Genomic DNA, 72,089 nt, shown 5'->3' with positions numbered 1-72,089 from the left:
GTACACCTTACCAGTATCAAGTTGAACGCCCCTTTTGCCTTCAGAGCTGCCTTAATCCTTCATGGCAGAGATTCAACAAGCTACTGGAAATATTCCTCAGAGATTTTGCTCCATATTGTCATGATAGCATCACACAGTTGCTGCAGATTTTTCGGCTGCACATCCATGATGCCAATCTCCCGTTCCACCACATCCCAAAGCTGCTCTATTTGATTGAGTTCTGGTGGCTGTGGAGGCCATTTGAGTACAGTGAACTCATCGTCATGTTCAAGAAACCAGGCAACGTTTCTCCAATCTTCTATTGTCCAGTTTTGGTGAGTCTGTGTGAATTGTAGCCTCAGTTTCCTGTTCTTAGCTGACAGGAGCGGCACCCGGTGTGCTCTTCTGCTGCTGTTATACACAGCCTGCCTCAAGGTTGGACGTGTTGTGTGTTCAGAGATGCTCTTCTGCAGAGCTCGGTTGTAACGAGTGCTTATTTGAGTTACTGTCGCCTTTCTATCAGCTGGAACCAGTCTGGCCATTCTCCTTTGACCTCTGGCCTCATCAACAAGGCATCTGCGCCCACAGAACTGCCACTCACTGGATATTTCCTCTTTGTCGGAGCATTCTCTGTAAACCCTAGAGATGGTTGTGCATGAAAATCCCAGTAGATCAGCAGTTTCTGAAATACTCAGCGCAGCCAGTCTGGCAGCAACAACCATGCCACGTTCAAAGTCTCTTAAATCCCCTTTCTTCCCCATTCTGATGCTCGCATTGAACTGCAGCAGATCCTCTTGACCATGTCTACATGCCGAAATGCATTTAGTTGCTGCCACGTGATTGGCTGATTACAAATTTGAGTTACTGTGCCGTTGGGCAGGTGTACCTAATAAAGTGGCCAGTGAGTATATATACAGTAAAGTTATTTACTCTCCTGTGAATCTTTTTTTTGTCAATTATTGTCCAAGTGATTCAGTATTTTCACAGTATCTACTATAATATTTTTTCTTCTGGAGAAAGTCTTATTTGCTTTATTCTGGCTAGTTTCTGCTAATTCTGCGCTCGCTGCCAGTTACGTTAACTTACAGTATGCTCACTATCCTCGGCCCGTTCTTAATTTTGATTCTGTAAAATGTCCAAGAAACCCAGCGCTAATGGACCTCATTAAGACTCCACCTTTATTACAGCTCATGGCGGACATTTCTCAAAGAGGGAATAACAAAACTCTTACCTGAGCCAGTGTGTGGGAGCTCGAGTGTCCAGCAAGCTCACCGTTGTGATCGATGACTCTCGTTTGTTTATTAATGCCTGTGACAGCGGTGACGTCATGTTGACAGTGGAGTGATGCTTTTTGATTCGTACTCATAGTCGTGTCCGTGGTGAAGCTGTATTTCGTGTTTGTAAAGTACACCCATCGTAGAGTTATCAGTCGTATATAAACAGACAAAGAACATGTCTGAATACTATTGTCATGAAGAATATCTAGTCTAATATTATTTACTGTCATCAAACAGCAAAGACAAGAGAAATCAGTTATTAGAGATGAGTTATTAACACTATTATGATTAGAAATGTGTTAAAATACAGTTATTAATACAGTAATAATTGTAATAACACACACACACACACTCTGAGAAGGTGATAACGCTCAGTGTGTGTGTGCGCTGCTGTTTCAGGTGTTCCTGAAGAGTGACGCTCTGTGTCTGATGGAGGGCCAGAAGAGCCGCTGTCGGCCGACGCTCCCCGACACACACATCCTGAGCCTACACACACAGCAGACGGAGATCGGAGCCTTCAGCAGGACCAGCGGAGCGCTCAAGTGGAACAAACTCAGGTCACACACACATCAAACATACACACAATATACACACTCACACGCATACACATTATACACATACACAGACATTAAACACACACAGACTCATATAACATTATAAACACACACACACACACACACACACACACACATACACTATAAACACACACATTGCACGCACACACATTGAACACACACACATTATACACACACTAGAAACACATACATACAGATATTACACACATACATTACACACACACGCACACACATACACACATACATACACATTGTACACAGACACATTACACACACATTATAAACACACTAAAAACATACTCATTTTACACAAACACACATTATACACAAACACACACACATTATACACACACATACACTATAAACACACACATTGAACACACACACATTATACACACAATATAAACACATACAAACAGAAATTACACACATACATTACACACACACACACACACACACACACACACACATACACATTGTACACAGACACATTATACAAACACATTAAACACACACACACACACACACATTATAAACACACTAAAACATACTCATTGTACACAAACACACATTATACACACACACACACACACACACACACACACATTATACACACACATACACTATAGACACACACATTGCACACACACACACACATTATACACACACTATAAACACATACAAACAGATATTACACACATACATTACACACACACGCACACACACACACACATACATACACATTGTACACAGACACATTACACACACATTATACAAACAAATTAAACACACACACACACATTATATACACACTATAAACACATACAAACAGATATTACACACATACATTACACACACACGCACACACACACACACATACATACACATTGTACACAGACACATTACACACACATTATACAAACAAATTAAACACACACACACACATTATAAACACACTAAAAACTCATTGTACACAAACACACATTATACACACTTTAAACACACACACATTATACACACTATAAACACACGCACACACATTATACACACTATTAACACACACACACACATTCTACACACACATAAAGACATTAAATACACGTCACAGTACACACACATGCATGCACACACAGTCATGCAGTGAGCACGCTTATTTTCAGTCTGAGTGAGACTGCACGGGCTTGCGTGTGTGTGTGTGTGTGTGTGTGTGTGTGTGTGTGTTTAATAATTGTCTGCAAGGTTGTGTGTGTGGGTGTATGAGAGAGATGTGTGTGAGTGTGTTTATTGATTGTGTGCACGTTTGTGTGTATGTGTAGAAGTGTGAGGTGTGTGTGTGCATGTGTATGTGTGTGTTTAATGGTTGTTTGCAAGTTTGTGTGTGTACTTGTGTGTATGAGAGAAGAGTGTGCGTGAGTGTGCAAGTTCTGTGTGCAAGCAGGGTTATTATCTATAATACAATATAATGTGTGTGTGTATGTGTCTGTGCATGTGTGTGTGTGTGCTGTCCTCTCTTCAGGAATATAGCGCGTGTGGTCAGTCAGGTCCAGGCGTTTCAGGAGCGTGTGTATCCGTATCCTCCAGACTCTGAGCTGCAGTCGTATCTGCGAGCGCGAATCCTCCACTTCGGCCGCTGTGACGTCACTCTCCTCGCCTCCGAAAACCACACACACTCCCTCCAGACGAGCGACCGGCACGCGCGCAGGATCCAGGACACACTCCGACGAGTCAAGGCCTCATTTCAGTGAAGCAGAGCTGGACGTGTTTCCATTACGCCTCAGAGCGGACAGTAGGGCTGCACCACACTGGATAAATATGACATCTGCTTGCTTTCCTGTGATATCGAGATATGAATATAATTTCAGCAGAGGATTTGAACAGCTTTATTTGGAAACGTTTCATTTATTTAGATAGACTGGGATCTATTTCTACACTACCTGACAAAAGTCTTGTTGTAGGAGCAGCAGATAATAACTCGACATCTAGTTGATCATGTGTAAAAGTGTCAGAAGGTGGATTTCTCTGCTGAATCGTCTGTTGATCTGCATCTCAATCATCACCAATACTGCAGAAGACCTACTGGAACCAGCATGGACCAAGATTCACACAGAAATCAGTCAAGTTTGGTGAAGGAGACATCATGGTTTGGGGTCATTCAGTATGGAGAGATCTGCAGAGTGGATGATCAACATCAACAGCCTGAGGTATCAAGACATCTGTGCTGCCCATTACATCACAAACCACAGGAGAGGGACAATTCTCCAGCAGGATAGCGCTCCTGCTCATACTTCAGCCTCCACATCAAAGCTCCTGAAAGCAGAGAAGGTCAAGCTGCTCCAGGATTGGCCAGCCCAGTCACCAGACATCAACATTATTGAGCATGTCTGGGGTAAGATGAAGGAGGAGGGATTGAAGATGACATGATGAACTCTGGGAGTCCTGCTGAAGGCTTTCTTCTTCATTCCAGATGACTTTATTAATCAGTGATGTGAGTCATGTCAGAGATGTATGGATGCAGTCCTCCAAGCTCATGATGGAGTCAGACACAATATTCATTCTGTCTCCACTGCAGCAGGACTTTATATTCTATACTGGACATTATTTCTGTTCAGTGATGACACTTTAGTCTGAGCAGAGTCAGACCGCACTGTCCTCATCAAATCAGTCAACATCAAGACATGATCAGATTTATTGAGCTCAAATAAGCAAAATTTAGAGGCCTTCACCTTTCATAGGGCCTACTCACACTATGCCATCCGTACCGTGCCCAGGCCCGTTTCCCGGATCGTTTGAGAAGTGTGAGTGCGCTGAATCGGGCTCAAGCACGGTTCACTTGGCCGGCCCTGGCCCGGTTGGAAGAGGTGTGCCTGAGCGCTGTACACTTGGGCTTTGGCGCGGTACGCTTGTGTGTGAGCGTGAAACGCGCCAAAGCCCGAAACCGAAAGCGAGACGTGACTTTTAAGGGACTGTTTCATATGGATTTATTAATCATTCTTACAGTTCAGTGATCGCAAACTGCCGTAGTTTATTAAAGACGCAAACTCCTCACTGCACGACAGCTGCGCACCTTCAGCAGACCTCCTCATTCCTGCAGCACGAGAGCTTTATGATTGTTTATGAGCGCCAAAAGTGGCGGATCTGTCCGGTAAAATATCTGACTGCGTGTCACCGCATCCCTAAGGACTGTTTGGCGAAATATTTGACTGCATGTCACTGCATAACAAACGACTGAAAGGATATAACAAGAGAAATCTCCACTGTGCTGCTGAGTGAGAGCATATGGCAAGCCGTTTTAACATTTAAACCTTGTTCTGACTATCCATAAATATATTTAGAGATATAATTATATATTTTGACAAGTCATTATTATAATTCGACTTGTCAGAATGACAATTAGAGATATCTGTAATTACAATTGTACTAGTACGAAATCAGATTGGAGATATCTGCAAATATATTATGACTAGTCATATTCCTTCATTGACTTCCATTGAAAAATATTTGCAGATATCTCTGAGTTTTGACTCGTCAAAAATCCAATTCAAGATATCTACAACTGTAATTCGACTATTAGTAAATTAATTAGAGATATCTTCAAATATATTTGTAAATATCTCTAAATATTACGAATTAAAGACATCTCCAAATGTATGACTAGTAAAAACTCAGTTAGAGATATCTCTAATTACAATTGTGACTAGTCAAAACTCATTTAGAGATATCTGCAAATATTTTTCAATGGAAGTCAATGGAGGAATATGACTAGTCACAATATATTTGCAGATATCTCCAATCTGATTTCGTACTAGTACAATTGCAATTTCAGATATCTCTAATTGTTATTCTGACTAGTCGAATTATAATTATTCCTAGTCAAAATATAATTAGAGATATCTCTAAATATATTTATGGAGTCAGAACAAAGATTTAAATGCTAAAAAGGCTTGCCATAGAGAGCGCTTCTCACTGAACAGCGCAGCAGCGATGACGTAAGCGTGCCGAGGCCCGATATGGTGTGAGCGCGGGCCGTCGGGGGAGACGAGAGGGGGGACAAGCGTGCTTTGGCCCGGTTCGAGGCAACTGTACCTAGTGTGAGTACGGCCATAGAGATACTTCTGACACCAAATCAGCAACTAGAAGTCCAGTTAGTATTTGTTGATGCTAAAACAAGACTTTTGTCAGGTAGTTTATGCAGTGTGTTTGTGTAAATTATAATACATTACAAGCATATAAAAATACAACAAAGCAACAATAAAAGTGAAATAAATAAATTTGTGGAGAGTGTAACAGAATTCAGGGACAATCAAACATGAAACATCATTAGTCCATGTGTCATTCATACATTCATTTTCTTTTCGGCTTAGTTACTTTATTAATCTGGGGTCGCCACAGCAGAATGAACCGCCAACTTATCCATCACATGTTTTACGCAGCGAATGCCCTTCCAGCCACAACTCATCACTGGGAAACACCCATGCACTCTTATTCACACACATACACTTCAGGCAATTTAGTTGATCAATTCCTCTATAGCGCATGTGTTTGGACTGTGGGGGAAACCGGAGCACTCAGAGGAAACCCACGCCAACAGGGGGAGAACATGCAAACTCCACACAGAAACATTCACTGACCCAGTAGGCGCTCGAAATAGAGACCTTCTTGCTGTGAGGTGATTGTGCTACCCACTGCGCCACCGTGCTGCCCCGCATATGTTATTTAAAACTCATAATATTCAACAATGTCTTTATCTTTTTTTTAACCTTCAATAAGTGATCTAATCCTGCGCTGTGACTTTTGCAGAAGCACTCAGTGCAATATCCATGCTCAAACCACATATTGAGCAGCCCTATTGGACATATTTCAAATTTGCACATGCACAATGACTATATTGCCAAACACCCATTTATTGCAGTAATAAGTAATATGAGGTGGTTTGTAACGCAATTTAAAAAAGCAAAATCCCAATGGCAATGTTTATTATTTATGCAAATTTAATTTAATTTTTTGCTTTAAAGTTGTCATGAACCAGAAGTTAACTTTTATTGACTGTGTTATTCTGCAATAACGACCGACTGGATGTACATTATCCTGATTATTACATGGCTACAAATCAGACACAACACATGAGTGAGTTACTAGCTCTAAAGCTTGCTGAAAGCGTCTGGATGCAGCCACACTCTACTAATTATCTGTTATTATTATTCATTCATTTTCTTTACAGCTCAGTCCCTCATTAGGGGTCACCACAGCGTAATGAATCATTATCTTATCCTGCATATGTTTTATGCGGATGCTCTTCCAGCTGCAACCCAACACTGGGAAACACCCATAGACGCTTGCTTTCACATACATGCACTACGACCAGTTTAGTTCATCAGTTCCCCTATAGCGCATGTGTTTGATCTGTGGGGGAAACCAGAGCACCCGGAGGAAACCCACGCCAACACAGGGAGAACATGCAAACTCCACACAGAAACGCCAAGTGGGCCAGCCGAGACTCGAACCAGCGACCTTCTTGCTGTGAGGTGATCGTCCTACCTACTGCACCACCGTGACGCCCTATTATTATCATTATTGAGCCACAAGTTGGCGCCAAACAGTTGAAAACACAGTGGCAAGTAAGCACATATATTTGGGATGCAAGCACAATCGCCTCACAGCATGAAGGTTGCTGGTTCGAGCCTCGGCCGGCCCACTTGGCGTTTCTGTGTGGAGTTTGCATGTTCTCCCTGTGTTGGCATGGGTTTCCTCTGGTGCTTCGGTCCCCCCTCAAGGTCCAAACACATACGCTATAGGGGAATTGGGAGAACTAAATTGGCCGTGTGTGTGTGTGTGTGTGTGTGTGTGTGTGTGTGTGTGTGTGTGTGTGTGTGTGTGTGTGTGTGTGTGTGTGTGTTGGTTTTGCTATACTTGTGAGGACCAACTATTGAGAAACAACCAATGTTGTGAGGACATTTTTCTTTGTGAGGACAATTTAGGTGGTCCTCACAATAAAAATGCTTTAATGGCCTCCAAATGGCCTATACTTGATACTGTGCAAATTTCAGCAAAAGTCCTCACAGCAATAGTAAAACTGAAAATTGGTGTTTTGCCTTATGACCGCGAGCTCCCTCATCGGTCACACACGTGTACTGCATCAAAAATCCCGGGAGGAGGAGCTAGAGTGAGAGCGGATTTTTTTCATTGGACGGCTGCTCCCTCGCTGGGGAATTTTTGTGATTGGCCGTTTCAGTCACATTGCTACACTGTGGAGGGGGAAGGAGAGCCGAATGTCTGCAAGCATGATTAACCTAAACTATATGAGACCGGTTGGCAACCTGAAATGTCATGTTTGTAATACTACCTCACGAAAATTAACCAACTGAAGTCAATTTGCCAATGAACATGTTACTACACGTTTACTACATTACAAACCTTGGTTGAGTTACTGCTGGCTTTAATGTAATTACATATGAAATTATACACCATTAAAATTGTTCATCAAGACTCCATAATAACACGCTTAAAATGTTAAAGTTAATGTAATTCATATCATGGGTGTTTGAAAAGCCTTTTGTTTCAAATACGAGCATTAGCCCATTAGGGAAAGCACTCCTGTATGATTGCCATGAAATCGCGGGACAAAACTGCACCTCTCGACATCTCTATCAACAATAATGAAATGTTTAGTGTCTTACCTTGCCTGATGTTATAATTCCATAGGCTGTCTGTGCTGTTTCGTCGCTGTAGTTTCCAGTAAAGTCAAAGAAAAACTCTCTAAATTCTCTTTACAAAGCCGCGTCCTGTTCGTGAACAAAGGTTCGTTTAAAATGACTCTCACGAATCAATGTAAGTGATTCTAGCGAGTGAATCAGTGAATCAATTAAGCGTTCGTAAAGACGTCAGTTCATTCTAGAAAGCATCGGTTGTTCGAACAAATCAATTCAACCCAACTAATGATTCTGTGATGAAATCATTGACTCGATTCATTTCACTGGCCGTTTAGTTTAGATGTTTTAATATATCAGTTTATATTAATCATTAATTAAATTCGATCTTAATTAACATTAATCTCAACATGAATCTATGAATGTAATTTCACTCATTCTACCTGAGCCTCACTGAACATCTGAAAATACATAATATCTACAACTTATCAAATGTTTTTTCACCCTAGCCCATCAGTCACCAGCAGTACATAACCATATTTTACAGTTGAATTTACATATTAACAGATTATATTTACACTTGTGCAAATACATCATGCTGTAGGTAGAGATAGTGTTATACATTTTTAAATAAAATATATAAAAGTACATATAATAGAGGCACTATAGGAGTAGTGAAAGTAGAATACTGCTTTTAATGAGCAGTTATTTGTTTAAGAGGGAGCTGGAGCTTGGGGGAAGGAGCTGCTTCTGTGTCAGCTGCTCTGAAGCGCTGGCCATTCCTAGTGTTCACTCAAAAAAGACTGTATACTTTTACAGGTTGACATAACAAAAAGTAGATAGATTTATAGAGTACATGCACACCATTAGTGCTGAACAGCCGTTCACTAGAGAAGTGGTGTGGAGGAAAGATGTACAAAACTGCTGGGTGAGAGTGAAGTGTGCCCAGTGAGATAAATGAAGAGTAATGCAAGATAAACTGAAGCATTCAAACACTCTTCCAGTCAGGCTTGATGTCAGCTCTCAATGTCAACCTTATTTAAAAACAACCAAGGTTGATCAAAGTATTTCACAAAGTAAAACTAAAACACTAAAACTGTAATATAATACATAGGAAATCACAATTTATATATATATATATATATATATATATATATATATATATATATATATATATATATATATATATATATATATATATATATATATATATATATATATATATATATATATATATAATTGTGATTATAAAACACTGGTAGAGTTGCCGTGTCCTCAACTAAGGTTGCCAGCCGCCCTGTATTAGCCAGGACATCCCATATGTTGAGCTTGCCTGGTTTGTCCTGTACGTTATTCCCAATGTCTTGTTTATTGGTTGCTCCACAGATTGAAGCAGCAGTGGTGTTGAAAAGGCTTTATTGATTTAGTTTTTAGTCTTCATTTCTGTTAATAATGTACAGTACAGAATGTATCCTTTAAACAGTAAATGTAAATATGATGGAATGATGGAATGCATATGCTAATTAGCATGGCTGCACTAGTCAAATTTTGTCCCATATTTCATAGCAACACAGTTGATAACCCTGTCCTCAACTTGAAAGAAAAAGAGACGATTTAAAGTCCTTGAGAGTTCAGGCAATTCTAAAATGAATGACAAGCTGCTTTACAGGTAAAGGTTAGCTACAGCAAAGGCCCAACCATCTCTGGTCATTACTCATGAGCCTTAGTTTAGGCTGCTAGTTGTGTTGAAGCTAACTGGCTGTGATATACCAAGTACACACTGATCCAGCACAGTATGACCACAGACAGGTGAAGTGAACAACACTGACCATCTCTTCCTCAAGGCACCTTTTAGCAGGTGGCATATATTAGGCAGGAAGAGGACATTTTGTCCTTAAAGTTGATGTGTTGGAAAGCAAAATGCACTAGTGTAAGGATTTGAGTGAGTTTAATAAGGGCCATAGTGTGATGGCAAGTTGACTGGGTCAGTGCATCTTCAAAACTACAGCTCTTGTGAGGTGTTTCTGCAGTGGTCAGTTCACTCATCTAGTGGAATCTGTTCAAAGAGCGAACAGTTGTGAAGCGGAGCTTGTCACAGGCAGCCAAGCTCTGATGCTCATGGGAGTAGAAGCTGGCCCATGCCGTCTGACCCACACATGACTGCTGAAGAAGTTAATGTGGTTCTGATAGAAAGGTGACAGAATGTAAGGGACATTCCACAGAATGGGTAACATTTATTTCCCTAGAATATTAAATGTATAAAAATGCATGAAAATAACTCTAAAATACATTTTAGTAATAATCAAAGTGTCTTCAAATGTAACAAACTACAAAATTTAGAATAAATAATTAAAATCATTTTTAAAAACTATGTAGAACACTAAAAAAGAGCAGTTGTTGCAAGTCCCCACTCCCTGCGTCTAAAATTTGCCAGAATATATTGTGTGTAAAATCCTTCGAAAAAATATTTTTTTTGCATTTACATGCAGTTTTATATCCAATTAATGATTTACTATTAAACAAATAATCTTAACTGTTACTTAAATTATTTTTAGATGTTATTTATTAATTTTTAAACCACTAAAACTTGCTCCATATCCTCATGCTATTAGCATGTGTGCCATGTGGCTATTTAACATGAATTTAATAATTTTTGTTACCCAGTCCCGTTACTCATATAAGCCATAACAGGATTGAGTAATAGTAACAGGAGTGAGTTGCATTCTCTGCTGCATATATAATAATGCAAAACATTGTTAATTTAAAACGATTTACTTGAATCTTTTAGGTTTCAGTTATTATTACTTATATTGTAAATATACACTCACTGGCCACTTTATTAGGTACACTTGACCAGCTGCTCGTTAACGCAAATTTCTACTCCATCAATCACATGGCAGCAGCTCACTACATTTAGGCATGTAGACATGGTCAAGAGGATCTGCTGCAGTTCAGAGCGAGCATCAGAATAGGGAAGAAAGGGGATTTAAGAGACTTTGAACGTGGCATGGTTGTTGCTGTCATACAGGCTGCTCTGAGTATTTCAGAAACTGCTGATCTACTGGGATTTTCACGCACAACCATCTCTAGGGTTTACAGAGAATGCTCCGACAAAGAGGAAATATCCAGTGAGCGGCAGTTCTGTGGGCGCAAATGTCTTGTTGAGGTCAGAGGAGAATGGCCAGACTGGTTCCAGCTGATAGAAAGGCAACAGTAACTCAAATAAGCACTCGTTACAACCGAGCTCTGCAGAAGAGCATCTCTGAACACACAACACGTCCAACCTTGAGGCGGATGGGCTACAGCAGCAGAAGAGCACACCGGGTGCCGCTCCTGTCAGCTAAGAACAGGAAACTGAGGCTACAATTCACACAGACTCACCAAAACTGGACAATAGAAGATTGGAGAAACGTTGCTGCTCTGATGAGTCTCCATTTCTGCTGACACATTCAGATGCTCAGCTCACAATTTGGCCTCAACAACATGAAAGCATGGATCATCCTGCCTTGTATCAGCGGTTCAGGCTGGTGGTGGTGGTGTAATGGTGTGGGGGAGATTTTCTTTGGGTCCATTAGTACCAATTGAGCATCAACGCCACAGCCTACCTGAGTATTGCTGCTGACCATGTCCATCCCTTTATGAGCACAGTGTCTCCATCTTCTGATGGCTACTTCCAGCAGGATAACGCAGCATGTCATAAAGCTCAATCATCTCAGACTGGTTTCTTGAACATGACGATGAGTTCACTGTAGTCAAACGGCCTCCACAGTCACCGGAGCTCAATCCAATAGAGCAGCTTTGGGATGTGGTGGAACGGGAGATTGGCATCATGGATGTGCAGCCGACAAATCTGCAGCAACTGTGTGATGCTATCATGTCAATATGGAGCAAAATCTCTGAGGAATATTTCCAGTAGCTTTTTGAATCTACACCATGAAGAATTAAGGCTGATCTGAAGGCAAAAGGGGATCCAACCAGTTACTAGTAAGATGTACCTAATAAAGTGGCCGGTAAGTGTATCACATGTATTATATGTATGAATTATATACTTGCAGAGTGCCAATCCACCTGTAAGTGCTGCAGAAAAGCAACAACTTTATTGTAAACAACATGATGCAGAGAAGAGAGAAATATTCAGAGAAGGAATCTGAAAGAGGGTGTCACGGTAGTGCAGTGGGTAGCATGATCACCTCACAACAAGAAGGTCACTAGTTTGAGCCCCGGCTGGGTCAGTTGGTGTTTCTGTGTGGAGTTTGCATGTTCTCCCCGTGTTGGCGTAAGTTTCCTCCGGGTGCTCATGTTTCCCCCACAGTCCAAACACATGTGCTAGAGGGGAATTGAAGAAGCTAAATTGGCCTTAGTGTATGAGTGTGAATGAGTGTGTATGGATGTTTCCCAGTGCTGGGTTGCAGCTGGAAGTGCATCCGCTGCATAAAACGTTATGCTGGATAAGTTGGCGGTTCATTCCTCTGCGACCCTTAATTAATAAAGGGACTAAGCTGGAAAAAAAAAAAGTGAATGAATGAGTCGGAGAGATACAGGAAGGACCTAGAGTCAGGCAGCAAGAAACTGATCAATGACCTCAGAGAGAAAAGTGCAGACGCCGCAAAAAGTGGAGAGAGATGTACCATAACATCAAAGACAGAAAAGAAGCCCTCAAACATCCCTCCACACAGCCCACAGTTATCACTAGAGCAAGCTGAACATCCACAGTGTCTGGATGTTCATTCCTGTTACTGGGTGTTCATTCCTGTTATTTTATATATATATATATATATATTTTTTTTTTTTTAATTAGTGACTTTTTTTTGTCATCATCATTTATCCAATAGTTGATTTAATTACATGACTTTAAAATTTTTTATTTTGCACTTTGGGTCTCCTGTAAAATTTAAAAATGTCTTTGCATTTTTTAAAAATACACCTTGTGTACATTTAGTGAATTTTTTTGTAACAAATATAAGTTTTTCAAACATTTTACCAACTATTTCTTAAAGATAAACACTTTTGTGAGTGGAAGACAAAATAGTTGACATTTTTTTTAAAACACCCTTTCAAAAAGTAACTTGATTTTAGTAACAGGACTGAGAAAAATAGATCATTTTCCAAAATTTGAAACCTTGTAAAAAATAAAGCAGAGGTGCCTGAGATTGCCCAATAGTCATTCCAAACAGTTAAATATGTGTGTTGCTAGATACAGTGTTGTAAAAATGTGTGTTGCTAAATACAGTGTTGAAAAAATATGAAAAAATAAATGTAATTTTAAGAAATTATAAAATCAAATGTTACCCATTCGGTGGAATGTCCCATACAGTGCATCAGCAAACACTAGAAGGGACAATATTAGGCCGGTGGTAATAATGTCATGCTCATACAATGTATATGCATATAGTACATACTGTACATTGTGGATGTGACACTTGTAATGTGTTTAATTAGAAAATAATATATTAAAACCACTTTATCATTAAATATTTTCCATTTTTAGTTAGTACAACCCTACATCATTCCGTATCATCCAATGTATTCTATCTACTGTATACACCTTAAATTAAGTTGTTGTTTAACTGCATGATAAATTATTTATTTACAAATAATGTAAAACAGTCATGTAAAATTGAAGGTGGTCATAATGTTATGCTTTAGCTGTGTATGTACAATACTGTGTGTGAATGTGTAACACGTATAAAGTGCTTAATCAAAAAGATATTAAAACCACTTTATCAGTAAATGTTTACCCCTTTTAGTAAATACATCCCTATATCTTATCCAATGTCATCCAATGTATTCTATCTACTGTGCACACCTTAATTTATTTAGTATTTTAACTGCATTTATGAAATGATGAATTATTTATTTACAAATAATGTAAAACAAATAGTCTAAAACAATATTAACCCAATTAATGAATATATAGCCTAGTGAAATGAAGTGCAAAAGTCGTGGTAATGCTAAACCCGAGTAAAAGTCTGTTGAGAAATTGCTACAATTAAGACTGTGCTGAGCTTGATTTGCGAGTGGGGGAGGGGAGCCTGAGTTGCAAGTGGGGGAGGGGAGCGGGACAGGATCAGAATCGATCATTATCGCGGAATCAGAATTATGGCAGGTGAACGCATGTCACGGAGGCTGCAAATGCTCAGAGCTCATCACGAGACATGCGCTCGAAGATACGACAAAGCCAACGAGGAAAAACAGCTGAAAAGAGATCCATCAATATCACAGGTGAGTCCTAATTAATTTCAATTAACGTTTAACAAGTCTGAGGTGTTTTATAGTCTGGCCCAGCCTTCCTCGTTGTCATTTAGCTAACGTTAGCATTAGCTTAATTAACATTAGTTGGTCATTACACGTGCTTCAAATAAACTACTGAAATTTGGTAACAATTTTGATGATTAATGGATTATTAGAGTCGTTTTTGCAGCATAAAGGTGACTCTGGCTGTGAAAACCCGGCAAAAGTATTTTTTATGATTTTCTATGAAACTGTAACATGGATACATTTTCTATTTATGGTATGATAATCGTGGTGAAATTAGTAAGTGCAATGAAACTTCAAAGTTATCAAGTTGATGCCTTACTCTGTTTTTAAATTAATTTAAGCTAATTTGTAGGAGCAGTTAGCAAAAATATCTTGAATTAAACAAATTAATATGTCATTTAAGTCATTTATTGTGATACTAGTAATATTTAATGCATTCATGTTGACACTATTTAAAAACAATATTCATACCACTGTAATTTAAAAATAATGTGTGGTGATCTTGCTGAAAGGTAATTGTTTTGTTTTACAGATAATGGGGAAAAACCCTTCTGGAAATAAGCAGGTAACGTTACAAATTGTTGTAGTTTAATGCACCACTGATTTTCTGATGTTAATTAAACATATTAAAACCTAATAAACCTGCTGCTTAATAAATATTAATGTAAATCCCGAAACAGATTCAACAAATCTAAAACAAATAATTACACTTTCTTACAGATATCAAAGAAAGCTCAAGACAGAAAGAGAGTGAAAGAGCATCACCACCCTGGCCAGGCTGAGAGAGATGATGATGATAACGAGCAGGTAACTAATTAACTGAGTGTTAATGATGGGTAATGGACACCATATGATTGTTGTTGAGTGTCTAACACTACATATTCACACAGATATCAGAGAAAGCTCAAGACAGAAAGAGAGTGAAAGAGCATCACCACCCTGGCCAGGCTGAGAGAGATGATGATAACGAGCAGGTAAATGATTAACTGAGTGTTAATGATGGGTAGAGCTGCACAATTAATCGTATAAAGATGGCGATCTCGATTCAACCCCTATATGTTGATTTTTACCTGTGAATTTAATGGTCTAATAATGTTCTCAATGACAGATTGCAAGCATAGGCCTTTATCTCAAACATAATTCAACATTAGAATTATTATAAGTAGAATATAATTATTTATAGAAACCAGTAGATCTACACATAATATTAATATTGTTGTTGTTATACCATAAGTTTGAGAAACAATAATAATTGCCGACTCATATTAACCTTTATTTTACATCTACAGAATCGTGAGAAAATCGTGATCTTTATTTTAAGCAAAAAAAAAATCGCGATTCTCATTTTAGCCAGAATCCTGCAGCTCTAATGATGGGTAATGGACCCCATATGATTGTTGTTGAGTGTCTAACACTACATATTCACACAGGTGTCAGAGAAAGCTCAAGACCGAAAGAGAGTGAAAGAGCATCACCACCCTGGCCAGGCTGAGAGAGATGATGATGATGATAACGAGCAGGTAACTAATTAACTGAGTGTTAATGATGGGTAATGGACACCATATGATTGTTAATTATGGCAGGCCATTTTAGCATTTAAACCTTTGTTCTGACTATCCACAAATATATTTAGAGATATCTCTAATTATATTTTGACTAGTCATAATTATAATTCGACTAGTCAGAATGACAATTAGAGATATCTGCAATTACAATTGTACTAGTACGAAATCAGATTGGAGATATCTGCAAATATATTATGACTAGTCATATTCTTCCATTGAAAAATATTTGCAAATATCTCTAAATGAATTGACTAGTAACAATTGTAATAAGAGATATCTCTAACTGAGTTTTATCTAGTCATAATACATTTAGAGATATCTTTAATTCGTCATATTTAGATATATCTACAAATATATTTGAAGATCTCTAATTAATTTACTACTAGTCGAATTACAGTTGTAGATATCTCTAAATGAGTTTTGAATCCAATTTAAGATATCTGCAAATATTTTTCAATAGAGGAATATGACTAGTCATAATATATTTGCAGATATCTCCAATCTGATTTCGTACTAGTACATTTGTAATTGCAGATATCTCTAATTGTCATTTTGACTAGTCGAATTATAATTATGACTAGTCAAAATATAAATGGAGATATCTCTAAATATATTTATGGATAGTCAGAACAAAGGTTTAAATGCTAAAATGGCTTGCCTTAGTTATTGAGTGTCTAACACTACATATTCACACAGATATCAGAGAAAGCTCAAGACAGAAAGAGATTGAAAGAGCATCACCACCCTGGCCAGGCTGAGAGAGAGGATGATTATGATAACGAGCAGGTAACTGATTAACTGAGTGTTAATTAGGGTTGGGTACTGAAACTCAGTGTCATTATAGCACCGGTACCTTGGTAACCGGTATGTACCGGATCAAATCGGCATATGAATTTCGGTGCTGCAATAAGAACGTAAGAATCAAAGGGGTGCATGAAAGGCACACATAGGCGTTGTCTCACACCATCACTAAACCAAGGTTTATTATAGTTAACGAAAACGAACGATAAAACGAAAACTAAAATGTAAAATAATTGTCGGTAACTGAAATAAAAACGAGTTTTTTTATTTATTTATTTTTTAAACTAGAACTAACTGAAACTGTATTGTGTACATACAAAACTAACTAGAATTATTGCAAAAACCTCTGTTTTCGTATTTGTAAATGTATTTAATACATAATCTTACTGTAAGCATTTTTAGAAGTAAATTTTTTTTAAAACTATTCATGTCTCCAGTAAGCACTTATCCACCAACTACTTACTTTTATAACAAGTCTAATGCTGTGTTCACACCAAACGCGGAACGCGCGGATAAATCACGTTATTCGCGCGTAAATTGCCACGTGAACATTTGAGTTTACTCGCTTCATTCGCGCATCAAACCTGCTTCATTCGCGTGTCAAATTCACTTCAGAAACAGACGCGGATTGGCGTGATGGGCAGGGCTTCTGTCTGCCCCTTGACTCTAGCTTCATAGCTAAATGGCTAACATGGATTTTATGAAGAAAATAACAGTGTTTGTGCTTTATGAAGGCTGTAAAACAGCGTCGATACGTTTAGGGCCGTGTCTGAGTCCACTACATCCTTTTAGAGGTGCATCCAGCCCTGTGAGCTTATAAACTCCTCCAGAAACTAAACCTGGATGACGGAGGCTTTCAGCGGCGCTTCTGACAGACCCAAGCCTAGTTTGATGAACTGTTGTCTGTGTCGGCTGGAGGATTTCCCCTGGGACACCGACAACAAGTGATGCGTCACATCCAGGCCCCTACAAGAACAGCTCCTGATTGGTTAACGCGGCGCGAATGTCCGCTGAAGTTCAGATTTTCAAACTCGAGATTTGCCCGAAACGCGTGTCAAACACGCAAAACGCTTTATTTGTGCCGCGCCATTCGCGTGTATCGCGCCATTCGCACCGCGCAATTCGCTTCTTTCGTGCCGCAGGATGTCTATTCGCGCGTTTGCATTGCCTTAACATGTAAATCACTTGCGCTTGACGCGTGTTCCGCTTCTGGTGTGAACGTAACCAAACATAACGTACCAAACATACATAACGTACCAAACATAAACCGTACAGTCTGATGCATGACTGCACTGAACTTTGAACAACTGTAGCGCGGGTAAACCGAGGGCTTAATTAGAGGATCTGGTCAAAAACGTAAGTTTATTTCATAACAGACAATCGTAATGGAGTTTAAATAAGTGAATCATGCTTCAGTTGGGCTGTAAAACTTTACTGCAAGACATTTTTCAGATCATGGTGATGTTTTAATTTACTGAAATGACTATTGCTGACTACATCATGTTGAGTCCTGACAGCTGCGTTAGAAATCTGAATTTCCCATCACCAGGCCCGGATTAATAATTCAAAGGCCCCTGGGCACAATGTCTTGTAGGCCCCCTATAGCCGCACCCCATAGTTGAATAAAAAAATAAGATTGATATAACATTTGTTCAATAAATTAATCTACAATGTATTGCCCACAGTTTTTAAATAAATAATATACAGTACATATATTTCTAGTCTACAAAGATTTAATCTATTTTTAAGCATTTAAAGCACACTTGGAAAAAAAATACTAATACAACTAGGGGAAATAAAATAGATTTTAATATACTTGTTCAAGTTAACTGAAGCAGTACTAAAATTTATATTTAAGGGTATTTTTAATGTATAACTTCTACAAACTTATGCACATGATTTGGATGGAACACTTCTTAAAACTGGATTGAAGAGTATGACTCCTTTATAATACACACACACTTATTAATGATTCCTACTTGTCTTCCTTCCAAAACACTTCGAATAATGTTTTAAGTATTTTGTGATATACATGTTAAAGTGTGCTCCTAAAAGTAAAAGTGGCCCCTGCCCGCCTCTCACAGGTTAATAGTAAGCTAATGGAATTTCTTAATACAAATCTTAAATTCAAGCTTACCAACAAATGATCAAAGGAAATATATTAATGCAATTTAAATATGTTTACTTTAAACTTCAATTATATTGTTCTGTTAATTTATTTTTTTTAATTGTCAAATAAGAATTTTGTAGAGTCGTCCATCATCATTTTGTGGCTAAAAAGTATAGGTTCAGGCACCGTTTTGGCACCGGTATCATTTTAAAAGTATTGATTTAGCACCGGAATCGAAAAAAAAACAATACCCAACCCTAATGTAAATGGACCTGTTTCAGAAAGGAGGTTAAATGAAAACTGAGTATTTTTAACCCTGAAATAAGAGACACTCTGGGTTTTCAGTTTCAAAATGGCAGCTTTGTCAAACTGGAGAAAGCAGGGTACGTCAAATACTTGACACAGCTATTTCTACCACAGTAAATTCTTTTTTTATTGTTGATATTTGGCGCCAGTTAATCAGGAAGTGATGTTGTTTGATTCACTGGATGGAAACGTTGCTTTATTTGCATGTCTTATGCGTTATTCCAGTTTTGCACAAATTTAATGAATATTTTTAAATGGAAAAATAACTATTGCCTACATTTCAGTTACAAAGAACAAAGTCGCGTATGAGAATAGCTCTTTTTTTTTTTTTTTTTTTTAAATAAATAATTCGCTTAAATTCACTGTCCTTTGACATGTACTTACTAGATTAATAGATTTTCTTTCTAAAACTATTATTTAGTTCTGCTTGCATTTCTAAATGTCATATCAAACTCTACCATTTGATCAATAATAGAGACTGACACACAAGTGCACTTTTTAAATCTATTAAAACTGATCAACGTGTATAAAAGTGGGAACGTGTGAAATTTTTATAAACGTCACGCATAACATTACTTTTATTATACTTACTTTATACTTTATTTAATTACTTTTGAGGGGCGAAGCAGTGGCGGAGTAGGTAGTGCTGTCGCCTCACAGCAAGAAGGTCGCTGGTTTGATCCTAGGCTCCGTTGGCGTTTCTGTGTGGAGTTTTCATGTTCTCCCTGCGTTCGCGTGGGTTTCCTCCGGGTGCTCCGGTTTCCCCCCACAGTCCAATGACATGCGGTACAAGTGAATTGGGTAGGCTAAATTTTCTGTAGTGTGTGTGTGGATGTTTCCCAGTTAGGGATGCTCATTTCGGTTAATTTTGCTTACCGACAACCGTCTCTAGTTAATCGGTTATTAACGGTTAACTGGTTAGATTATTATACTTTTTTTTTTTTTTTTTTTTTTTTTACAAATTAACGTGTCTATTTTGTGTCTGACACATTAAATATTGCATTTTAAAATACTGATTTATATGCTAGCATATTAATAACAAAACATAACAGAGCATCTTTACGCACCTGCAGGGTTTCCATAGCACAGAAGAACAGAATAAACTACATAAAATGAATGAAATAAATAGGCCTGCCCTGGAATTATTTCCCACTTAAATTATTAATTTATATTACAAAAACGAAAACAGGGACTGAATCTTTAAGATCCGGCACAGGCTGTTTTTTTTAATCATGTTTTTGTCTTCATGTATAAAAAGCAAATTTTCTCAAATTGCTCGCTCCACGGAAAATATGCATTTATTTAACGCCGCGCTGTTATTATGTCACAAAACCTTTAACGTTTTTAATAGAAATCATTATGTTAAAGATTAGCCTATGTCTTGCTATATGGCTCTCTCTCTCTCTCTCTCTCGCGCGGTTCAAGTGCGCACACTGCATGATAAAGACATGACAACGTGCGCATATGTTGACTTTTTTTGTAAACAGTTTTGTTGTTTAAATATGACATTCCATTAATGCTTTATAGGCTGTAAAATAAAAGGTAAAGCCTATTTGTTTTGTCCAATTAGATCTACAGATCGGTATTAATGCATCCTAAAGTAAAGTGAAATGGCTGTAAACTCCAGCAAGATAAAGTGATTATGCAGAGCCATATAGCTTTTTCTATAAATAAAGTATAATTATGGAAACTGTGTTCATCTTAACTGAAAGGCACGTCGTGTTTGCTGGCCTCACGCATCACGCACCTGTCAGTCAGTCGGTCAGCACGTAACCTCAAAGGGTTTAACAAATAGCCTAGCGCACAGCACTACTACGATTACAGAAAAGTTTGCGCTGTTATAATTCACTTACCTTTTAATATGTTTTGGTGCAATTATAATCCGCTATTAAAAACAACATTAACTAAACGTTTTGAATGGGTAATAGCCGTGGCGGGATGCATTTTGGTCCTCGCCATAGAAGAAGGAATGTAGCGGAAACCATGCTCTTTAAAAGTTCTCTGTAGTTGTCTTGAGAACACAAACTGCTGCTCTGGGTTGAGCCGCGTGCAAAACACTTGCGGCTTTTAGTAAACTATTAGTAAAAAGATGCCTCTCTTAAAGCAAAAAGTGCATTCAATCGGCCCCTTATGCAGCCAAACTAAAAATATACAAAATAATATTTTTAATCGTTTAACTGAAACCATTAATCGGTTACAAACACACTTTTTCGGTTAACAGTGATTCGATTATTTTGAGCATCCCTATTCCCAGTGATGGGTTGCGGTTGGAAGGGCATCTCCTGCGTAAAAACGTGCTGTATACGTTGGTGGTTCATTCCGCTGTGGCGACCCCCATATAATAAAGGGACTAAACTGACAAGAAAATAACTGAGAGAATGAATAATTACTTGTAAAATTATGGATTAACTTAAGCAGCTATTTTCCCACGCTAACTGTCTATTTCACTGATGCAGTGGTGTTGCTCTTTTAAATATATGCTCATATTTGCTATATCTCTGCATGAGCACATCAAGTTCAGCTGGAGACAGAAATACTGATCCCTTTTTTTTTTCTTTTTTCTTTTTCTTTTTTTTCTTCTTTTCAGATGTTGCCATGGTGACTCATTTCTTTGCTCCATTAATAATGCCTTTTTCTAGTTTTCTAGCACGCTTAACTCTGATTTGGTCTACTCAAAGTTGGTTGACCGAACTCGGATAAGCTGTTCTGAAACTGAAAACTCTTAGTTGAATTACAGAGAGATTAAAAACTCGAGTTCAAGTTTAAACTTAAATGATTGTTGAGTGTCTAACACTATATTCACACAGATATCAGAGAAAGCTCAAGACAGAATGAGATTGAGAGAGCATCACCACCCTGGCCAGGCTGAGAGAGAGGATGATAACGAGCAGGTAACTGATTTGCAGTATTAAAGGTGCAGTAGGTAATTGTCTTCAGAAGCATTTTTTTGTTGGGCTGATTGAAAATCTCTTCACAGTCCAATAGTACTGAAAGTAAATTATCTAAATGTGTTTATGTATTTTTATATTTTGGGTAAGGCATAAAACTAAAAGATGTTCATCCAATTAAATAGAGTCGGACCGACGTCTCTCATAATTCCGATAAGTAGTCCAAACTGTCTGTCAGCAAATGCAAATTTGATTAACTGCGCAGCCTTTTGTACGCATCTCCGCCGACCGCTGTTTGTGCTGCGCAGTCACGGGAGAGGGCGTGAGCGAGATCGGTTAACCTGCTGAATCAAAACTCTTTTTAAAACCTGAATCAATATTGGAGTTACCTTTTACACGCTGGAGAAATGATGAAACAATGGCTTAAGGATTTCTCTTAGACAGGTAATGTTCTGTTTTAAAACCGTTTTAGCTTCATGCAAAGCTGATGTAACGTTAGATGTTGTTGTTACAAATGGGTTATATCTTCACAGAAGTGTTGTTCAGCCACTAAAATCTTCCGGTGAAAGATTGATAAGACTATTTTCAGTTTCATAAGGGACCTTTTACAGCATCTATAATGTTGATTTTAATTAGTTTAACAACAAAACGCAATAAAATAGCGCTATTCCACCTAGTCTCTTTCTATATTGTTTACCATGCAACTCCAATATTTACTCTGAAATCGCATGTCTGTTTGGCTTGCTCACCGCCGGACAAGCACTAGTCTCTAACACATGAGAGAAGGTTGTTTTGCTGTGCTCGTGTTTCAGGAGGTGATTCAGAGATTTATGCTAAACTGTTAGCATTGTGGAAGATCACCTACTGCACCTTTAATGATACGTAATGGACACCATATGATTGTTGTTGAGTGTCTAACACTACATATTCACACAGGTGTCAGAGAAAGCTCAAGACCGAAAGAGAGTGAAAGAGCATCACCACCCTGGCCAGGCTGAGAGAGATGATGATAACGAGCAGGTAAATGATTAACTGAGTGTTAATGATGGGTAGAGCTGCACAATTAATCGTATAAAGATGGCGATCTCGATTCAACCCCTATATGTTGATTTTTACCTGTGAATTTAATGGTCTAATAATGTTCTCAATGACAGATTGCAAGCATAGGCCTTTATCTCAAACATAATTCAACATTAGAATTATTATAAGTAGAATATAATTATTTATAGAAACCAGTAGATCTACACATAATATTAATATTGTTGTTGTTGTTATACTAGGGATGCACAGATACCTTTTTTTTTTGGATCCGATCTCGATACAAAAAGTCTGAGTATCGATCGATACCGATCTGATACTGTGCCGTTTTTTTTCCCCCCAAGTAAGGTTGCTCAAAATAACCGATTAACTTAATCAAAAGGGTGTGTTTGTAACCGTTTAATGGTGTCAGTTAAATGATTAAACAATATTATTATTATTATTATTTTTTTTTTTAAGTTTGGCTGCATAAGGGGCTGATCATAGCGAACGCGCTTTTTTGCGTTGAGACTGACAGGTGCATCTTCTGAATGGTTTAGGCTAGTAACGTTTTGCCGTTTCAGAGGTTGAAAAAGCTTGTTACCTCAGTCGTGTCTTTTTCAGTCTTCAATCAAATGAAAGCAGAGGCTGGGTTTTCTTTGAGGTGACAGCAGTGCTTGTGTTGTCAAGACGACTACAGTGAGCATTTAATGACGGAGGAGAGACTTCGCTGTTTCAAGTCATTTAAAGCTGTATTAAATCTTGAATATCATAATGCTATTAAAAATTACAATTATAACAACATTGACAGGAACACTCGCGCACACACGGCTCAGCTGATTCAGTCGTTTCCTAGTGGCATAAACAGGAGCACCCCACTTTTTTTTTTTTTTTTTTTTTTTTTTTCTTGTCATCAATAAATCAGTGCGGCGCGCCTCCGTTTTTGGAATGGAAAAGCGCGTGCAACCACACGTGCCTAGATTTTTTTTTTGTCAAAGAAGCAAAATAAAATAAGGATATTTCTGGTCACAGTTTGACTGACGAGCTGACTCTGTGCCTCCTTGCCTCTGTGCTGCCTGAAGCCGCGTCATATAATAAATACGATGATTTAGTGTTCAACCAACAAACCAACCGTTTTTTCCATTTGAAAAATTATAGTTATTAATAGTTCTTGTATAATAAAAAAAATGTAAGTAGCCTACATAGCCTAATCTATCAATCAAACAAATCCAAAGTTTTTTATTAATGTTTGCATATGAACTTCGGACTAAACTGAGGCTTTCATTTTACAGCTTAAAAAACATGTATGCAAATTAATGCAATATCATATGTAAACGACTACATTTTTATATGCTATGTTGTAGCCAATACTTAACAAAAAGTCAACAGAGCCCTAAGGTTCATTCTCATTGTCTATCAATACAGGCAGCCCGCGCACACGTGAAGCGCCAGCTGAGACAGAGGAAATAAGTCATAATCATAATTGAGACATAATCTTTAAACTAATGACTTATGTTAAAAATGTTTACAGAGGTTTTGTCATTTAAAATAGCAGAGCATTAATTAAATGCATATTTTCTGTGGATGGAGTCAATCTATTTGAGGTAGCCTATTTTTATTTAAAGAAAGAAAAAAACATAATTGGACAAACAGCACATGCCGGTTGTTAAAAAGGATTCGGTCAGTGTTTTCGTTTGTAATATAAATTTGTCATTTCAGTAATGTCAGGATTTATTTGATTTTGTTTTGCTGCTGAAGCGCAGGTGCGTGAAGATGCTCTGTTAGGTTCTGTATGCTGTTCGCATGCTAAAATAAAATGCAATATTTAATGCGTCACAAAATAGGCACGTCATTTTTTTTAAATTAAATAATATTTTAATATTAATCTGTTAATGGTTAACATTTCGCTTAACGAGCGGCGGTAGTCTGTTGGCAAAATTAACCGAAATGAGCAGTTTCTATAGCTCTGGTGCTAAACTCAAAATATATATTTTCTTTAGTAAAAATAATAACAGACCTAGGTAGGCTATACATGACAGACGGCACAATCGAACTGAAACATGCTTGCTGTTTGAGCATTCTTTGCGCATTCATTGTGATTTTTGTTCTTTACTTTTTAAAATAAATTTTTTTCTTTGAAATCTGCAATAGGCTACAATTGACTTCGTGGGTAAAATAATCAGCCTGTTATTAAATGCATTAACTGTATTAAATTAAAGACTTATATTTTCCTGCAGGTCTGATGCAGACTACACTTAACCGTCTGATGCCAGTTTAATAATTCCTTCTCAAATCTCACCGTGAGTGAGACGGAGAAAGTTCAAAACAAGGTCCGCTTATGCTTCAGTGTCAACACAAATTGCTCTGATAAATAAAATATTAATATATAAAATTACAGTGAAGTATTCAATTTCAAAGTAGCTTATATTAGGCTAAATAATTTTCTGTTAATGTCAATCTATACTGCGCTCGTCAGTTTCACTCGTATTAATTTAATCAATACTTTGACCACAATGGGCCAGGCTTTAAAACTATTCGCAGCACTTAAATGATTCATTTTGGAAGAAACTCAGTCTGGAGGATTGGAGAACAAACTTATGAGAATGAATAATCTTACGGAGCAGAGCACAACGCCTCTGTGCATGCAGCCGGCATGTGAATGAAAGTGCTTGATGCATCGTAGACTGGTATCTGCAGACATTTGTAAAACAGCAGCTTAAATGGAAGAAATAAGCGCATTGAGGATCTGTCCAATGTATTATTGAGGCTTTTCTAATTAAACATTTCAGGTAGGCCTACTTTGGGGGTGAAGAGCAGGATAACCCTCTCTACTCCTCCATTGCGAATGCCATCTGATACAGCGCAACATGATGTAGAAACAGCAATGAAATGAACTCCTGCTGCAGGTCAAAATGAACCCATTTAATGCAAAACTAAATATATTTCTCCACTAATTATTTAAACTAGCAGGAACATAGTCTTGGAGAGTTTTTCCTGTTGTCTTAAATGCGACAAGCAGTTTGAATGGAGAATGAATGACAGGCGCAGCCGCAGGAAGCGCTGAACTGAACATGAATTTAACCACGTGAATATTCATCTGTGCTTCACATTAAACTGTAGAATGGTTTTAAAATACTTAGAATATAGTAGCCTACATAACAACGTTCTAGTGGCTTATAATAGGCTACCTTCATGGCTTAGTTGGCTTATAAACACACAATATAGCGCACGCGCAAGATCGGATTTGGATCGGTACCAGCTGACTGATACCCGATCCAGCAAAAATATGCGGTATCGAACCGATTTCCGATCCAAATATCGGGATCGGTGCATCCCTATGTTATACCATAAGTTTGAGAAACAATAATAATTGCCGACTCATATTAACCTTTATTTTACATCTACAGAATCGTGAGAAAATCGTGATCTTTATTTTAAGCAAAAAAAAAAATCGCGATTCTCATTTTAGCCAGAATCCTGCAGCTCTAATGATGGGTAATGGACCCCATATGATTGTTGTTGAGTGTCTAACACTACATATTCACACAGGTGTCAGAGAAAGCTCAAGACCGAAAGAGAGTGAAAGAGCATCACCACTCTGGCCAGGCTGAGAGAGATAATCATGACGAGCAGGTAACTGATTAACTGAGTGTTAATGATGGGTAATGGACCACATATGATTGTTGTTGAGTGTCTAACACTACATATTCACACAGATCTCAGAGAAAGCTCAAGACAGAAAGAGACAGAAAGAGCATCACCACCCTGGCCAGGCTGAGAGAGATAATCATGACGAGCAGGTAACTGATTAACTCTAACTTTATGGGTCCTATCATACTCCTGGCGCAAGACATGTTTGCCACAATGTGTTGCTGTTTTTAGACCAGCACAACTCAAATTTTTCTGTTTTACGATATGTTGTTAAATAGCAAACCTATTTGTGCCACTTTGTGGACTCATGGGTGTTTCAGTGTAAAATGGGGCTGTGTTAAGGTGCTTTATTGGCACATTGCTATAGGTTGTTTTTAATTATGTGTTTCTGGTGATGCCCGAAATTCAGATGGAGAGCAGGAAGTAAAAACTGAATAGGAGTCTTAAAGGAAAGTGTATTTTTATAAAAATAAAAAAAAATGCAAAAGTGAAGACCCAGGTGGGTTTAATATTACAGAATGTTTTTTCCGCCAGTCATAGGTTTTACACTGTATTAAATTCAAAATTGTAATATACACAATTTACAAGTTACAAACTAAAATTAAGTAACATTATGTCTTCGATACAGTTGAAATCAGAATTATTCCCCCCTATTTAAAATGTTAGTTAAATATTTCCTAAATGATGATTAAGAGCAAGTAAATTTTCACTGTCTGAATTTTTTTTTCTGGAGAGTAAAAAAGCTTTTAAGGTCGATATTAGCCCCCTTAAGCAATATATTTTCCTATAGTCTCCAGAACAAACCATCATTATACAATATCTTGCCTAATTACCCTAACCTGCCTAGTTACCCTAATTACCCTAGTGAAGCCTTTAAATGTGACTTTAAGCTGTATAAAAGTGTCTTGAAGAATATCTAGTCTAATATTATTTACTGTCATCATGACAAAGATCAAATAAATCAGTTAAAACTATTATGAGCAGTAATGTGTTGAAGAAAAATCTGTTCTTTAAACAGAAATTGAGGAAAAAATTAACAGGGGGGGGGCTAATAATTCTAACTTCAACTGTAGCTGGAAAAAAGATATGGACCGTCAGTTCACAATATATTGATTCCCAATTTCTAGGCATTATTGGTGATGATGGTCAGCAATGTTGGACCATTATTGCCTTTTTAGCTTATAAGTAGAGGACAGAATCTACTAGAATGTGAATTAAGTGAGCTAAATAAAATGTAAAAGAGTCAGTATTTTTAGTGCGTGTACTTTTTTGCTTTTATTTCTGCTGTAATAAAAAAAAATCAAATTGTAGAGCAACTCAAGTTCTGTTGCCATTTTTTAATTTTTACTTTAAGAGGTAGAACTGTCCGAGATGAACAAAAGCAAGTAATGCATCATTTAGATAAAAAAATCTGATAAAAAAAAATTCTTAAATGGTTAAACTCTTTTACTGTCTTTTGACAGCCCCCTGTCATTTAAAAGATTCTCAATGGTAAACGTGTCGAGTATAAAAGCCTAATTCGTTTTGTAAGGTGCGCGATGTGGCACCAGGCAAAAGTATAAATTAGCCTTAAGATTTTTTTTTAATGGTGCATCTAACCTGTTTTTAGTACTGTTCAACTTGAATACATTTATTTTACTAATTTAGATTTTTTTTTAATTTTTTTTTTTTTATAGGTCTTTTAAATTTAATACTTATCTGTCTTAAAAAGGTCTTAAGTCTTAAATTTGACTAATGTCTGCAGAAATCCTGTGTCCTAGTAATTGTTGCTATGGTATGACAACTGTAGTAATAAACCAATTATTTAAGAGTCTTCACTTCTCTACGTTATAAATATACACTGCACAATGCACCACAGTTTACACAAACAGTATTGCAGTTTATCAGTTTACTGCTACAGTATTTGGTAGAATTCATTAACTTTGGTAGCAATTATTGTTCAATAAGGGTTATACACATTATACACTTTACTATGTGGTTCAAAAACATCTTTGTTAACAATAGTGATGCTCCGATATTGACTAAAAATAGCTTGATCGGCTAACCCCGAAAGCGCTGATCTAAAAAGCCGATCACTTGACGTAAATTACTCGCACGACTTTTTCACGCTTGCATGCACGGCGCACAGGTAAACAACAGCAGAGAGGAGCTTACGAGTTGCAACATGCGTTCCCCCGTCTTTTTCAAAGTGTCCAATATAGACAAAGTTAGCCGTTTGCAATGTATGTCGCGATGAAACCCCTTAAATGAGCAATGACATTTTACCAGCACTAACATGATTAGGCATCTTAGAACATACAACTAAATATGCCGCGTATGAGAATCCCTCAACCAGCCAACTGTGAGTGATGCAAGACGTAAACCATACACCAGGGATAGTACGAGGTGGAAACGCATCGCGTTCAGAATTATGGAATTCATTTGCCTCTACGATCAACCTGTGATTTTATATGGAGTGCAGCCGCCTGTCCAATGTCCCTGCTAAGCTTAACAGCACACTTCGACTCAAACTTCGAAAGACACAACATTGTGCTACACTGTCAGTCAGGCTTTCGACGCCTCCACAGAATGTGACCACGTGGTGAACTCCATTTAGCGGTATGTTTCAGTCACAGGGAATCCAAAGAGAGAAAAAAATGCATAACTTAAATTAAATACTAGTGCTTTTTTAAAATATACTAGTGCTTACTCATTAGACACTAGTTTATTTTATTATACTACTTATTCATTAGATCGTACTTGTATAGTTTTTATTTATTAGATACAAGTACTTATTCATTAAATAGCGCTTATTAAATGTATAGTTTTTATTTATTAGATACTAGTACTAATTTTAATAGTGACTAGCAACTTTTCTGTTATTAGTAACAAACTAAAAAAAATTCTATTGATTTCTATGGGATTTGTCATTAAGATATCAACTGTTCAGTTTTGACTAGTATGTAATCCAACTGGGACTAGGGGAAAAAAACGCAAAAGAAATTTGTCTTTAATTTTAGCAGAGACTCAACTGCATTTTCACACGTTTTTTAATTAGGGATTAGGTCTAGAGTAACCTAATAAAAATGTTTTGTTGGACAATGCACAGTAGTCAACACTATAATATTATAATTTATTTTCATTATTAAAACTAAACTTTACAATTGATAAAACGCAAAACCCTTTTTAATGTTTGCTTTCCTTTTGACATCGCTAACAGTTGTAATAAGAAACATCCCAGCAGCAGTCTCATGTTAAGACACTTAAATACTTTTTGAGTTTAAAGATGATCAGCCTGTAAAGTCAAGTTTAGTGTCATAAATTAACTGGGTAAAATGCATGAGTAAAGGGGATTTGCCGCATCAACCTCTCATTTGCGCTGCATGTAGGCTGAATGATAATGTTTTAAAAATATGCAATACAAAACTTTCAACATTTGTGTTTTGAAATAAAACAGAAAGAAATAAGGAGTAAAATATAATTTAAACCCCTGGTCAATTATACTTTATTGTTTGTAGCAAGAAGAGAGAAAAACAGATGAAAACCTGGCTGGGGAGATGGCATGGATTCTGTTTTTCAGAAAAGATCGTACACTGCATTTGAAGGCGTTTATCATACAACGCAGTTCTTGTTTAGTGGAGAGAACATTAATCACTGGCAAACATTTTTCTCCAGTACCACCAGGAAATGAAGTGGCCTACATTAGTTAATTTACCTTTTTATGTAAAAAATTAAGGAATGACTTGTGCCCTAAATATTAATTAAAACATCTGTATAAACGTACGTGTTTATTTCTTAACTTTTGTTAATAAAACAACACAATACTGCTTATAAATATTGTAGCTAAATATTAAATAACTTTAACTGATTAAAACCGTATAATAATAATTTAAACGTTACATTTTTAAGAACTTCTTCACAAATAGCATAAATGGCACTTTACTAATCAGTAATAATATAAATGGTAATAATTATAAGTACAAAAATATTAGCCTACTAGTAACAAGTCAGATGTTTAAAAAAACAGCATAGGTTCTCCACCTATGAAAAACTAGAAAAACTAACATGTTGACTGTGTCCGGTTTAAGTGAAGACCTAATTGGGGTTATAATTTTTCTCCAGCAATACACCTTCAGACGGTGTGCTTGTAGCGCAAATGCACAGATGCTGTTTCTTGCTTCTGTTCCGCCTCCCGCATTTCTCGGAAAGCAGGTTTCTCTACACCGCGAAGCGGCGCATTCTTAACTTACTAAATATGTTGCTCCATTTCTCATCAATGTCTTCCATTTATCACTTTCTCTATTGTACCTGGCCATTTCTGGAAATGCCTCTGTGATATCTGGCTGACTAGCTGGGCTTTTGTGTTTATAAATCAGGAGTTGATTATAGGCGGCTTTTTTTTCCCCTCGCCGTCAATCGCCACTAGGTTGCATGGATCGGGACCCGTGGAGCTGCACATCGATGGATTTGCTCTTCAGTGTTTGGACTCTCAGCAGTGAATATTAAACCACACTTTAAAAAAACCTACAAAAAGCTTAATCTAAATTAATTGGTTCACCTTTCTCGGTCGGCATAAATCCAAAATATTCCCAGATGTAAGATTTTGTTTTCTAACAAGATTTATGGTTGAACCATAACGAAAGTGACCGCGCGCAATATTCCCGCTGCCGCCTGTTTTTATTATTAATCAAACAACAAAAAGGGAAAAATCCCTCACTGCTCTTGACTGAAGGACTGCTGGAGCTATAATTTAAGCATTTTCACAGTAAGAAAAAAAAAACTAAGCACAGTTTGTTTCATATTTTTATTCTATTGTATTTATTTCGCTTTCATTATTTACAGGGAGGAAAATAACTGAATATATACAGTTAAAGTCAGAATTGTTAGCCCTCATGAATTAGCGACCCTTTCCCTCCAATTTCTGTTTAATGGAAAAAGGTTTAATTTCAATCCATTTCTAAACATGATATATTTAATAACTTATAGCAAAGATAAAAAAAATCAGTTATTTGAAATGATGACAGTACATTTTATTTTACTAGATATTTTCAAGATACCAGTATTCAGCTTAATTGCATTCAAAGGCTTAACTAGCAAATGCACCATGGAGTGACGCGACTGACTCTTAAAGGCAATGAGAGAGGAGACTCTGATTCGTTTAATGCACGTTATGCTCAACTCCCCCAGAACTCATTAAGAGAATGAGCACAACCCTGTTAGACCATGTACCGGGGTGCAGAGCATATTTATTCATCCTTGAAATACCAAAAGTTGATTCAGACAAACCGTTAATGATTTGCGCCATGCGGTTTAGACTTTCTGCCTTGATCGTTAAGAGAGCCCATTAGCTTAACTCATTAACTAAGTGTTAATATCCAATTGACACACAATGATAGTTTAGTACAATGTTAATGTTTAGTGAGTGTTAAAGTACTGTAATTTTCATGAAGTTTCCATCAGATTTGGTTGGATGTTTCAAACGCAGTTGCACTTTCTATGTTTTGACAGAGTCTTGGTGCTACTGATCAATCGCAGTCAGGCAGTCATGGAAGTGAATATATGCCCTCAACTTCCTCCGACAGTGAAGAGTGCAGCATGGAGGAAAAATTTTTGAAAGATGCTCGCTGTAGAAAGAAAGCTGAACTTGAAGGTGATGCTGTTGACTTGGAACATGCCATAAGTGAGGAAGATGACCAGAAGGAAGACGACAAGTCTAAAATAACAGTGAAGACATGCCAGAAAGGAGCGAAAAGAAAATGGGACAAAAGACATTACTGCATTTATTGTAAAAAACCTCAGAGTAAGATAGCACGTCACTTAGAGAGAAAGCACAATAAAGAGGAAGATGTTGCTAAGGCAGTATGCTTGCCCAAAAATTCAAAGAAACGACGATTGTTGTTGGATCAGCTTCGATATAAAGGGGACTATACCCACAATACAACCGTCTTGGAGTCGGGACAAGGGGAGTTAGTGACTTACAGACAACCTACGGAAGAAACCAGTCCACACGAGTACCTGCCCTGCAATTATTGTTATGGATTTTTTAGAAAGCATGACCTCTGGAAGCATGAGGTTTCCTGCAAAAATCGAATTGGCCTCCCTCTGGAAGAATCTGGGAAAAGAAAAAGAGTTCAAGCTGCAGCTTCTTGTCTCCTGCCAGTACAAGAAAATACAACAAAAAGATGTCGTAAAATCATCAGTAGAATGTTGCATGATGAGGTATCTCTTCAAGTAAAATCAGATGCACTTATTTGTGAGTATGGGGACAGATTGTTGGAGAAGCATGGTAGTGATCCATCTAAAGATGGTTATGTAAGTCAGAAAATGAGAGAGTTGGGGAGATTTGTGATTGCTGCAAAGAAACTAAAAGCGAAGGTGAAAAATCTTGAGGATATCCTAATTCCACCGATGTTTAAGTTAGCTGTTGATGCTGCTAAAAAGGCATCTGGCTTCACTGCATCTAAATACCGCTATGATCGTCCATCTCTTGCTCTAAAACTTGGACACTCTTTAAAAACAGTTGGTGATATCTTGATTGGTCGTTACGTAAAAGCAGAAAATGAGATAGCTGCAAACAGAGTCAGGAGCTTCCTAGGGTTAGTGAGCTCTGAGTGGAACCACTATGTCTCACATCGGGCAAGGACAAACCTAGAAGAAAACAAGTGGAACAAGAAGGAAATGATCCCCCTCACTGAAGATGTAATATTGCTTCAAAAATACTTGAAGTCTGTGGAGCAAACTGCCCGAGAGAAGCTGAAAGACTGCTGTGATCCCAAAGCATACGCCATGCTAAGTGAAAGCATCCTCTCACAAATTATTCTTTTTAACCGGAGACGCCAAGGTGAGGCAGCAAAAATGCTACTTGAGACATATGAAAACAAAAACACAGAGGCCCTAAATGATGATGTCATGCAGTGCCTCTCAAAATTGGAACGTGACCTGAGTAATGACTTTACAAGAATCGTGATAAGAGGGAAAAGAGGGCGAAAGGTTCCAGTGCTGCTTACCAAAGAGATGACAAGAGCACTGGATTTTCTCATAGAGCACAGGATGCAGGAGAATGGCGTGTTGTACAACAACAAATATGTTTTTGCAAGAGCAAAATCAGATTCTCATATAAGAGGTTCGGACTGTCTCCGAAAATTTGCCAATCTTTGTGATGCAAAACATCCAGAAACGCTGACCTCAACTCAGCTGAGAAAGCACATAGCGACACTTTGTCAAATAATGAACTTAAAGGATCATGAGTTGGATCAGGTAGCGAAATTCATGGGACATGATATTCGCGTTCATCGTGAATATTATCGCCTAACAGAAAACACTATTCAGTTAGCAAAAATGAGCAAACTGCTGATGGCCATAGAGTGTGGAACATCTCTCTATAAAGGAAAATCTCTAGATGAGATTGACCTTGAATTAGAGGGTAATAACTTTTTTTTTTTTTTTTTTTTTTTTTTGTCGAAGCAATATACACTACTTGGAAAAACTAATATATTCTTTACAAATTCACGTTTAAAAATGTCTCTTGTGTTGTCCTTACAGTTGCTTTGTCCAATAAACCTAAGCAGGGGTACACTTCAGAGGAGATGTCTCCTAGACAAGAACATGATGGTATGCAAGTTATCTCATATGATATATATAATGTTTGTTTAAAAAATATCATGGATAATACCATGTTGATTTATAGCAATTTATTAAACAGTATATGTATATATGAATGCACAAAGTACATTGTGTATGCTGTATTAATCTGATGTTAATTTTCCTGTGTTACAGAGTTCTCCAGAAGCCTGAAATGTAGACGTGAGCATGAGGAGGCGTATGATTCCAACCCAGATGGTTTGCAGTTTGATTATATACTGCTTAGACCAGTGATGTCCAAACTCTGTTCTGAAGGGCCGGTGTCTTGGAAAATTTAGTTCTAACCCTAATCAAACACACCTAAAGCAGCTAATCAATCTCTTACTAGGTATGCTAAAAACTTCCTAGCAGGTGTATTGAAGAAAGTTGGAGCTAAAGTCAGCAGGACACCGGCCCTCCAGAACCGACTTTTGGACACCCCTGGCTAAGACTTTCAAGCCCAGTTTCAAAGACAGGGCTTAGCTTAAGCCAAGACTAATATTAGTATTAGTCTTTTTTGTATTTCCTTATCTAACTCTGTAAAAGCAAATGTCTCCCTTTGCATTGAACTTTCTTACATTCAGAGATATTGTTTGTTCACACAGCTACAATACACATCAACTAAAGTTTAAAATATGATATACCACCCCTTTAAAATGCATCAGTGCAGGATATTTTCTGTTGAGACAGTTCAAACATCCATTTTAGTCTGGGACTAGCCTTCCTTATCTGTGAAACTGGGTGTTAGAGTTCAGAAATTTATACATTTTTAGTATGCAAGTGTATATTACTCATGTGGTGTCTCTTTTCCTTACCCAGAAAGCCCTGACTCACACACAAAGAAGAAAGAAAATAAAACATCCAAGCCTGAAAGAAATGGTAAGACTATTAGCTACAGTGCATCCAGAAAGTATTGATAGCGCTTCACTTTTCCACATTTTTTTATGTTACAGCCTTATTCCAAATGCATTAAACATTTATTTCCTCAACATTCCACACACAACCCCCCATAATGACAATGTAAAAAGAGTTTTTGAAATTGTTGCAGATTTAAGAATAGAAAAGCTAAAAAATCAGATGTACATCAGTATTCACAGGCTTTGGCATGAAGCTCTAGACTGAGCTCAAGTACATTCTGTCTCCACTGATCATTCTTGAGATGTTTCAGCAGCTTCATTGGAGTTCACCTGTGCTCAATTCAGCTGATTGGACATGATCTGAAAAGGCGTACACCTGTCTACATAAGGGCCCAGGGTTGACAGTGCATGTCAAAGCACAAACCAAGCATGAAGAAAAGGGAATTGTCTGTAGACCTCCGAGACACAAGGCTGGGGAAGGTAACAGAAACATTTCTGCTGCTCTGAAAGTTCCACTGAGCACAGCGGCCTCCATCATCTGTAAGTGGAAGATGTTTAACCACCAGGACTCTTCCTAGAGCTGGCCGGCCATCTCAGCTGAGTGATCAGGGGAGAAGAGACTTAGTCAGGGAGGTGATCAACAACCCGATGCTCACTCTGTCTGAGCTCCAGCGTTCTTCTGTGGAGAGAGAAGAGAACCTTACAGAAGGACAACCATCTGTGCAGCAATCCACCAATCAGGCATCTATATGGTAGAGCGGCCCGACGGAAGACACTCCCCGCCTAGAGTTTGCCTGAAGGCATGTGAAGGACTCTCAGAGCATCAGAAACTAAACTCTCTGCTCTGAGACTCAAACTGAACTGTTTGGAGTGAACGCCAGGCGTTACGTTTGGAGAACAGCAGGCAGCGCTCATCAGCAGGCTAACAGCATCCCTACAGTAGAGCATGGTGGTGTTGGCATCATGCTGTGGGGATGTGTTTCAGCAGCAGGAACTGGAAGACTAGTCAGGATAGAGGGAAAGATGAATGCAGCGATGTACAGAGACATCCTGAATGAAGACCTGCACAAGAGTGCTCTTGACCTCAGACTGGGGCGACGCTTCATCTTCCAGCAGGACAATGACCCAAAGCACACTGCCAACATATCAATGCAGCGGCACAACAACAACTCGGTGAATGTCCTTGAGTTGCCCAGCCAGAGCCCAGACCCAAATCTTCTTGAACATCTCAGGAGAGATCTAAAAATGCCTGTACACCGTTGCTTCCCATCCAACCTGATAGAGCTTTAAAGGTCCTGCAAAAAGGAATGGGCAACAATTCCCAAAGACAGCTGTGCAGAGCTTGTGGCATCATATTCAAGAAGACTTGAGGTTGTAATCGCTGCCAAACATGCATCAACAAAACATTGAGCAAAGGCTGTGAATACGGATGTACATTTTTGTTTTTTATTTGTAATTTACAACAATTTCAAAATCTATTTTTTTCACATTGTCATTATGGGGGATTGTGAATGTTGAGGAAATCAATGAAGTTCATCTATTTTAGAATAAGACTGTGACAAAAACGTCAATTCTTTCCGGACGCACTGCATGTAGTTATTCAGATAATTGATGAAATTGATTCTTTTTCTATACAGATATAACTTATGATAATCTGATAATTTTCCTGTGTTACAGAGTTCTCCAGAAGCCTGAAATGTAGACGTGAGCATGAGGAGGCGTATGATTCCAACCCGGATGGTTTGCAGTTTGATTATATACCGCTTATAAATTACTGAACTCTATAAGCCCGAAAGTCTAAGTCAGTTTTTAGTTTGTATATCATGAGCTGTCTTTTCTTTTCCCAGAAAGCCCTGACTCGCACACAAAGACCACAGAAAACAGAACGTCTAAAACTGAAAGAAATGGTAAGATTGTTAGCTATGTAGATATTCAGATAATTGATGACCTTTTTTCTATACAGATTAGGGATGTCCCAATCAGGTTTGTTTTTGCGCTCGAGTCAGTCATTTGATTTGAGTATCTACCGAAACCTGATCTGACAATTTTATAATGCATTAAAAAAAAAAAAAGTAGAGCGAAGAAACGGATCTACGATGTTTCTTATTTTTATTTAATTCACCTTATTTTAACATTCTACAACTCTGTTAATATACAGAGCATTTCTTTGAGGTAGCTTGAACACTCAAGTAATAAATAACATCAATTCTTCACTTTTGGACTCAGGAGACCGTGAGAACAGAGAATGCATTCTGTGAAAAAATGAGATGCTGTGTTCCTGATGGTCACATGACCATCACACATTATTAACGGGAAATTATTTTAACATTACAGCATTCATGCAGGGATTTATTGTTGTCCCCCTATTTAAATATATATTACATAAACAAAAACCTTACAAATATACTTTGCACAATACACAACACTAATTTTAATATGAATTTCAGCAAACAAGCTCCCTTAATGCGTTTTTGCCTTTTAAGATTTTCGTGCTAATGTTTACTTTGACCGTCTTATTTAGGGAAACTCCTGAGATAAATCTCTGAACTTTAATATTAAACCGATATAAATTGCTGCGCTTCCCACAAGTTTATTTTTATGACTTCTGGACCTTCTTGCGAGTTTAGCTCAAGTTTGCATCGATGCACCCTCTATCAACAACACATCCAGGAACTTTCATGCATTCTTTGTTCTTGCAGTCTTGAGTTTTGGAACTGAACTTTGGCAGTTGATGACTAGGACACAAGGACAATAGATCACTGAAGGAAGCGTATTAAGAAATGGTCATACTCGCGCCTTCCGCTTCAAGCTGCTTCAGTGTTCTACTTGCCGACATTTACCCCTAGCGTCTCTGCAACACCGTGATGTCATGCCACACGCCTTGCTGTTTCTGTGAAGTCAAGAAAGAAGTGTAGAAGTGGAGTCCTGATCGGGAGATAACGTCTGATTCTTATAGAGTCTGAAACCACGTGATCTGATCTGGACATCCCTAATAAGGATATAACTGATAATCTGATGTTAATTTTCCTGTGTTACAGAGTTCTCCAGAAGCCTTAAATTTAGACATGAGCATGAGGAGGCGTATGATTCCCACCCGGATGGTTTGCAGTTTAATAGACTTTCAATTTTTACACTTTTTAGTGTTTATATATCATGAGCTGTCTCCTTTATTTTTTTATTTTTTTTTTTTCCCCCACCCAGAAGGCACTGACTTGCACACAAAGACCAAAGAAAGCAGAACGTCTAAGACTGAAAGAAATGGTAAGATTTGCTACCACTAATCACACAAGCTCAGTTTTGAATAACTAAGGTTCCGGTTACATTTTAGGTGATCTTTTTAACTCCTTTTAAAGTCCCTAGGATGCACACTTTATCCTCATTCTGGTTGATCTCGACTCTTTTTAATGTTTTATTGACAGCTCACATTCTTATGTAGATCATTATCTGAACTCTTCAGCATTTTGAATTATTTTGTCACTCTCCAACTAATTGATAATGCCATTAATTGACTACAAATGTCTTTATCAGTGATCTCTCAATTTTATGGATTAGTTTAAGGATCCCTATGATTTTGACAGTGTACTACATCAATATTTGAATTATATGCTCAAAGCAAAAACATGAACCCTCATAGAAATTGAAATGATTGTCTGTCATTTTTACTACAGTCACAATTTTCTAAAAGCTACGAAAGCTTCTGCTACTGATGCTAAATCTCCTACCACTGCCTCCACTAATATTACTGCTGCTACTACTACTATATTACTTCATTCTTCAATTTAGGTGTTGTTCAGTGCACATGTAAAATAATGCTATACACAAGGACTATAATAGATTTATACATAGTGCTTTTATTGTTGTTACCACTCAAGCAAAGTCATAATTGCTTAATATACATGTTTACTAATGACTGATGCCATCATGTGCTTTTCTTTTTTTTTTGTAGGTTCTTCCAGGCAGAACGTGCAGAAAAGGCCCTGGAGTGATGCTGAAAAAAAAGCGGTTTGGCGACAGCTTGGGACCTGCATAACACTATTGAAAGTTCCTGGGAAAGACAAATGTTTGAAGTGCCTAGAGAAAGAACCAGTGCTTCATACCAGGGGCTGGAGAGATGTCAAAAATCATGTTCACAATACAATACAATCAAAAAAGAAGAAACTGATTGATTAACTTTGTTCTTAAAAGAAGTTTTTGTGTAAACTAACCTTGATCTATCCTCTTTCCCTCTTAAATTCATTTTGATTTTCTGACTATTCTGCACAACAAACGAAAGGTTTTTTTTTTTTTTTTTCTTCCTTTAGTTTTGTTACCTTGTCCAGCTGTGTACTTTAGAGCTGACTACACTGTTAGATGTTGGGCTTGTGAACTCTTTTTGACAGGCATTGTGTCTTTGTTAATTTAAATAAAACTTTTGTTATAAATTACCATCTTCTCTGATTTCTAATTTTGGATTTGTGTTGTGGTGGTTGTCAAATAACAGGTTTTGTTTCTCAATACTTTATATCAAAGTGAATAGTTTTCTCAACTGCTAAAACTAAAAAAAAAAAACTGACCAAGACCATGTCTGTGGTAAGAGTTGTATTTATCATCAGCGTAAACTTAACTGCAGTTTTTTTTTTCTTTTGTTTTCTGTGATTTTGTAAACTCTTCAGTTGTGCAACTTTTTTTAAACTCAGTGCGGCTCATATAACAGATTTTATTTCAGATAATATTCTCTATCATAATGCAAGCAGAATAGAGAATTTTATACACATTTAGTTATGAAAATACCCTGAAAATCAACGTACTAACAAACTAATATTGGTTAACACTTTATTTTAAGGTGTCCTTGTTACATGTAGGCCAACTACAATCCTAACAATATAGTAAGTGCATGTAGTTAATATCACTCAGTATGTAAATGTATAATAACACTGTAACAAGGACACCATAAAATAGAGTAACCAAATATTGTTTTTAAACACCGTTATTTATTATCTAGACTGTCATGCAACATGCATTATAAACAATGTCTACTGTAAAAAAAAATATACATATATATATATATATATATATATATATATATATATATATATATATATATATAACAAGTATTATTATTATTAGCCTGCTTTATAAGGTGGTAGCATAGAGCAAGTGTTATCATGACTCACTAATGCATTTGACTAGAGTCAATCATCATCAGTTTATAGTGAGTCCATATTCCTGAAGCTCTGCGGCGCGCATGGATTCGTCATTTGCACTTTTACTCTTTTACATCATTCCTCTATGATAAAGGAATTTACAGTTCACCCGCAGCTCACGTGCATTCGGTAGAGAAAGATCTGTGTGAATGGAATCAACCTCGATCCGTTTCACCACTAATTATAGTAAGTTCATTTCTTGAATCGACCAAATGTTGGCAGGGTTCGTGTTCACGGACACAAAAATAGAAATTAGTGTTAATGACCATGACCGACCAAATGACATGGCCATGTTGTGATATAGCACGAGTTTCCTTAGTCGAGACTGTGTATTAACCAATCATAAAATCAGCAGGTTATTAGCTAAATGTATCAGCATTTTGAACTGTTTGAGTAATTAAATTATAGTCAAACTAATTAATTCAGTGGTTAAAAGAGTTATTTGGACTAAAATCAGCTTCTCAGATCACTTTTAAAAATGGCTACCCATAACCGGAGAACTGAAATCTGCCTAGTAACAGTCCGGTCCTCACAACACCCAGCTGACCTCACCACTTTTGTGAACATGGTGTTTTTGAAGATTTAAAGTGATATTCTGTTTGTCTGCTCCCCTCTAGTGGCACTACTATTTTTTTTATTTTCCTAGCATTAACAGAAAGGGGGGTCCTCACAGCATGCTACTGGGTCATGGCCCTCACAAGTATAGCAAAACACGTATGTGTGTGTGTGTGTGTGTGTTGTGGCTAGAAGTGCATTCATTCATTCATTTTCTTGTCGGCTTAGTCCCTTTTATTAATCCAAGGTCGCCACAGCGGAATGAACCGCCAACTTATCCAGCACATTTTTACACAGCGGATGCCCTTCTAGCCGCAACCCTTCTCTGGGAAACATCCACACACACTCATTCACACTCATACACTACGGACAATTTAGCTTACCCAATTCCCCTGTACCGCATGTGTTTGGACTGTGGGGGAAACCGGAGCACCCGGAGGAAACCCACGCCAACACAGGGAACTTGCAGACTCTACACAGAAACGCCAACTGAGCCGAGGCTAGAACCAGCGACCTTCTTGCTGTGAGGCGACAGCACTACCTACTGTGCCACTGCGTCGCCATCGGAAGTGCATTCACTGTGTAAAATATATGCTGGATAAGTTGGCGGTTCATTCCGCTGTGGCGACCCCAGATTAATAAAGGGACCAAGCCGAAAAGAAAATGAATGTATAAATTTGGGATGCACAATACCGATATCGGCTCATCAATGCTTTTGTTATTAATAGTCAAGATGATTGGTAATAACCTGTGTTATTAGTTGTTATGGGTGAATAACTTATCTTGGTATGTCATGATGGGCACACCAGCATCAAGTATTCCCAAGTGCCATGTAATAACATTTAAACGCCATCCTTTTGCATGTTATGTAATCGACACTTAGGGAATATCACTGAAGTTTTGCACACATTTGTAGTGTAAACGTGACTACAGATGAATGCCAAAACATGAGCTGGAGTTCTGACCCAGAAAACATCATCATTACCCACAGAACCGTGACCTGGTCATTCAGAAAATATGCTTATTTACTTCAGTATAACATGAGGACAGCTTACACAAAAGTGGATTTACGACAGCTGCACCACCAAATAATACAGCCTGGTTATTTGTAGATCTTTATATTCATACATTTTAGGTGAGATTTCATTCAGGGCTGTGGAATAATGCATCGTAAACTCCTCTGGAAAATAGAAATCTGTAATATACTTTTAAAAATAGAAACTCTGTATATTTCTACACTGCTTTAGAGGATTCTGTCATACCTTTGCATACATTTTATTGTTTAACTCAGTGCATTTGCTCCTCTACAGGCACTTTATTTCTGTGTTTTTAATACACAATAATATACACATTTCTTATTAGAACTGCATCAAACTCACTGTTAAAACTCTTCTCATAAAATAAAAAATGTCTAATGATATAATCGATTGTCATTCACGACTAATTTAAGGAAATTCCTGGTTTTTTAGCAGATTTTCTGGGGTTTTCTTAACTTAAAGTGTTTGTTGGAACGTAACTTTTATATATAAATAAACAAGTGCTGCAAGATTAATCACATTTAAAATACACTTCTGTATTTGCATAATGTGTGTGTGTATATATATATATATATAGTTGAAGTCAGAATTATTCGCCCCCTTTTGATTTTTTTTCCCTTTTTTAAATATTTCCCAAATAGTGTTTAATAGAGCAAGGACATTTTCACAGTATCTCTGATAATATTTTTTCTTCTGGAGAAAGTCCTATTTGTTTTATTTTGGGAAGAATAAAAGCAGTTTTAAAGCCATTTTTGGGACTAAATTATTAGCCCCTTTAAGCTAATTTTTTTTTTGATAGTCTACAGAACAAACCATCCTTATACAATAACTTGTCTAATTACCCTAGGTACCCTAGTGAAGCCTTCTAATGTCACTTTAAGCTGTATAGAAGTGTCTTGAAAAAAATCAAGTAAAATATTATTTACTGTCATCATGACAAAGAGAAAATAAATCAGTTACTAGAAATAAGTTATTAAAACTATTATGATTAGAAATGTGCTGAAACAATCCTCCCTCCATTAAACAGAAATTGTGGAAAAAATAAACAGGGGTGCTAACAATACAGGGGGGCTAATAATTCTGACTTCAACTGTGCATATATATATATATATATATATATATATATATATATATATATATATATATATATATATATATATATATATATATGAACTCAGGCTCATTCTGAAAACGTACCCCTAAATACATTTCTGGAGAGCACCATGTGTACATCCCAGGAGCTACGTTTTTTGCAGTTTTCGTGAATCCACCAGAGGCCGCTGTCGATTAATTGACCAATCGACTGACCCATCCTCCTCCTTCCCTAAACCCAACCAACAGTGTTTTCAAAAGCAACCCAGAAAAAGAAAAGCCCTCGTCTGATTTTGACCACGTTTTCAGATTTTACCTCATTCTCACCCTGTTATTCACTTGTTTATTTTATTTATTGGCTTCTGTTTTTGTTTTACCTGCTTTCTGGAACTGATCTTCATCCAACTCTCTGTGTCTCAAGTCCACCAACGTAGGCGGCGAGCCACTGGACAAACTGGTAAGTGGGAAAGCCATACGGAAGTAAGCGATCAGCTGGTTGGTGTAAAAAGAAATGCCGTTATACCGCCCCGTAGCATTCATTTAAAAGACAAAATGCAGCCATATGTACGTCTGGCTACATAATTCATGATCTCCAAAAAAGTTTACAGGGCTACGTTTGCAGAATGAGCCTGTGTTGAAAAATAAATATAAAATACAAAAAAAAATTCTAAAACAAAATATTTACAAATATATTTATAAATAATAATTATAAGATACCAATCTTTAATTTTAAAATATAAATTTATAATTTTAAAATATATATACATATATGTTTGTATGTACATACAAATTAAATGTGCACAGTACACATGTGAAACTGTATGTAAATTGAAGCTTTTACTTTGGATGTGATTAATCAAGATGAATCTTTTGACAGCACAAAAATAAACATAAAGAAACGTATGTAAATATAAGCTGATCTTTTTTCAGGTTTTAATCTACAAAATGTATATTTTAGACTAAATAACAGTTTGTTTCGATGTTTCTACTGAGAGCACATTTTAGGAACTTTAATATAATTCAGTAAAATTGTCCTTGTGTTTATACGCCTTTAAACTGCTTTAGAGCTCATCAAGTGTATTTTATACATGGAAAATGCAGAAACCACTATATTCACTGACCTTTGTGTGCTTTGATTTTATTTGTATGATCATTGTGTATTCATTTAACATTTCAGAAATCTCATGATCACAACTTTGCCAAAATAAATCAATGCAATACTGTACAGTTGTGCATAATACATGTGTGATTAAAATAGATCTGCTTCTGACATGTGAATTGAATGTGAATAATTTAATTTGCAATATCACAGACAGAATCGTGCATATTTCATTTATTTAATAATGCACAAACAATTATACAAAATGACTTAAAACTTTTTGGCTATTTTAATGGAAACATCCCTTAAAAATAATTGTAAATTATCTGGGGAAAAATGGAGAAATAATAACTTTAATATTGGACATTTTAAACTGCTTTAGAGATCATCAGTTGTATTGAGTACAAGGGAAACTTGTAATTTCTATGCATAAAACGCTATATTCACTTACCTTTGTAAGTTTTTAATGTAATAAAACAATTTAATGTTTCAGAAATGGAAATCTCATAATTAATAATATGCAAAAACAAATGTTCATAATAAAGCTGTAATCAAAACAGATCTGCTTCTGATATGTGAACTGAATATGAATACATTGATTAGCAATATCACAGTCTGAATCATTCATAAAACAGTAATACAAAATGACATGAAACTTTTGCATTGGAAACATCCCTTAAAAACAATCGCGAATAATCTGGGGAAAACATTAGGAACTAATCATTTTAATATAGTACATTTGTCATTGTGTTTATATCAATCTGCTGTAGTTGTGTTGAATACAAGGAAAACTTCTCATCTCAGTGCAGAAAACACTATATTAACTGACTCGGTTATTTTTTACATGTGCTAAACAGGTAAATATATGGACTTACACGAGCAGCTCTAGTTAATCGGGGAGATGAGTGTGTGTTTTCAGAGTGTTGGATAAGTTATTGTAACCCAGTGACTTAAAGCGCGTTTGTCGGTTTCATGCGGGGACGAGGAAACGCGCGCCCCCGGAGGCTCAGCGGCGCGCTGCGGGTCCTCGTCATTGTTCAGCCCCGGATCAAAGCGCTCTGATAAAGGCTGTAATTGCGCCTGAAAGACTCGAGTCTGTGCTGTATAGATCAGTGATAAAGGAAACAGTCAACATGGCTTTATCAGCATTGTCCAGCTAAACGATCCTTTCAAAGGCGCGTCTCTCATTCACAGACATGCAGATAAGAGCTTCACTTCTCATTTATCAGCAGACTTATTCAATCACAGCCTCTGTTTCATCACCAAAACTCACATCAGCATACAATCAAACCAGGAGACTTGTAGCGCGGGTCGTCATTATTACTTCCACAAGAGACCTCTCGGCTTCTTCTGATATGACGCTTCTTCCCTTGAAGTGAAAAAGGCTTATATGAGCACTAAAACGCTGATGAATGAAAATAACCCAACGTTGGGTTATACTTTTATTTGCATTCATTCCATTAAATTTAAATGAGACTTTTTTATTTTTTTTAATGTTTTTTTTAAAGCCAACAATTTCTAAATAAATTTAAAGTACACCTTTTAACCCAACAGATGGGTTTGACTGCATTTGGCTTAATGTTGGGTTATTATATATATATATATATATATATATATATATATATATATATATATATATATATATATATATATATATATATATATTTATTTATTTATTTAGCTTAAATGTGTTAAGTAATACAAAAACGTACAGTAAGATTGTGTTAACCAGCCTTTACAAAACAAAAGATAAGTTAAACTGATATTAAAGTGACTAAACACTCATGGTTTAAACGAACTTTCGTTTTAAAATAATCTGTTCTGTTGTTGTTTAACCCAATGTTGGGTCAAAAATGGATAAATCTAATTGTGTTGTTTTTCTATTACAATTAAATGACACTTTTTGACCCAACAGGCTGTGTCTGTCCATAATTGACTCAACGTCGGGTTATTCTATTTATTTCTTCAATTAAATTTGCACTTGTAAATTACACCAACATTGGGTTACAGCAACCCTTGATGAACCATTTAGAGGAAAAGTTAGTTAAAGTAAAGTTAGTTAGAATTAAAATAGAGTTAGTTAAAATAAAGACTAGTATTAAAGTGACTAAACTCAGACCCATACATAAACTTTCGTTAATTAAATGATGGGTTGTTTTAACCCAGTGGTTTGCCCATATTTAACACGGCTTTGAGTGAAAACATCCAGCAATTTTTTTGAATGAACGTGTATTTTTGAAAGGTTAATTTTCTGTTCAATTCAATTAAACTTTTAACCCAGCATGTTGTGTCTGTCCATGTTTGACTCGACGTCGGGTTATTCTATTTATTTCTTCAATTAAATTTAGCCTAAATTACACTTTTTAGCCCGCCAGCTGAGTTTGTCCATATTTGACCCAATGTTAGGTTACAACAACCCAGGATAAGTACAAATAATTGAGTGCAAAAATGTTTATTTTAATAAAACCAGGTGTGTTGTATTACATAATCATTATATCCTTTGTAAAAAAAATAAAAATAAAATAAAATAAAAAAAAGTTTAAAATAATGTCTAAATAAAGACTATAGTGTTGAAGTGACTAAACTTACACTCATACTTGGTTAAAATCTTTCGTTTTGTATTGATGGGTTGTTTTAACCCAACAGTTTACCCATATTTGACACGACCTAAGTTAAAAAGTGGTAAAACTACAATATTAAAGTGACTAAGCTTGGACTCTTGTTTAAAATAAACTTTTCTAATATATATATATATATATATATATATATATATATATATATATATATATATATATATATATATATATATATATATATATATATATATATATTGTTTCTATCTTGTTCTATCTTTTGTTTACCCCCTATGGTGGGTCAAAAATTAAAAACTAATCATTGTGTTATTTTTCTATTAAATTTAAATTAAACTTTTTGACCCAACATATTGTGTCTTTGACTCTTTGTTTTTTTTTTCAATTAAAGTTAGCATAAACTCCATTTATTAATCCACCGGTTGAGTTTGTTCATATTTGACGCAAACTAATACCCATACTTGGTAAAAATAAACTTCTATATTAATAGGTTGTTTAACCCAACAATCCACCCATTTTTTACACGACTTTTGAGTTAAACAGTGGTAAAACTTCAATATTAAAACTTACACTCATACTTGGTTAAAATAACTTTTGTTCTAAAAAAAATGTTGTTATATTTATTGTTTGACCCAATGCTGGGTCAAAAATGTAAAACTAATCATTGTGTTATTTTTCAATTACATTTAAATCACACTTCTAGAATGATTTTTTTTTATCTATTTTTTTCTTTAATTTGAACTTTTGACCCAACATGTTATGCCATTGACTCAATGTCGAGTAATTTTAACCCACAGGTTGAGTTTGTTCACATTGGACCCAAACTTTGACCCATACTTGGTAAAAATAAACTTTCGTTCTGTACTGTTGGGTTGTTCTAAGCCAACGTTTTGCGCATATTTGACACGACGTTGAGTTAAAACAACCCAGCGTTTTTATTTTAGAATAAATGTGTTTTTTCATTCAATTTTGTGGTCAATTTTCAAACTTAAAATTAAACTTGTTAACCCAACATGTTGTCCGTCCATATTTGAGCCAATGCTGGATTATAACAACCCAACGTTTTTATCATTTTATTTTTGAGTGTGCAAAACAATCAAAAAGATTTTGTTTAATAAAATGAGTTGTGTATCAACAAACAAAAACAAAAACAAATGTCATCCTTTATGATAAAGTGCCTCACTGTAAAAAGAGAGAACATGATCAATTAGTCCTGACTTTAGGTCAAAGCCTAAAAGCTTATAGCTTTTTAGGGCTTAATTTAATAAGTCACTCGAGCTGTTTAACAAATTAACATCATATAAGTTCAATGAACTCATAAGAATAATTTGATTCAGCCTATAATTTTAAGACAACCAGGATTGTTTACAGTGCAGCTAAAATAAGACAGTAATCACGTGACTAAATCAACTTGGTCAAATAAACTTTCTCTGCAAAATAAAATTAAAATGCTGGGTTGTTTTAACCCAGGGTAAATCTATTTAGAAAACTAAACCAACTCTGTCCATTTATTTAAAATTTGTTTAAATAACCCCCATGAATGTATAAGCTACATAAACACGAGTATTAAAGCGAGTGAACGTAGAAGATAAACTTTAGATTAGCCTACTTCAACATAAGCAAATCATTTGAGAACATTTAATCAGAGACCATTATCAAATAAATAGCTCGATGCCTGCAAATGGTTTGGGCTTAAGTCCGTGGATCAGGCCTATAAGCTCGTCCGGGTGTGAATTAGCATCTGAACTGCAGCTCAATCAAAGTTAATTGTGTTGCTACTGTAATCCCTTTGATCCGCGATGTTTGCCGACTGTAGCAAACGCCGCAGTGATGGACGGTGGCGCCAGAGGCTCAACAGGCCGCCAGCATGTGTTAATACAGCACCATTTGAACTGCTCATATTATCACCTTTGTTTGACTGGAGACAGTATACTGAAACACAGATACAGATCAGAAACTGCAGAGCGATTCAAAGCATTGAGAACTTAATCACGAGGATGCATTGACTGTTTTTATGCATTTGTTTTTTCCCTCTCATGTTACTTCTTTCGCTTCAGTATTTTAATATATTGCTTTATAGTGTGTAATTAATTTAAAAAGTATACGATATCGTATTAAATGAGTATAAAAGACACGATAACGTACAAAATATGTCGGATTTTCATCCAAAACTGTTGTTGCTTCGTGATTTTAAGTATAGTTATCAACAACAAATGTTTTTAAATCTACTTCTGATGACTGTACTATAAACAGATTGAGCCTTAACAAGTATTTAAAACATACTTTTAAATATCTAGTAGTAGATATCTTGATGAAACATGGTTTTGACATGACATTTTTCGTATCAATATTTGAAGTTTCAGCTTGGTATCTTGCTGCAAGGAATACTGCATTTAATTCAATGTTATAATTCAATAATGATCCACAGTAAAAGCAAATTCGATAATGTAATAACGAATTTCACAAAGCAAAAACACACAGATTAAACAATAAATAACTAAAATAATAATAATAATGCATGTATTTTATACAGAGCTTTTCTGTTGATTTAATGTCGCTTTACAATAAATAATTTTAAAAGTATGTGAATTCGAATTACGTATAAAAAGACATGATAAAATATACAAATATGTCATATTTTCATCTAAATTTCATAAATTAATCTTTGTTGTAAAAACTGACTTCCAAAACGGTTTTAAAAGGTTTTGTTTTGCGTTGTAAATATGAGTCAAGATGTGAAATAAAGAAAATACAAGGACTTAATAATAAGGAATATGCTAAAAAATTGGAGCAAAAATTCTAAAAAGTTTTACCAATCATTTAGCCTTGTCCTTTTTCATTTTCATCCCTTAAAACTTTTAACATCTCTTATTAACGCGTGATTTTTTTTACATGAATGCGCCACTCGGCATCCAGTTGTTCCGAGACTCTCTGTTTGAAGAGGATGCAGACAGCTGGATGAGCCAGAGGTTCTCACAGACAAGCTGGCGCCAGGCTTTCACACGATCACAGGATATGTAAAGACTTCAATAACGACCCATTAGGCCTAATGATTGAGAATCGATCAGGCGTTAACTCCTCCATGCATATGTTAATGCGCCGCCGGCCCGGACTATATAATCAGGCCGCTTTTGGAGACCTGGAGAACACTCTCGGATTGTACTCGGATAGATTCACTTCCTCAAATTTGAGAGAGAAAAAATAGAGTGAAATCATGGTGAAGAACTTTTCCGTGGACTGGCTTGCTCAGAGCTTTCATGACCCGCCGGTTCTGGATGTCCAGGAGCCGGAGAAAAAGACAAGGCCGCATGTTCCGTGTGTGGTCCAGCCGAGACCTCCGACATCATACGACAAGGTTTATTTACAACCAAAACCCAAAATTAACAAAGCTGAGCTGAAGACGGAGAGCAGCAAAGAGACTCCAGCTCCGGTTACGCCAAGAAACTGCTCATCTCCAAGCTGTAAGTATATTTTCTTCAACTTCATCCTCTCTGAAAACCTAAAACCAACCAACAAGTAAAATATGGACAAGACTATTGGTTTAGCATGTCATTTAAATTTAATGTAAAATAGTCAACCCAACATTGGATTGACTTTGTCCATTTTTGGAAGAAGGGATGAAAATTCTTAACTTGTTCCAAACCTGTTTGTTTATCCTCTATGTTATTTTTCTCACAAAAAAAATGTATGATTTTCTGAAATATTCTGGTCGGTCCCAATTTACTTCAATAGTAGGCTATTGTTGTTTTACTTTGAAAGTTGGTAAATGTCATCATTCTTTAAAATATTTATTTTTGTGCTCAACTCAAGAATAAATTATGAGGGCATTTTCAATTTAGATGAACCATTCCATCGTTACAACCCAGTATTTTGTTGTGAATCTGTGCAATGCTTTCTTAATAGGAAAACTTAATGTTCATAATTTAACATTTGACATGTTCAGTTTCAGAAAACAGCGGTTATTCGTCGGGTTATGAGAGTGAAGCGGCCGCTTCTGAATGCGCTTCTGTCGAAGATGGACACGACGCTGAGAAAGACGGAGCGACGCGCAGAATCAGAACCAAATTCACCCCGGAACAGATCGACAAACTGGAGAAAATCTTTAACAAACACAAATACCTGGATGCGGGAGAGAGAGTGAAAACTGCGCTGAAGCTCGGCCTGTCGGAAACACAGGTGAGATTCGCCTTTATTTGGCTTGCAGGTTGTTGCTAGAAGGGATACAGCTGCGGCTGGAAGTTAAAGAGAATCGTTAGTGTTATTTATTAATGATCAATTAGTTGTATTTTATTATGATGTCTACCCCAACCCTAAACCTAATCATCACAGTAATATAAATCAGTTATATACCGAGTATTTTTCTTAATACTTATTAAATTACCTATGTATTTATTAACTTTTACCTCAACCCTCACTGTAAAAAACTCCTGGGTAAATTGTTAAGATTAAATTTTAAAGATTGACCGTATGAGTCCATTGAGCTTATATTTTATTAACCTGACTTTAAACGGCTTGTCTAACTTATGAATTTAAGTAAGAACATCATTAACTTATTTTAATAATGTCCTATAAACAAATATTGTCATGACTAATTGATCATATATTGTTTACAGTGCGCAGTAATGTACAAATATTAATTGTTGATGGTAGCTATTTTAAGTATCTGCTGCTGTATAAATCTAAATTATTGTAATGTCACAAATATTCTGTAACTTTGCACTTTACCATGCAAAGTGAACGATTAACACTAGGAATCAAACCAGTATGTTCATAATTACAGTAATAAATAGCCAAATATGATAACTAACTTCAGTTTTTAATATCAGTCAACCGTCGGTTGGGAAAAGCTGAAAGCGGAAGTTGCTGTTACAAAGCGCGCCAACTCTTAATTTAACAACATACGATTTTATAATAATTTTTTTTGACAACTGAATATACTTTAAACGTGTGTTTGTGTTCATTTTTTGTTCTCCAGATCAGAACTTGGTTCCAGAACCGAAGGATGAAGCTGAAGCGGGAAGTGCAGGAAATGCGCGCGGATTTTCTGCTGCCTCAGATGGTACTTCCGCCGGTCATTCCCGTTCAGTATCAATGCTACGACAGACAGCGGCTCCCGTTCCCGCCACACGGGCCGCTGGTGCAGCAGATGATGATGCCTCTTCATCCTCACCATCCTCATCCTCAACATCATCAGCTCATGATGCCCAGACATCATTACTACTGAAGAAGGACTCATTCAGAAGAGACTCTTGCCCTCTAAACACTTATATCACGCTGGTGTGCAATATCTGTACAGTGCTGCTTTGTAAAATGAAATATAGCGAGGTAAATGTTTAATAAAAAAAGAGTTTATTTATGATGAGAAATAAAGTATGTTTTTATGACAAACTTTCATTTGTGATTTGTCTGTGCTTGAACTCTAATAAAAATATTAGTCTATCAATTTCCTTTGAATTCGAGAGATTTTAAGATCTGAAATAAACATATAGGCTTTTTAGATATATTATGCAGGATATCTTGTTTTTTTTTCTTAAACATTTGCACATATTAATCTATTACCTAAATTTATTTAGTAAATAGTTATATTTCATGACGTAATTCGTTAAAATTAACAATCTATAAGATGCTAATGTTTAATAATTTAAGTATTTATGTAAAAATATTATATAATTTAAATAATGATTATGTCAAAGCCGCTTTCAAAAGACAGTTTGGTGGTGAGAATTCACTTGTTTTAAACCTGTTTGATTTTATTTCTTCTGTAAAACACAACAGTAAAGTAGATATTTAGACAATTGTTGAATATCTGGAACTATTGCCTTTGTTTTTCTGACTGTGGAAGTCGATGGTTTCAGCTTTTTCCAAAATATATTTTGTGGTCAACAGAAGAAAGAAACTCATAAAGGTTAAGAAGCAAGAAAATAGTACATTTTCATTTTCGGGTGAACTGGGTGAAAATAAATAATTTAGGATTTAAAAAGTCTGAAATTTTTCTGTTTTATATTAAATACAAAATCTAACAACATTTAAAATACTTTTTTTTTGGTTTATAAACCTGCAGTGCAATCTTGAAAACAAAAAAAGCAACAATAACATCATATAATCCATTATAGAAAATAGGCCTATATATATATATATATATATATATATATATATATATATATATATAAATATATATATATATATATATATATATATATATATATATATATATATATATATATATATATATATATATATATATATATATATACACTCTAATATCTCTAATATAATTAAGGATTTAAAAAGTCATTTAAAAAGAATCACAATCATACAACATACCTGCAGCAGTTTTTTTTTGTTTTAATTTTGCATGTAGTTTGGTTTAATGAAGTTTAATTTCATCTTAGTGTGATTAATGTCTTTGCTTAATGTTTTACTAAAATAAATAAGTGTTTTGGTGAAGTCTTAGATGTAATTTCAAATGAATTAAAACAAATTATAATGTAAGTGTTCCCTTAACCCTGTTTCGGTCTTCAACCCCGTCACTATATTCTCAACCCTGGAAATTCATATATTTAAAAAAAATAATAATAATAAGCAAAACAATTAGATATAGGAAAAAACTCTTGCTGAGTACCAAACACCATGTTAACACTGTAAACATTTTCTGGGGTTGAGAATAATGGGTGTGCAAATAAGAATAACTCTAAAAATGAAATAAAGGCTTTAATGGCTGAGGTGGGAAAATATAATTTTTTTGAAAGTTTGAATTGTGCCTAATTATTAAGGCTATTTATGAATATAAGCAACACACTTTTAAAAATGAGTTTGCTCAAGCTGAAATATGACAGAATGCCAGGAATGACCCAAATATAAAATCCTTGTTTTGGTTTTTAAACCTGCAGTGCAATATTGAAAACTACAAAAAGCAACAATCACATCATATAAGCAATTAGTAAATATATATATATACTTTTATATCTTTGGATTTGGGTTGTCATAATCAAACTTTGGGTTGGATCTCCATTTAAATCTATTTTATGTTATAGCACAGGGGTAAACTCACCTGCTTATAAGGTGATCTTGAAGACACTGCTTAGCATGTTCAGCTGTGTTTGATTAGTGTTGGAGCTGTGCAGGACACTGGCCCTCTAGGACCGAGTTTGCCCAACCTTGCTATAGCACTTTTTGGGGGGTTAAAAGGGATTACTAAATATTAATTATTAATAATATAATAAAATATGAATTGTGTCAAATCTTAGTTGTCCTAAAACTACTTTATGACACGCTTCAAATGTTGAATAAATGTACATGTATCTTCTGAGTTTCTCTGGTTTTTCCTTTGCATTTTATTCCAGTTTTTTTCTTAAACTTTTGCAGATATAAAACTATTACCTTAATTTATGTAGTAAGTTATTATTTCATAATGTAGTTCGTTAAAAATAACAACGTATAAGATGGGAATGTTTATTAATTTAGGTATTCATGTAATAATAATTTAAATAATGATTGTGTCAAAGCCGCTTTAAAAAGACATTTTTGTGATGAGAATTTACTTGTTTTAAACCTGTTTAATTTAATTTCTTCTGTAAAACACAGAAGTAAAGTAGATATTTAGACAACTGTTGAATATCTGGAACTATTGCATTTGTTTTTCTGACTGTGGAAGTCGATGGTTTCAGCTTTTTCCAAAATATATTTTGTGGTCAACAGAAGAAAGAAACTCATGAGGGTTTAAAAGCAAGAAAATAGTGAGTACATTTTCATTTTCGGGTGAACTGGGTGAAAATAAATAATTAAGGATTTAAAAAGTCTGAAAATTTTCTGTTTTTTTTATATTAAATACAAAATGTAAAAAAAATCTACAACATACCTGCAGGCAGCAGCTTACTTTTTGGAATTTTGACTGTAGTTTGGTTTAAAGGAGTTTAATTTCACCTCAGTGTGATGAATGTCTTTGCTTAATGTTTTACTAAAATAAATAATTTCAAATTAAAACTAATTAAAATTTAAATTAAAGTGTCTTCAAGCCCGTCACTGTATTCTTAACCCTGTGAAATTATTATTATTTTTTTCATAAAAGATTTTGACCTGATTTGAAGTGGGTCAAACCTTTTATAATAGTTGTCCTAAAACTACTGGAAAAAAACTACTTCAAATTGGCATTTTATTCCAGTTTAGAGTGAAAGTTTGTTGTAAGGCTGGTGGTAGAGAAAAACACGATTTCTTCTTTTATTAATATCAATTTATTATTATTATTATTTGTCATACAGTCACCTTATGTAATGTAAAAGGTTTTGTTTTGTTACCTTCTCTTCAAACTCATGATGCCCAGACAGCATTACCACTGAAGGACTCATTCGGAAGAGACTCTTGCCTTCAGAACACTTATATCACGCTCGGTGGGCAATATTTGTACAGTTCTGCTTTGTAAAATTAAATATAGCGAAATAAATGTTTAATTAAAAACACTTACTCTCTCTTCAGAAGAAAATGAGTAGATTATACAGTGCTCAGCATAACTGAGTACAGCCCTATTTTGAAAATGAATATGATTCTCCATTTCTCAGTGAATATAGGCGATGTGTTTTGGTGCATTTAAACAAAACAGATTTATTAAACAGATATATTTATTAAAATAATAATTTAGTCACCAAACATATTTAGAAATTGAAGGATAATACAATTAAATTCAAGCAAAATACTGCAAAAATTCACTTAAATTTTGCCATTATTTTGCTTTTCTTGACTTTTCTTCTTTTTTAATTCTGTATTTAATATTTTTCTTTAACATATATATTTGGCTGCACTAGTTTTTAGAGCATTATATAAGTTATTCTATTAGATAAGCTCTAGATTTGGCTTTAGGACTGACTAATCTAATGTATATGCACAAATATAATATTGTAGAGCTTCCTATTAAACATATGAATTGAGCTTAAACACTGAGCACTGTATGTATATATATATAATCCATTTTTGATTCAACGTTGGGTTGCAACAGCCCAGCATTCTTATATATTGCACCATGTAATTTTATGTCGTATCGCAGCAATAAACTCTGAAACTGAATTTAAATTCTTACCAAACAAACAGGCTTTACACCCTGAAGCCATACTGGAGCCTTTGTTCTGCAAACCCCAGAAAACACCCAGAAACCAAGATGCAACATCAAGGCTTTTATTACAGGCCTCTTCAAATATTGTGCAACAAAGGGTTTCTAAAGAGTCCATATTAGCACCCTAGAGGCATAGATTAGTACCTAAGATGTACATCAGTGTAGTGTAGATGCTAAAGTCTACATTTTTAAGTGATAGTTCACCCCCCAATTTTGTTTGTTTTATTTTTTGATTCTCATTAGTTATCAGCAATGATAATAATATTCTTTAACAGCAATATGTATTGCACGGCTGATAAAATTATGAAGCAAGCAAAAAATAATAATGTAAATGGTATATTTACACACAGGCAGTCAGAATTATTTGCCCCCCTTTGAATTTATTTTTCTTTCTTTAATATTTCACAAATGATGTTTAACGGAGCAAGGAAATGTTCACAGTATGTCTGATAATATTTTATCTTCTGGAGAAAGTCTTATTTGTTTCATTTCGGCTAGAATAAAAGGAGTTTTTAATATTTTAAACATCATTATAAGGTCGAATTATTAGCCCCTTTAATGTATATTTACTCCATAGTCTACAGAACAAACCACTGTTATACAATGACTTGCCTAATTACCCTAACCTGCCTAGTTAACCTAATTAACCCAGTTAAGCCTTTAAATATCACTTTAAGCTGAATTATTAGCACCCTGTTTATTTTATTCCCCCAATTTCTGTTCAACTGTGAGATTTCTTCAACACATTTCTAATCATAATAGCTTTAATAACTGATTTATTTTATCTTTGTCATGATGACAGAAAATAATATTAAACTTTTTATTCTTCAAGACACTTCTATACAGCTTGAAATGACATTTAAATGCTTCATTATTGTATCATTTGATGCAGAGTAAACAGGTGAACTATCCCTTTAAAAAGTGCCACCCTCGCCGTATTGTATTTCTGCGGGTGTGAAGCTTCACGAGAGCTGCATGTTTTTATAAATGTTTTCTTTTTCTAGATACTCTTCATTAATCTCTGTATTTAGGGTGGCCATTTGTGCACAGATGAGGAGTTTGTCATTGAGGCCGACAGGATAACAGGAGTGAGAATTATTTAAATCAAGCGCAGGCGCCGATGGAGCCCTAAACAAACCGGCCGTCATTGATCCTCGCTTTCATATGTGTGTGTGTGTGTGTGTGTGTGTGTGTGTGTGTGTGTGTGTGTGTGTGTGGGTCAACTCACTGTGTTTGTCTGAGCCGCACTTCAAACGAGACCTAACGAGCAGATCATGCTCTACAATTAGTCCTAATTAAGTCGCCCATTGATGAGTTTACACTCTCCACATAATCCCAACAGACTGGCTCCAGCGCGTCTCAGTGTGTGTGTGTGTGTGTGTGTGTGTGTGTGTTGGTCACACAGTGGAAATGTGCTATATAATTGATCATTTAGAACTGGTAACTGAAAACCAGTCGAGTTTAATAGCTCATCTCATACTGGCCTTATATGCACTTTAAATGCTTTGGGTCAAATATGCACAAACACGACGCTTGATTAATTTTTTACATTACTTTTAAATGATTTTTGTTTAACCCAACTGTTTATCAATATAGGCTAGGGGTTAGTCCCTGTTTGACCCAGCATTTAAAAAAATCAAGGTTTATTCTTTTGCATATCATCATTAAAACGTGTTTCACAACATTTTCAAAATGCTGGGTTGTTGTATGGGTCAAACAGGGACCAACCCACAGCTTATATTGACTAACAGTTGGCTTAAATAAAAAATATTTTAAATATATGTACAAATTACCCCACTGTTAACCCAAAGCTGTGTCAAACACTGTCAAAATGGAGGGTTCCAAACAATTCATTATGTTGTCCCAACACAAATTAAGTTAACTTAACACTTTTAACAAATCCATGTGGTTTGAACATAGAAGAAATTGAAGAAAAATTAAGTTGTCCCAATGAAATCTCAAGAATTTTGTTGTTTCAGCTCATTTAAAATAAGTAATTGTTTATTAAATATATTTAAATAATATTTAATTTTTACAAATGTTTTCTTTTTTTTATTTACTATTATTAATTTTGTTTTGTTACTTTATTTTAAGATCAATATTTTATTACATTTTAGGACTGATATTTTAATATGTAGGATATTTTCATAACAATATTTTATTTGTTTATTTTTTTTTTTTTACTTTAGTAATAATACTTTATTTTAGCAATAATATGTTATTGTAGGATTTTTTTTTTTTTACAAATATTCTGTTTTATTTTATTTTTTATTTCATCTTGTTTTGTTTAATTAGTTTAATTTATGTTTAGTATTTTATGACATTTTTTGACTGATATTTTATTATGTTAAAACAATAATATGTTATTGTAGGATTTTTGTAATTTATTTAGTTTGGTTATATATATATATATATATATATATATATATATATATATATATATATATATATATATATATATATATATATATATATATATATATATATATATATATATATTCAACACATTTCTAATCATAATAGTTTTAATAACTCATCTCTAATGACTGATTTTATTTTCTCTTTGTCTTGATGACAGTAAATAATATTAGACTAGATATTCTTGAAGACACTTCTATACAGCTTAAAGTGACATTTCTAGGCCTAACTAGGTTAATTAGGTTAACTAGGCAGGTTAGGGTAATTAGGCAAGTTATTGTATAATGATGGTTTGTTCTGGAGACTATCGGAAAAATAAATAGCTTAAAGTGGCTTAAAATTTTGTCCATAAAATGGTGATTAAAAGTTTTTAAACTGCTTTTATTCTAGCCGAAATAAAAAAATAAGACTTTCTCCAGAAGACAAAATATTATCAGACATACTGTGAACATTTCCTTGCTCTGTTAAGCATAATTTGGAAAATATTTACAAAAGAAAAAAAAATCAAACGGGCGCTAATAATTCTGACTTCATCTGTATATATGTATGGTAGTTTTTATATTTATTTAATTATTTTTATGCAATAAGGTATTTCACAATACAGGTAGCTGTGTATTTCAGCATCCCCGAGCCTGACCGAGACTCGCGGGAGTTTGTGAGGCGCCAAAACCCCCCATTTAAATGTTTCCCCAAAAGACATCAAACGCTTTCCTCTTTCCTCCCGCTCAACAGCAGCAGCAGACCAGAGACAAAAGAGCAGAAAGCAGCCAGCTCTGCACAGACATGTACCTGCAGATGCTCCTCAACCATATTCCCCGCTTCAGCGCAATAAACAAACAGCGCATTTGCATATTAGATTGGACGATCGCTCGACAATGGGGATCAAGACTTAATCCCACTGTAAGTGAAACAGTGATCCTCCCTGCTCCTTTCATCTTCACATTATCGGCCGATGGATTAGGTCTTGTCTTGAGTGGATGATGTCCATTGATTGTATCAATTGATGATGATTATTCATCTGTTCTTCTCAGATAGTCGAGGTGCTCAGACTCGCTGGCGCCTGGATATCGCAGCTCCGCGGAACGTGTGAAAAAGCCCATCCAGCGTCTATTAACTTCAATTACAGCCGTTATAAACGCGCACAGAGTCTCCATACTCATGCAAACGAGCTCGGCGGCGCCTCCATAAAGTCTACAGACCTCTTGAGGACTTCTAAACACGCTTTTTCTTCTTCTTTAGCCCAGAACAAGCATCATGATACCCAGCAAGTTCTCAGTGGAGTGGCTCTCCCAGAGTTTCCATGATCAGGAGAAATGCAGCACAGCAGCTCCTGGAGCTCCACTAACAGCGGCTGCAGGAGCAGGGAAGGCCCCGGCGTCACCCGCCAGTAAGTAGACATCAATACACCGGGTTATCTTAGTATGCTATTTAATACTAGGCTAGTAAACGCGACATTATTTTTTACCCATGTACCATGTTGAACCAAAAAAAAAAAAAAAAATATATATATATATATATATATATATATAAATATATATATATATATATATATATATATATATATATATATATATATATATATATATATATATATATATATATATATATAAATGAACGAATGAATGAATGAATGAATGAATGAATGAATGAATGAATGAATGAATGCATGCTGTGTTGTTTTTAACCAGCTCAAAAATGGACCAACCCAATTTTGGGTTAAAACGTCTCAGGTTTTTTTAGGGTGTACTTGTAAAGTAGAATTAATCTGTTGTGGTGATTCTGTAGTTGCTATGGAAATGCGAGAACTTTTGCAGTTAGTATGTGGCGCAGTGGGTAGCACTGTTGCCTCACAGCAAGAAGGTCGCTGGTTCGAGCCTCGGCTGGGTTGTCATTTCTGTGTGGAGTTTGCATGTTACATGTTGGTGTGGGTTTCCTCCAGGTGCTCCCAGGTTTCCGCTACAAATCCAAAGACATGTGGTTCAGGTGAATTGGGTTAGCTAAATTGTCCCTAGTGAAAGAGTGTGTATGGTTGTTTCCCAGTGATCGGTTGCAGCTGTAAAACATATACTGGATAGGTTGGCAGTTCATTTAGCTGTGGCATCCCTAGATTAATAAAGGGACTAAGCCAAAAAGAAAATGAATGAATGTTGGTGTTTTATAGTTACCATGGTAACACAAGAACTATTGTAATTAATCTGTTGAGGTGATTCTATCGTTGCTAGGGTAACATCAACTACAGTCATTATTTTTTGGGGTGATTCTATAGTTACTATGGTAACATGACAACTAAAGTAATTAATCTGTTCAGGTGATTCCATAGTTTCTATTGTAACACAATACCTATATTAATTAATCTGTTTAGGTGATTTTATAGTTGCTATGGTAACACAATAAGTATAGTAATTAATCTGTTCAGATGATTCTATAGTTGCTATGGTAACACAACAACTATAGTAATTAATCTGTTGAGGGGATTCTATAGTTGCTATGGTAACAGAAACTGTAGTTATTAATCTGTTGAGGTGATTCTATGATTAGGTTCTATAGTATAGTAATCTGAACAAGTGACCCGACATAGTAGTTTTCTACAAATATATAATATTTTATACTACAATACTTCACATTTTGCTGTTGTAAAATAAGGTTAAGTTACTATTAATGACTATAATATTTGTTTAAAATATGTTGTTTTGAGAAATGTGTTGAAATTGTTAAAATGTATCCATATTTATTAATGTCTTCTTTAAAAATGACCATGTGAACTGCATTGAAAGTAATTTTAATTAAATTAATTTGAAAGTCCGTTTATTTAACAACAGCTCAAAACTGTAGTGTTTATTATCAATTATTATAGTAATGTTTCCATATAGGATTGTATAATATACCATCAATTCAGTCAAAACAGTTAACACATGTGTTTAAAAATAATATAGTTATTGTGTTAGCATAGTAACTATACAATCAACACAACGCATTAATTATTATAGTTGTTGTGTTACCATAGCAACCATAGAATCACCACGACAGATGAATTACTATAGTTGTCATATTACCATAGCAACTGTAGAATCAACACAACCGATTAATTACTATAGTTGTTGTGTTACCATAGCAACTGTTGAATCACAGCAACAGATTAATTACTATAGTTGTCGTATTACAATAGCAACTGTAGAATTAACACAACAGATCAATTTCTACAGTTGTCATGTTACCATAGCAACCATAAAATCACCACATTATTTTAATTACTATAGTTGTTGTGTTACCATAGCAACTGTAGTATCACCACAACAGATTAATTTGTATAGTGTTCGTGTTACCATATTAACCATAGAATCATCACAACACATTAGTTCCTATAGTTGTCGTGTTACTATAGCAACCATAGAATCACCACGACAGATGAATTACTGTAGATGTCGTATTACCATAGAAACCATAGAATCACACCAACATATTAATTACTGTAGTTGTCGTGTTACCATAGCAACTGTATAATCAACACAATAGACTAATTACTACAGTTTTCTTGTTACCATAGCGCCACACCATATTAATTACTATAGTTGTTGAGTTACCATGGCAATTATAGAATCATACTAACAGATCAACTACTATAGTTGTCGTGTTACCATAGCAACTGTAGAATCAACACAACTGATTAATTACTATAGTTGTTGTGTTACCATAGCAACTGTAGAATCACAGCAACAGATTAATTACTATAGTTGTCGTATTACAATAGCAACTGTAGAATTAACACAACAGATCAATTTCTACAGTTGTCATGTTACCATAGCAACCATAAAATCACCACATTATTTTAATTACTATAGTTGTTGTGTTACCATAGCAACTGTAGTATCACCACAACAGATTAATTAGTATAGTGTTCGTGTTACCATATTAACCATAGAATCATCACAACACATTAGTTCCTATAGTTGTCGTGTTACTATAGCAACCATAGAATCACCACGACAGATGAATTACTGTAGATGTCGTATTACCATAGAAACCATAGAATCACACCAACATATTAATTACTGTAGTTGTCGTGTTACCATAGCAACTGTATAATCAACACAACAGACTAATTACTACAGTTGTCTTGTTACCATAGCACCACACCATATTAATTACTATAGTTGTTGAGTTACCATGGCAATTATAGAATCATACTAACAGATCAACTACTATAGTTGTCGTGTTACCATAGCAACTGTAGAATCACCACTGCAGATTAGTTGATGCACTTTACTATAGTATAATCCACTGTTTCCTCTAAATAATGATCGAGTGTTTCCTGCTGCTTTCCTCAGACAGCTGTGGATACACCGATGTGGAGAGTGATGACAGTGAAGTAGAAGCGGGGCAGAATCGACGCGTCAGGACCAAATTCACCTGCGATCAGATCTCTGGCCTGGAGAAGAGCTTCAGCAAACACCGCTACCTCGGAGCAACTCAGAGGAGGAAGATAGCGGAGAAACTGCACCTGTCAGAAACTCAGGTGTGTGAGTGTGATTTGAATTTTGAAAAATTTTTCATTTCATAATTATACTAAATACAAATACTATATAGCACTAACCTATTAGACTGACATTATAAAGAAAACACTACATTTGCATCAAATACACAGCACAAAACCCCTCGACAACCCCAAAACATTTCAAAAGTGAAAATATCTTCCATGGGTTTATAAAAGATTAAACCAATCATCAATCTTGATGTTATTAATGTTAAAACAATCAACACTTTGACCTGATAGTTTTTTAAACCATCTTATTTTCTTACTGATGTGAAGCACTAGTGTCTGGATGCAGCCTTGATGATGCAAGTTGAGAATACAGGGTGGGCCTTTTATATGGATGCACCTTAATAAAATGGGAATGGTTGGTGATATTAATGTCCTGTTTGTGGCAGATTAGTGTATGTGAGGCGGCAAACTTTTCAAGATCGGTGGTGAGCATGGTGGCCATTTTGAAGTCGGCCATCTTGGATTCAACTTTTGTTTTTTCAGTAGGAAGAGGGTCATGTGACACATCAAACTTATTGGGAATTTCACAGGAAAGATAATGGTGTGCTTTATTTTAACGTAGCTTTATTCTTTCATGAGTTATGTACAAGTTTCTGACCACTTATAAAATGTGTTATAACTTTAAATAAAATCTAGCTATATATGGATTTATTTATATTTACACCCGTTTACATAAGTGAAGGCTCGACAATCAGCAGTTTTCCGTGTACATACTGTAAATGTGTCTTTATTGTTAATTGTTATAGGTGAAGACGTGGTTTCAGAACCGGCGGATGAAGCTGAAGCGTGAGGTGCAGGACATGCGTGCCGCAGACTTCCTCTATCCCGCTGTTTTTCCACCGATGACGTCACTTCAGCACCAAAGCGTGGGGTACTACCACCAGCAGCAGCCGCAGCACATCACACACCCGATGCTGTTCACACGCTGCTACTTCTAAACGTCTCCTGTGTGGAATTATATTTGTGCGATAATTCTATGCACAAAAGGTCATGTTTTGAGTACACAAAGTCATCATGATCTTATGTGTGCAAAATTGTTAACAAACATGCAATGTCACTTTACATGCTCAAAACATGACTTTTTGCATGCAGACTTGTTAACATGCACACAACCTGCAATTTTTCAAGCTCAAAACATGATCTTTTGCATGCAAAATTGTTAACACACATGCAACAAGCCATTTTGGATGGTCAAAACAGGATCTTATGTGTGCAAGTTGTTCACACACACACAACCGGCGATTTTGCATGCTCAAAACATGATCTTTTGAACAAAGAATTGTTAACGCGCATGCAACAAGTCATTTTACATGCTCAAAACATGATCTTTTGTGTGCAAAATTGTTAATTGACTTGCAACAAGGCATTTTACATGCTCAAGACAGGATTTTTTTGCATGCAAAATTGTTACACTCATGCAACAAGTCATTTTGGATGCTTAAAGCATGATCTTTTGCATGTAAAATTGTTAGCGCACATGCAACCAGCAATTTTGCACGCTCTAAACATGATCTCTTGCATGCAGAATTGTTAACAAACATACAACTAGCAATTTTTTTATGCTCAAAAAATGATCTTTTGTGTGCAAAATTGTTAATTGACTTGCAACAAGGCATTTTGCATGCTCAAGACAGGATTTTTTTTTTTTGCGTGCAAAATTGGTAACACACATGAAATAAGCCATTTTGGATGCTTAAAGCTTGGTCTTTTGCATGCAGAATTTTTAACAAACACACAACCGGCAATTTTTCTTGCTCAAAACATGATCTTTTGCGTGAAAATTATTAACTGACATGCAACAAGGCATTTTGCATGCTCAAAACATGATCTTTTGAAGGCAAAATTGTTAACACACATGCAACAAGCCATTTTCAATGCTTAAAACAGGATATGTGTGCAAATTGTTAAGACACACACACACACACACACACACACACACAACAAGCGATTTTTTAATGCTCAAAACATGATCTTTTGTGCAAAATTGTGCAACCAGCAATTTTGCACGCTCAAAACATGATCTCTTGCATGCAGAGTTCTTAACAAACATACAACCAGCCATTTTTCATGCTCAAAACATGATCTTTTGCATGCAAAATTGTTAACACACATGCAACAAGCCATTTTGGATGCTTAAAGCATGATCTTTTGCATGTAAAATTGTTAGCGCACATGCAACCAGCAATTTTGCACGCTCTAAACATGATCTCTTGCATGCAGAATTGTTAACAAACATACAACTAGCAATTTTTCATGCTCAAAAAATGATCTTTTGTGTGCAAAATTGTTAATTGACTTGCAACAAGGCATTTTGCATGCTCAAGACAGGATTTTTTTTGCGTGCAAAATTGGTAACACACATGAAGTAAGCCATTTTGGATGCTTAAAGCTTGGTCTTTTGCATGCAGAATTTTTAACAAACCCACAATCGGCAATTTTTCTTGCTCAAAATATGATCTTTTGCGTGAAAATTATTAACTGACATGCAACAAGGCATTTTGCATGCTCGAAACATGATCTTTTGCATGCAAAATTGTTAACACACATGCAACAAGCCATTTTCAATGCTTAAAACAGGATATGTGTGCAAATTGTTGACACACACACACACAACAAGCGATTTTTTTAATGCTCAAAACATGATCTTTTGTGCAAAATTGTGCAACCAGAAATTTTGCACGCTCAAAACATGATCTCTTGCATGCAGAGTTCTTAACAAACATACAACCAGCCATTTTTCATGCTCAAAACATGATCTTTTGCATGCAAAATTGTTGATTGACATGCACCAAGGCATTTTAGATGCTCAAGACATGATCTTTTGCATGCCAAATTGTTAACACACATGCAGCAAGCCATTTTAGATGCTTAAAACAGGATCTTTTGCATGCAAAATTAATGCACATGCAACAAGCAGTTTTGTATGCTCAAAGATGACCTTTTGCATGCAAAATTATTAAGGCACATAGAACAAGTTATTTTGCATGCTTAAAACTAAATATTTTGCACACAAAATCATCAATGCACACACAACAAGCTATTTTGCATGCTCAAAACAGGATCTTTTGCATGCAGAAAATTTAATGCGTGCTCGACCAGCCATTTTATACACTCAAACACATGATCCTTTACATGCAATGTTGTTAACACACATGCAACAAGTGATTTGATGTGACCAAAACATGATCTTTTGCTCACAGAATTGTGGCACAAATATAACTCCATTCCTTTTGACTTTTGATCTGATTTATTCATAATCTAGAATCTAGATGTAATATAAAAATGCCCCTAGAACGGGGTTGCAATGACTCAAATAAATTTGCAAGCACTGTATATAGGCTTATAAACAAATTGTATATGTATGTACAGAAATGTGAAATTTTGTCTTCATGCAAAATCTGGTGGAAATAAAAACGCTGTGATTTTATCAAAGCTGCTACCGTCATTTATCAAAGTCATTACAGTAATTAGAGCACAAGTCAGTCCAAGATACTCGAAAATTTTGGAAAAAAATATTCAAAAGTCTTCAATGACATGGCAGTAAAGGCTTTTTTAATAATTTTCCACATTTTTCGAGTGCCTTGGACAGACTTTTGCTGCTTATTCTGATGAATCCCTTATCTAAAGAGCACTGACACATTATTTAAGCTGCCCCTGAGCACGTCTTGTTTGATTTTGGATTTTCATTACAGTAACTGTTACAGTTTTATTGATTATAGTTATAGATTTAATCTATTTATATTTCATAGTTAGTAATTTAATCATAACGTTTTAATTAGATTTGAATTGGTGTGTCATTATTATTTTATCATAATCATATACCATCAGTATATTAGTATGGCAGGTAAACTACATCAGATTTATTTATATATTCTTGGCTCAAACTTTATTTCTCAAAGCTCTTTCAAAATATGAATTATTAACCACATACATTGGTTGATTGATTGGTAGATTGATTGATTGATTGATTGATTGATTGGTTGATTGGTTGATTGATTGATTGATTGATTGATTGATTGATTGATTGATTGATTGATTGATTGATTGATTGATTGATTGATTGATTGATTGATTGATTGATTGATTGATTGATTGGACAAAGGGAGGGATTCTTGAGAATCGGTTCTTATGTAAAAGATCTTCCCAACAATAATAATTGTGTTACTAAATCATGCTTCATCTCTTAACAATAAACCAAACAGTACATTTTCTTTTATTCAAACATGTAAATCTTCAAACTTAGAGAAAGATCAATGATGCAAATCATCCCAAAAGGCACAATCAAATTTACCATCAAATAAAAGATGATCCAGTTTGATCATCACAAAAGGAACAAAACCAAATCGACATCTCAAAATGTCTTGAGAAGGATTTACTCCATTTACAGTTTTAAAATGGACTTGGGGAAACTCAACTTAAGAAATATTTAGTTCTTTATTTTCATCTTTATCTGAAGCCTTTATCTTTTTCCTTAGAGAAATGGTGGAATATAGATTTTCATTTGAAGGAAAGGGAAACAGCACCTGTTTATTTCGAGTTGATGCGGATGGTTGTTAAAAGAGATACAGCTGCAGTCGGAAGTTAACGAGAATTATTCGCATTATTTATTAAATTATGCATTAATTGCTTATTAATAACGTCTCCCAAACTAAACCCACACAACCCACACAGTAAAGCTGCGGTCACTCTGGACTTGTCTCCCCATAGACTTCCATTCATACGCACGCAAATGCATCAGACTGGAAACGCGCCGTCATGCGTCAAGTTTCGTAAATTGCTGCGGTGTAAAGTTCAAGCTTGGTGAACTCTGACCTGCGAAATGGCATCACTAGACTGCGTGAGACCAACCGAGGATCAAAACATGACCTCTCTGGACAGAAATTTAAAATTAATGTCTAATCATCTTGTTTAATCCCGCCCCTTTACACAGAGCCGTACGACAGAATTTCGCAAACTCAAACTATAGGGTGTGACCGCGGCTTAATATGAACTAAACCAGAGTAATTAATTATACCAAAATTAAGTTTGTGTGTATGGTCAGAATTATTAGCCCCCCTTTTTATTTTTTTCCCCCAATTTTAGTTTTATTGGAGAGATTTTATCTAATCATATTAGTTTTATTAACTCATTTTTAATGACTGATTTATTTTATCTTTGCCATGATGACAGTAAATAATATTAGACTAGATATTCTTCAAGACACTAGTATTCAGCTTAAAGTGACATTTAAAGGCTTCACTAGGGTAATTAGGGTAAAGTTAGGGTAATTAGGCAAGTCATTGTATAACAGTGGTTTGTTCTGGAGACAATCCAACACTAATATTGCTGAATGGGGCGAATAATATTGACCTTAAAATGGCTTTAAAACAATTAAAAACTGCTTTTATTCTAGCCGAAATAAAACAAATAAGACTTTCTCCAGAAGAAGAAATATTAGAGGAAACACTGTGAGAAATTCCTCAATCTGTTCAACATCATTTAAGAAATATATAAAAACACCACAGGAGGGCGAATAATTCTGACCTCACCTGTATATGCATCTGTATGTGTCCACAGGGAGGCAGTATGAGTCTATAATTTGCATCTGCAGTTTAATCTGACCTGAAAGTGTGAATTGATGATCGGATCTCTTTAACACACATGCACGCACGCACGCACGCACACACACACACACACACACACGTGTGCGCGTTGATGAGCAGATAATGTTGGAGCGGTTAGAAAACTGCTGTAAAACACACATCATCATACATGTGCATTTATACAAGATCAGCTTTAACATCTGAATGACAGATCTCTGATCAGCTGACAGAATAATGTACAATCATCAGTAATTCACTGCTCGTTAATAGCTGTCCGTAATGCTGATATGATGCTTTTAACAGCTAATCATGCTGATAATTAGATTATAAAAGTGTGTTTTTTGCCACGGAATTGAAAAAAGACGTATATCACAGCACTTTATTAAAAACAAGAGCTTAAAAACAAGACTTTCAATAATTACCATTTACCTTGTTTCATTTTGCCATCTCATAAGCACAAGATTTTGGAGGATAGAAACTAGAAAAATTAATTACTTTATACTTTATAATTGTTTTTATTTTTTCATTTATTTGTTTTTTTTTATATTATATTGTTTTATTTTATTTTTTGTTTTGTTTTTATTTTATTTTATTTTTTTATTGTATTTTATTTTTTTACATTTTTTAAATTTTCTTTTATTTTTTATTTTATTTTATTATTATTTTTACATTATTTTATTTTTTATTTAACTTTTTTGTTTTGTTTAATTTATTTGTAATTTTAATTTTTTTCTGAATCATAAACAATAACATTATCCCTTAATTATTCATTATTAAATGAAACCTACTTTTTGTTTACCGTCTTATTTCTATAAACACAATTGTAACCAATATATGAAGCAGTTTATGTTAGGGTAAAAATGCTTTATATTTCCACAATATTGTGCTTTTAAAATAAATGCTTTATCTCTATATGTTTATTATTGTGTATTATGTATTTATTTATTTACAGTTTAAAATAACTAGACTAAAAGTAGAAAACGTGCATATTTATTCCTGTCTGAAGTGATGTTGTGTCATTTCTTTACTCCAGTTTATTTCTCTCTGCGTGATTCTCAGGTAATTCATATTTAATCATCAGAGAGCAGTGACAATGATCTTTGTATTTAGACATGACTGAAGAAAAACAGCTCAAGCCCATTTATGTTTCAACTTGTGTATTTATGTACTTTAAAAATGTTTAAAACACTTGATGTTGTTGACAGCTATATGCTTATAAACTTTAATAATTTATTTTAGTTTTTTTTCAGTGTATCATGTTTGATTTTTATTGCATTGCAATGACTTTTAAACATTGTTGTGTGAATATGCTTTAATGCAAATGAGCTGTTTGTTTTTAAGACTTTTGATCTTTTTTGTTTTTAAGACTTTTGAATATTATATATGAATTATGGTTCACTAAATGTATTCAATTTAATTTAATTTAATTTTGTGTTTTGTTTATTAGGGTTAAACCGGGTTAAACATGCTTCCCCCCCCCCAATATATTATGATGCATTTCCTTTAAACAACCATGCATTATATGTATATGTATATATATATATATATATATATATATATATATATATATATATATATATATATATATATATATATATATATATATATATATATATATATATATATATATATATATATTTCTAGTTGGAGATAACTAGACTAAAAGTACACTAAACTACTGTCTTGAGCTTTAATATTGTATTTATAGGCTTTATATTTAGTAACACCTTTTCATATCATATCATTTATATATCATTTTAAATGTCCTGAAAAACTATTTTAAAAATTGTAAAAACTATAAAATAATAAAATTTATAGACTTTATTTATTTTAATTTCAATGCATTATGTTTAATTTTTATTGTATTGCAAAGACTTTTTAATATTATTATGTGAATACACATTTATGCAAATGAGCTATTTGTTATAAAGACTGTCGACCAATGTTATATTTAAATTATGGTTCACTGAAATTGCCCTGAATGATAGAAATACACATTTTTACATCTCATAAGCACAAGTTGGACTCATTTATAAGGCATTTTAAAAAGTTTTGCAATAGGAAATAAAATATTTGTATATAATATATTATATAATTTGTGTTTTTATTTAATTTAATTTTGATTTATTTTATTTTATTATATTTTATTTAATTTTTTGTATCATAAACATCATTAGCCCCAAAGTATGTTTCGTTACTAAATTGAATTTAAATTTTTTGACAATCTCTTTGCTACAAACACCATTCTTGACCAATGCATGAGGTAGTTTGAGCTTGTACCATTTATTGCAATGACTTTTAAATATTATTGCATGCATATGCATTTATGCAAATGAGCTATTTGTTATAAAGACTGTTGACCAATATTATATTTGAATTATGGTTCACTGAAATTGCCCTGAATGATACAAATACACATTTTTACATCTTTTAAGCACAAGTTTGACTCATTTATAAGGAATTTTTTAAAGTTTCGCAATAGGTAATAAAATATTTTTATATAATATATTATATAAATGTGTGTTTTTTTTATTTAATTTAAATTGGATTTATTTTATTTTATTATATTATATTTTATTTCATTTTTGTATCATAAACATCATTAGCCCCAAATTATTTTTCATTACTAAATTAATTTTCATTTTTGTAACAATCTTTGCTAAAAACACCATCTTGAACAATGCATGTTTGTGCTTGCTTATTGCAATGACTTTTAAATATTATTTAATATATTATTGCATATGCGTTTATGCAAATGAGCAATTTGTTATAAAGACCGTTGACTAATATTATATTTGAATTATGATTCACTGAAATTGCCCTGAATGATACAAAAACACATTTTTAAGTCTCATAAGCACAAGTTTGACTCATTTATGAGGTATTTAACATTTTTTTATTTATATTATTTTACCTTGTTGTATTTATTTTTTGTATCAGAAACAACATTATCCCCCGATTATTCTTTATTTATTAAATTAAATCTCATTATTTTACCATATCACTGCCCTAAACACCATTTTTGACCAATATATGATATAGTTTGTGTTAAAAAACTTTATTATTTCCATTATATTATCATTAAAAACATGCATTTATATTTTATTACAGTGTGTTATGCATGTATTATTTATAGCTTTAAAATAACTAGTTTACATGTAGAAAGCCACAGTTGTGAGCAGCATTTATAATGTCATATTCTCACATTTCTTTATTTCTCTCTGCGTGATTCTCAGGTAATGCATATTTAATCATCTGAGAGCAGAGAGAATGGTCTTTTTATTTAGTTGCGAGTGAATAAAAGACGCCTGTAATCATGCAAAGCAAAGCGAGAATGAAGGCCAAACACACTTGAACATCTT

General features: G+C 35.2%; 4 protein-coding genes across 14 annotated transcripts in view; all 4 read left to right on the top strand.

Moving 5' to 3' along the window:
- The window catches only part of kndc1 (kinase non-catalytic C-lobe domain containing 1), a 91,827-nt gene extending 85,728 nt beyond the window's left edge, over nucleotides 1-6,099 (top strand). For 8 of the 9 annotated variants that reach the window (XM_073920359.1, XM_073920356.1, XM_073920355.1 and 5 more), the window contains 2 exons: nucleotides 1,656-1,813; nucleotides 3,348-6,099. In XM_073920359.1, coding sequence (XP_073776460.1) covers nucleotides 1,656-1,813; nucleotides 3,348-3,576 — 387 coding nt within the window. In that variant the 3' untranslated portion in view covers nucleotides 3,577-6,099. Of the gene's footprint in view, nucleotides 1-44; nucleotides 904-1,655; nucleotides 1,814-3,347 lie in introns of those variants that run through there. The other variant, XM_073920357.1, reaches the window with a different exon arrangement.
- An 8,469-nt stretch (nucleotides 6,100-14,568) lies between these two features.
- LOC103912045 (uncharacterized) lies at nucleotides 14,569-39,949 on the top strand. Of its 2 annotated transcripts, XM_068213122.1 has the most exons (19): nucleotides 14,569-14,697; nucleotides 15,266-15,298; nucleotides 15,454-15,540; nucleotides 15,624-15,707; nucleotides 16,164-16,253; nucleotides 16,995-17,084; nucleotides 22,323-22,406; nucleotides 23,340-23,423; nucleotides 26,970-27,053; nucleotides 27,137-27,220; nucleotides 32,559-34,473; nucleotides 34,593-34,661; nucleotides 34,827-34,889; nucleotides 35,490-35,549; nucleotides 37,205-37,267; nucleotides 37,375-37,434; nucleotides 38,566-38,628; nucleotides 38,729-38,788; nucleotides 39,474-39,949. In XM_068213122.1, the coding sequence occupies exons 1-19, from the start codon at nucleotides 14,575-14,577 to the stop codon at nucleotides 39,695-39,697; spliced, it is 3,420 nt and encodes a 1,139-aa protein (XP_068069223.1). In that variant the 5' UTR covers nucleotides 14,569-14,574; the 3' UTR covers nucleotides 39,698-39,949. The 2 variants fall into 2 exon arrangements, 1 of the variants encoding a protein (XP_068069223.1); XR_012389005.1 differs by lacking the exon at nucleotides 32,559-34,473.
- A 10,297-nt stretch (nucleotides 39,950-50,246) lies between these two features.
- vox (ventral homeobox) lies at nucleotides 50,247-52,472 on the top strand. Its single transcript, NM_131698.1, is given in 3 exon segments — nucleotides 50,247-50,545; nucleotides 51,028-51,260; nucleotides 52,060-52,472. Coding segments are annotated over 3 exon segments (729 nt in total). The 5' UTR covers nucleotides 50,247-50,298; the 3' UTR covers nucleotides 52,309-52,472.
- Nucleotides 52,473-59,763: 7,291 nt separating this feature from the next.
- vent (ventral expressed homeobox) lies at nucleotides 59,764-66,577 on the top strand. 2 transcript variants are annotated; one of them, XM_073919937.1, is made up of 3 exons: nucleotides 59,764-59,992; nucleotides 62,931-63,122; nucleotides 63,892-66,577. In XM_073919937.1, exons 1-3 carry the CDS (start codon nucleotides 59,860-59,862, stop codon nucleotides 63,933-63,935), a joined length of 369 nt encoding a protein of 122 aa, XP_073776038.1. In that variant the 5' UTR covers nucleotides 59,764-59,859; the 3' UTR covers nucleotides 63,936-66,577.
- The last annotated feature ends 5,512 nt before the right edge of the window (nucleotides 66,578-72,089 follow it).

The sequence above is a fragment of the Danio rerio genome, chromosome 13, assembly GCF_049306965.1.
Source record: "Danio rerio strain Tuebingen ecotype United States chromosome 13, GRCz12tu, whole genome shotgun sequence".
Lineage (NCBI taxonomy): Eukaryota > Metazoa > Chordata > Actinopteri > Cypriniformes > Danionidae > Danio > Danio rerio.
This window is presented reverse-complemented; position numbering and strand designations above follow the sequence as displayed.

Excerpts from the sequence above, each read along its gene's own strand:
- LOC103912045 (XM_068213122.1), top strand. The coding sequence starts at position 14,575 with ATGGCAGGTGAACGCATGTCACGGAGGCTGCAAATGCTCAGAGCTCAT. Across the intron at positions 23,424-26,969 it reads GAGATGATGATAACGAGCAG|GTGTCAGAGAAAGCTCAAGA; the intron begins GTAAATGATTAA and ends ATATTCACACAG. Across the intron at positions 38,629-38,728 it reads GTATGATTCCCACCCGGATG|AAGGCACTGACTTGCACACA; the intron begins GTTTGCAGTTTA and ends TCCCCCACCCAG.
- vent (XM_073919937.1), top strand. The coding sequence starts at position 59,860 with ATGATACCCAGCAAGTTCTCAGTGGAGTGGCTCTCCCAGAGTTTCCAT. Across the intron at positions 59,993-62,930 it reads GGCCCCGGCGTCACCCGCCA|ACAGCTGTGGATACACCGAT; the intron begins GTAAGTAGACAT and ends TGCTTTCCTCAG. Across the intron at positions 63,123-63,891 it reads CCTGTCAGAAACTCAGGTGT|GTGAAGACGTGGTTTCAGAA; the intron begins GTGAGTGTGATT and ends TAATTGTTATAG.